The following is a 71,713-nucleotide window of genomic DNA, read 5'->3' as shown; positions in this document are numbered from 1 at the left end:
GCACCCAATATTTGACACCCTTTACTCTTTTCTACCTTCCCCCTCACCCCTCCCCCTCTGGTAACCACTAAACTTGTCTGTGTCTATGAGTTTTTGTCTTTTGTATGTTTTTGAACTTAAAATAAATGGTATCAAATTGTACATATGCTATTCTGCAACTTTGTAGAGGGTTGAATGTGTCTATGTCCTAACCCTCAAAAAAAAATGTGTCTATGTCCTAACCCTCAAAATGTGTTGAATGTGTCTATGTCCTAACCCTCAAAACCTGTGAATGTGACCTTATTTGGGAAACCAATCTTTGCAGAGGTAATTAAGTTAAGGATCTTGGGATGAGATCATCCTGGATATCCAGGTGGTCCTAAATCCAATGACAGGTATCCTTATAAGATACGGAAGAGGAGAGACACAGAGACACAAGGCGGAGACTAGGTAAAGATGAAGTTAGAGATTGGAGGGATGCCAAAAGCCACTGGAAGCTGGAAGAGTCGAGGAACAGAATCCCTGTTAAGAGTTTTTGGAGGGAATACAGCCCTGCCAACACCTTGATTTCAGACTTCCGGCCTCCAGGGCTGTGAGAGAATAAATTTCTGTTGTTTTAAGACACCTAGTTTGTAGCAATTTGTTATAGCTGACACAGTAAACTAATGTACATATGTTCTCAGAAAAAGATAATCTGACACTAACCACACTGGGCTCTTCAAGATTTTTTCCATTAATATTTGGTTTCCTTCTTGTTTGTGGGTTTCCTCAATGCATAAGCCTTGCTAGTACTGATAGCCAACCATCAGAGCAGGCTACAAATGTTTAAGTAAAAATAGGAGAAAAAGTTAAAATTGAGTAAATTAAGAAACACATTTCCTGCTGATTCACAAATGATTGCTTGTGTTACAATGACCCTATGTGTTACAGGTCAAATGATTTCAGCTGCCAGACAATGGGAAATCCAAACCAAGGTAACTTAAACCTCAAGAACATTTACTGGCTCACATCTGGACAAGCAAAGCTGGGATGGGCTTCAGAGCGGGGGTGATAGAGTTGACATTGAATCACCTCTCCACTCTGCCATGTACAGTGCCGGTTATTTAAGGCTGCTCCCCTCACGGTTGGAGGAAGGCTGCCACAGGCAAGCAGGGTTACATGCTTCCTGTTTTAGGTCCAGGAAGAGGGTTAGAGAATGAGAGACAGAGACTTCCTGTAGCTCTCTCCTTAGAGAAGGAGCTTCCCAGAAGACTTCAGCAAATCTTTCCAAGTTAATTAGCCAAAATTGGACCACATGCCCTTTTTAGAACCAATTGCTGAGAAGAATGATGGGTCGCCCTCAAACTAATGAGGGTGGGTCAGCTTCCTTGAGGCCCCCATAAGATGCGTAAAATGGGGGGTGGATAACTAAACAAAATGGAGGTTCTGTCAGGAAGAACGAGGAGGGAAACAGATGACAGGTAGTATTGCATATCAATGATAATGCCACAATACCGGTGTGCCCACCATCCCATTCACCTAAAAATAGAAAATACAGCCACGGTTGATGACACCTGCATCCTCCTGCACAATTTCATCCCCTTCTTTTTCATTAGCATTACCTGCTAATTTAAATTTAGGGCTTTATCATTCCCATGTATCTGATTCCTTTTTTACTACCCTGTTTCCCCGAAAATAAGACCTAGCCAGACCATCAGCTCTAATGCGTCTTTTGAAGCAAAAATTAATATAAGACCCAGTCTTATATTATGTTATGTTATATAAGACCTGGTTTTATATTATAGTAAAAGAAGACTGGGTCTTATATTAATTTTTGCTTCAAAAGACGCATTAGAGCTGATGGTCTGGCTAGGTCTTATTTTCGGGGAAACACGGTATATGTTTATATGCCTAAGCAGTATGTCGCATTCTTTTGTATGTTTTTATTAAATTTACTGGGGTGACATTGGTTAATAAAATTATATAGGTTTCAAGTGCACAATTCTATAACACATCATCTGTATATTGCATTGTGTTTGCTACTCAAAGTCAAATCTCCTTCCGTCACAATACATTTGACCCCCTTTACCCTTTTCTACCTTCCCCTTCCCCCGTTATCCCCTGGTAAACACTAAACTGTTGTCTGTGTCTATGAATTTTGTTCTCTGTATGTTTTTGAACGTAACATAAATGGGATCATATTGTGCACACCCTATTCTGCAGCTTGCTTTAATTGTTCATCATGAGATGGTGAGACACATCCACAGGAATATGTAAGGTTCCAGGTCACAAATTTCCACGGCCGCATCCCAGTGTATGAATGCATTCATTCATACTCCTGTTCATAAACATTTAGGTTAATGCTTTGTTTTCTTTAAATACTACACAAAAGCTTCTGTGAACATTCTCAGTACATGACTCTATATTCCCAAGAGAGTTTCTCTGGGGTATATAAATAGAAGTGGCATTATTATGGAGTTATAAAGTATGTACATCTTTAACTTTTGTTATTCTCAGTAGAAGCTGTACCAAGCCATATCTTTACCAGCTGTGTATGACAGTTCTGCCCCTCCACACCCTGCCAACATATGCTGAATCCAACTTTAAAATCTGTTAGTCTTGCAAATCTTCCTTAAATGGAAAATTTTGCTGTCGCTCTTGCTAGTCTCCAAACTCCACTGGGCAAAGACCGTGTTTACTTAATTCATTCCCAGACCCCACACAATGCTTAGCACTTGATAGGTTTCATGAGGGAAAGAAGGGTCAGATGCTGAGTTTCTTGAGGGCAGGGTCCCAGGCTATTCTTTTTCTCTGTGTAAATCCTTTGTTATGTTGATAACAATAAAAAAAAACGGTCAGGGGACCAAATGGCCCCAGTAAGATAACTTTGGAAGTAACTGGTGTTAAGAATAGACATATATATAAATCAATGGAACAGACCAGAGCGCCTAGAAATAGACCCACTCATATATGGTCAATTGATTTTTGACAAAGGCATCAAGGTAATTTAGTGGGGAGAGGACAGTCTCTTTAAAAAATGATGCTGGAATAACTGGGTATCCACTGGGAAAGAAAGAGACCTTGCCTCATACCTCACACCATACACAAAAATTAACTTGAAATGAATCACAGACCTAAATGTAAAAGCTAAAACTTCCAGAAGAAAAACTAGAAAATCTTTGTGCCTAGGAAATATACAAAGATCCTTAGAACACAAAAAACACAAACTATAAAAGAAAAAAAACTGGTACATTAGACTTCATCAAACTTATGTTAACAGTTAAGAAGGAAGGGAGGATACAGTGAAAATCTTGCTGTTAGGTTGGTGCAAAAGTAATTGCGGTTTAAAAGGTTAAAAATAATTGCAAAAACCACAATTACTTTTGCACCAACCTAATAGCTGAATCAGCACACACAGAATCCAGAGGATGGGGAAAAGATGTCTTCACCTTTGTCCCCAAGTTGCCGATCAATCTTACCAAGGAGTCCCCCCACTCTTCTCTCCTTGCTGCACAGGGCTCTGGGTCACGTGTCACATAACCCCTCACTATGCCTCCTGGCAGGGTCTTCCTCAGCCTCTGGCTCACTCAGTCACTCAGGTCCATCTGCTTTACCGTTTGGTGGTGATGGAGTGGGTAAGGAAGTAGGTGGGTGGGCAGGGAGGAGGGGGTGAAAGAAAAGAAGGAAAGCTCCCTCAGCGAGGAGCATATAAACACGCCAACTTCTCAGCACAGGATGTTGATAAATGGACTTGATTTTCCCTCTGCTTTTTTAAACACCTCGTTTTACTGTACTAACTTAGTATAGGCCAAGTTTCTAGGGAAAAAAAGTGTACACCACACCCAAAACGGTGGGGACTGCATCCAAACTTAATTTTTTGTTTGTTCCAAATCTGTCTTCCCTGCAGTGGTTCTCAACCTGGGGAAGTAGCGCCCTCTGGAGGCCTACGGTATTTTCAGCCATCTCCCGGCTTGGGTATTTAGTGGGCCAGGCAGGGCCAGGGATGTTGATGAGCAGGACAGACCTGCGCAGTGAGGAACTAACCCCCTCTAGCCCAAAATGCTAACAGTGCCCTCACTGAAAACGCTGTGGGTTCTCAGAGGCTGAAGGCAAGGCCTTTCACGTTCATAAGTGTGTCCCCAACCTCTAGCCTAGGGCCTGACACATAGTGGGAGCTCCACAAATACATGTTGAGTGCAAGAATGCATGCATAAACACAGTAATCTGTGGCACCAGCTTGCAGAACTCAAGTGCCTGCTACAAGCACACTTTGGAAAGCAGGGTGTTAACTCATCAGTCAGAAACAGACCAGGAATCTGAAGGGAAAATATGCTCCCTGTCTGGAAATAAGTGAAATTTTCTTTAGATGTGTGCTATTGAATCCTGTCTCCTCTACCATTTAGAAAAAAGAAAAGACAAAGAAAAAAAAAAGCTTAAATGCTCAGACATCACAAAGCAACCAAAATCTTGTGCACATTAACCCTCCCCAATGACAGTGACCATGAACGTGGCGGGGCAGAGCTTGGCAGAGCACTGACATGGGCTTTGAGAGAAAGGGAAGGGGGCTTCCAAGCCCATCTTACTAGAAGGAGAGGGCAAGTGACTAAGAACTTGGGTGTAGATCAGAGGGCATGGACTCAAACCTCAGCTTTGACACCCAGCAGACTAGATACCTAGACTTTGGGTAAGTTGCCAAATTTCTCTATGCCCCAGCTTCCTCACCTATAAAATAGGGATAATGATACTTACCTAATAGGGTAATGAGATTAGATGAGACGATGCAAGTAAAACACAAAGCGCAGTGCCTGGCACTTAAGAAACACTTGTCATTATTGATTATTTGAAAAGCAACCCCCAATGAATGGCCAGTAATAAAGCCACTGACCATCTTGGGGAACGAGAATAGACACCACGCCATTTAATCCACAGACATGAGCACACCAATAAAACATCATGTTCTTAAGAGACAAAACTGAAGTAATTTTATTCTGCCTCTAAGCCATTTTGTTCCCTGGTTGAACAACATGGTGCTGTGACTCACATTAAATTATAATTGTGTTTCTATATCCTTTTGCTGGTAATATTTCATTTTTAGGTCTCTTTTGCAAAAGAGGAAGGTCTTCCAGTCAACTAATTCCTCATTCAAACTGTACAAATTCATTTTTCTTCCTCCACCCTACCCTCCCTACCCCAGGCCACTGCTGGCATTTTGCTATACCAAGGACTAGATTTGTGTTTTATTCCAGGAACTTTGAACATCGATAGTAATGAAAACACTTGGCATCTGTTTTCTGTTGAAATTTGAAAGCTTCAGAGCAATATTTACAAAACCCACTTCCCCAACCACTGCTCTGATTTAATTAAGTAACAGTAAAATATGACATTCCAATCAGAGTTACAAGCTGTTCTTGGGCTGTGTCGGGGCCAATCCTTTACATGCTCAAATTTATGAGTACGCTGCTTGAGAAACATCACTTACCCAGCTGATCCAACAAATGCTCTCCTCTCACTAGCATGCGATACGGTTTGGGAATCCTGACTCAAATCCCAAAGCCCCATCCACGCTAAGAAACTGGGGGTGATATGGGGAGTATTTCGATATTGGTAGTGTATAAATTGGGGCACATTCATGAGTTAAAAAATTGTTTAGTAAACAAATCAAGGTAGAAGCAGGAAAAATTGTATTTCAAACTCAAGTCCTCATTCTGAAAGTTGAGAAAATTTTCCCTGAGAGAGCCTGTGGGCAGGCAGCAACTTTCACACATCCAATTACATAGTCACAGTATGCAATTGAAAGCAAACCCACTATTATTAAATATTACTAGGTTAAATATTACTAGGTTAAATATTTGCCTTTTATTTGTTTACACAAATAAAGGCAAATCACAACAGAATCAAGAATCGAGCACTGGAAAGAATTTAATCCAATCTTCCTCCTGTTCCCATTTTACAGATCAGGAGGGTAAACAGAGAAGGCCAAGTGCCATAATAAATCCACAACAGTGGGAGGAGCCAGGACCGGGTCTTCTGTGTCTCACAGATCTTATTGAAGAAAGGAAGTCAAGTCTTTGGCCTGCCTAGGTGCCCTTCTAACTTTCTCAGAATGTTTCCAGCACTGTCCAATACGGTAGCCACTAACCACTAGTGGTTATTTTGATTAAAATTAAATAAAATTTAGTCCCTCAGTCACACAGCCACATTTCAAGAGCCCAACTCGTGGCTAGTGAATTACACAGCACAGATACATAAATGTATCCATGATTATAGAAAGTTCTACTGGACAGTACATGGAAAGCCCAGCAGACTCCTTACCAAACTTACAAACTCCATGTTTGTTCATACTGTACTCCCAATATCTACTATACTGCCCATCATGCTTTGGGAATCCCATAGACTTGTGTGAAGGTGCAGAATGACACCAGGACTGTGACCTCTCACCCCTTCTGCTTGCTGAGTCGGGCTTCCCAACTCTGAGGAGTTGCAGTGTGGGCCAAGGACCACATCCTGGGAAGCTTCCTTGTCTGGCCCAGGAGCAGCACAGGGAGGCCAAAGACAACACAAAGGTTAACACTTCTTCTCCAGACCCTCCCTCACCGCCCCGCCTCACGCCTCCATGGCCTCTAGGTCATTCAGCAGCCACTTCCAGCTTGCCTCTTGGAATTCCAAGAGAAGCCTGACACACTCTCTAGAAAATATCACCTACTATCTGCGGCCCTTTACAGTTCCAAAGTAATGCCACGGGTTCTCCTTTGATCCACACAATAACTGGTGAAGGAGACGTCTCCGTTTTACACGAGAAAACTGAGGTTCAAAGAAGTAAAGATTGCCAGAGATATGAAGGGAAGCCAAGATTCCAATGAAAAACTCTGGCTTTAGAACTTGCCTTTCATACCACCACCTCTTCTTCCTTCTTCTCTAAAGATATATAGCTATGTCCCAGGCCTTCTTCAGATCACAGGCTGGGTCTTGCTCATCTGTGTAGCCCAGGTGATACCTAGCAGTACCTTCCTCAGCCAATCAAATGGTTCTCAGCCTGATTCTCACATCTCACTTTTCCAGGGAGAAGGTTAAGAAGACAAATCAAGTCCTAAGGGAAATGAGACAAATATTTGGAATTGCACTTCTAAGTGGTCAACTCTAGAAATATAGGAATTTTGTACAAACTCACTTCAGAGTAGTTAATTCCTTATTCAGAAACTGGTGGTTATGTACCACAATTGAGAAGGGGTTTTAAAGGCAGACAAGAGGCATTTGTCTTCATGTGGCCATGTTCTTGAGTCTCTAGTGTGCTCTCTCTCTCACACATCCACACACTAGGATTCTATGGATATTCACAGTATTCTAAGAACATAATAATTTAAATCTTATCAGAGAAATGCAAATCAAAACCACAAAGAGATATCACCTCACACCTGTTGGAATGGCTATTATCAAAAAGACATGAAATAATAAGTGCTGGTGAGGATGAGGGGAAAAGGGATCCCTTGTGCACTACTGGGATATTGGGAAGTAGGACACTCTGTGTGCAGAGAAAACTCTGGTGAAAAATAGCTCTAAAGTTTTCTACCCAGAATGCCTCACTTTCTGAGTTCTCTACCCCGCAGAGTTGAGTATTTCTGAGAAATTCATAATGGCTTTGCTCTAGAGTTAAGTAAGATTTTGCTGTCATATTAAATATGACCACATGTCATATCAACACTTCCTCGATATATCACAATAGGAACTATTCTCAAAAACTTCAGTACAAAAGCCATGTCATGTCAGGGAAGTGCTTAAAAATGCTTAAAAATTAACTGGAGAAAAAGGACTAAGCTAGAGAAGTGGTCGACAAGAGTGGAGGAAGGTCTTTAATCTGAAAGTAGTAGTCATTTTATGGGAAGGTAATTACATCAGAAATAGTCTAAGTCAAATTGTATGTGCATACAAATCACCTGGGAATGTTATTAAAATGCAGATTCTCAGTCAGTAGGCCTGTGGTTGAGACTCCACATGTCTAAGAAGCTCCCAGGTGATGCTGAAATCGCTGGGCCATGGGCCACTGTTTAGGTAGCAGAAATCCAAAATGCAGATGAAAGCATCTGGGAAGAGAATGGTCCCTTACAACTCCTCTAGTTACCACGCTTTCCCCACCTCCCCGTATTCTCCCAACCCCTTTCACTCTCCACTCACCCTCTAGGGATGAAAACTTAGACCTCTAACTGTTCAAAATACAATCATTCCTAGTGAGCAGTCTGTGCAGTTAAAATTTTATGCACAGAACATCTGTTTTTGGAAACATGGCTGATTAGATCATCTGAAAACCTTCCTGCTAAAAAGCTATTTTAAAATACTAGAGAACATATTTCAAATGAATGTTTTTAAGGTATAGTTGAGCTCACAATTAAAAACCAAAAAAATCCCTGGGGGCTGAAAACAGAAAACTGCAAACCAGAAAGGTAAGAGCAGCAGCAGATGCTATGCATCCTGGGCCAAGTCCAGTAATCTAGAAACTGAGGTTTTCCACTCACACACTGGAAAAAAAGATGAAGACATTGGGTCTGCATGAGGAGTGATGAGAAATATGAATATCACACAGTGCCAGGACCACCAAAGGGTACACTGTCTAAGAAAAGGTAACTAAAAAACACTCACTCAGCAGCATAGGGAAATAAGAGCAATGCCTGACTCATCTTCGGCTCTGAGCAGAAAAAAAAATTTTTCACCTAAAATTCATAATTATGAGTCTTCCCTCACCTAAACTTGAGTACTTTTTATTAATTTTTATCCCTCAAGTGATCCAGGAATTCTTAAACAGCAAAGGTGGCATAAAAGGTGGCTCTGAGACAGAAATACACGTGGAGTGCCTCGCATAGGCAAATGTAGCGACATAACCTCAAGTTACACTGCACAGAGTTAAATAAACACTGCTAAAGATATGCTAATAAAGAAATTAAAAACAACAGGAAACAATCTACCATGAGGAAGAGACAGCAAACAAGCATAAGTATTAAATACCAAAAACTTCAAATAATAGAACTATTAGATAAAAACTACTAAAACTATTTTTTTAAAAAGAAAAAATTGAAAATATAAGAAAAAATCTTTATGAAAATAGAATAAGTCAATATGAAAATGAACCAAATTTCTCTAAAAAGACAAAATTATAGTTACTGAAATTAAAAACACGACAGGTTGTTTAATAGCAGAGAAGACACAGCAGAAAAGATAATTAATAACCTGGAAAATAAGATTCAAGAAAATTACCGAGAAGGCAGTACAGAGAGGTAAAATGATAGAAAATTTGAAAAAGTTAAGAGATACAGAAAAGAGACTAAAAAAGCCCAATACATGCATAACAGCGGCTCTGGAAAAAAAAAAAAGACAGTGAGAATGGAGGAAACAAAGAACTGATAGCTGAGAATTTTTCAAAGAAAGGTATGAATCCTCATACTCAGGAACAGACAAAAATCTCAGGCAAGATTTTAAAACTCCACATCAAGACAAATCACCATGAAACTGAGGAGCATTGAAAACAAAGAGATCTTAAAAGTAACCAAAGACTATTATCTTCAAAGAAGCAACAATTAAATTGACTGTAGAGTTCTCAACAATAAGCCGGAAGACACTAAGAAAATTTCTTTGAGAGAAAATGAGAGAAATGATAACCTAGAGTTCTATAGCCAGCCAAAGGGCTATACAAGGAGAGAACAAAATTAAGTCATCCTCAGAAAAATCCTAAAAAAATTTACAATTAGTAGACCATGACTAAAAGAACTTCTAAGGTTTGTTTTTCAGAAATTAAGTAATTAAATCTGAAAGGAGTGGGATACAAGATGGAATGATGAGCAACCTACTGTGAACCTATACACATACTGGATTTATAAAACAAAACAACCACTAGTCTGAGGGATGAAAAATAGCGAATTCTCTGAAATAGAAAATAACATCTAGGAAATTAGTTAAAATGCATTCTACTCAGGAGGAGGGTAGGGAGATTGAGTCTAGCCTTACTTAAGTCAAGTGTACATGTCAAGATGCTATACGTTAGAAAATCCAGGAGTGACATCAGCACCATGGTGGCGTATACAGAAACACAGTTGATTTTTGAACTTGACCTTGTATCTAAATTCAGTTACTATTTCTAAGAATTTATCTGTAGATTTTTTCAGATTGTGTACATGGACAATCCTGTTGTGTGAATAATTTGAAAGTTTTATTTCTTCGTTTGCAATCTTTATGCTTTTCATTTCCTTTTCTTGTGTCATTGTCCTAGCTAGAACCTCCAGTACAAAGCCGAATAGAATTGGTAATAGCAAGTATTGTCTCATTCTTAATCTCAGGGGGATCATTAAATATGAGGTTGGCTGTATATTTTAATACAGATAATCTTTATCAGAAAAAAAAAAAGTTAATGGTTGGAAATTCTGGAAAGAGGTTGTGGCTGTGGAAGCAAATTTTCTGTATCTTTCCAAATCCCCAAATGAAAACAGAAACTAGATAAGAAATCAAAACAAACAAGCAACAACAACAAAAGAACCATGGGCAATATTTACAACAAAACTAGGTAAAAGGTAACCCACAAATCCCAAAGTGCAAGTGCGTGAGGGCAAATCAAGAGTCACAAGACCTGTGAGGTATGAGCATCTACGTGAAAACATGCACAAAGAAGCAATGGGGCATCTGAAACACCTGGGTACTGGAGAACCCAAAATAGCAAACAGATTCACTGCAAAGCCTGCCAGGTCAATCTGAGCCGAGCAGCTGAAATGGGATGGGTTTTGCCCACTTCAATAGTGAGTAAAAGGAAGGTATGAGAAGAGCTGGAGCAGGTTAGCCTCTGTGAACTCTCAAAACCCACCCTCTAAGCTTCCACTCCAAGACAGGATCCTACCTTGGGGAGGAAATGCAGGAAACATTCGATCTAGGCAAGAGATGTGCTTATTTGTACAAAGAACACAGTGACTCCTGGTGGCAAACCGAACAAAACCAGAGTAATCTGGGGAGAGGTAACTCGTGCTCATGGAAACAGTGGCATGGTTCATGCCAAATTCCTAAGCAACCTGCCTAAGGCCATCGGACACAACAACTGTGTAATGCTGTACTCCTTAAGGATTTAAACTTATTGAAAAGTAAATAAATAAAAGTATGGATTTGCTTAACAACAACAAAACACTCCTTCTGCAAGTTCGGAAACTAAAAGGCACAAACTATTACCAAAACCCAGGGAATTTTGTTACCACAAGAATTTCCTGAGGAATCTGCTGGAGAACAAGCTTGGGACAACCAAAATGAGTAAGGCGTTATTAATACAAGACTAGTGGTGAGCATTAAATATATACTTATAATTTATATTATATAAAGTAAGTTAAAGGGGAAAGAGTGTATAGTACGTAATGGCAAGAAAGTATTTACTACAAGGTATTAAATAACCTACCTAATTACTGGGAGAGATGAAGAAACTTCAGGAACAATTCCCAAAGTTACACTGTAGAGCTGGGTATGTTTCTGACACAATTAGGAATCTGCCTGGTGTAAAAACAGTGGGGGTGGAGGTGAGGGGGCAGACCGTGGCTACCATTGTGCTGGCCCACCATGTTTGCTAGATCCACACCAACCAAATGGACACTTTACATCCTGCCTGTCCCCCCAAAGTAAGTCGATTTCAAATTCAAGTCTCACTGATTAATGGATACCAATTCCTATCAGAGAGCCTAACTATAAGGAAATCTGAGGAAATGCAGTGTTTCAGGTTTCCAGTTTCAGCAATATCAATATCACAATTTACCCACAATACCAATCACAGATAGGAACTTCCTTAACCAGCCATCTGCATCTACCAAAAGCCAACTGCAAACATATTACTTATCAGTGAAACGTTAGGATTTCATGGCAGTAACAAGAGAAGTCTGATGCTTCTATTAAACATTGTACTACTGTTTCCCCGAAAATAAGACCTAACCAGAAATAAGCCCTAGCATGATTTTTCAGGATGGCATTCCCTGAAACAAGCCCTAATGTGTCTTCTGGAGCAAAAATTAATATAAGACCCGGTCTTATTTTCAGGGAAACAGGGAAGATGCCTTAAGTGCAATTAAAAAACAAAAGGAAGTATAAGCATTGGAAAGGAAAAGGCAATACGTACTGTTAACATTCACCAATAACACGATTGTCTATACAGAAATATCTAAGGTAATATATAAGCTTAGAATTAATAAGAAAATTCAACAAACTTTCTGGATATAAGATCAATATAAAGAAATCAACCGCATTCCTATATACCAATAATAATAAAATAGAAATTGTAATTTTAAAAGTACCACTTAGGAACATATCTACCAAAGATACATTAGGTTGTTAACTAAAATCATAAAAACTTTTTTAAAAACATAGAAGATCTGACTAAATTGAGATATACTGTGTTCACAGATATAAAAACTTAATATCATTACGATGTATTAATTCTATCTATAACCATTTGAGGTATAATTTAGAAACTTCTAGTAAAGTTGAAGATTTGTACCTTACAGCTCAACAATTAAAATCCAAGGTTTATACCCAAGAGACACTCTCACAGATTGCACAAGGCAGGTAAGAATGCTAATTCAAGCCTGTTTATAGTAGCAAAAATTCAGTATCTAAATGACTATCAACAGGAAAATGCATCAGCAAACTGTGGTGCAGTCATACAATGGAATATTACGTAGCAGTTAAAATTTTTTAAAAACTTCATTTATCAACATAATATTTTGTGAAAAAAGCTACAGAAGGCTATGCATCATGACGAGTGTTAAGTAAAATGTTTAGACATGCAAAATAATATAGTTTATGGGTACTTACATATATATTAGGAGTATAAAATCATACATGGAAATGAATACATCAAAGACTGAGTAGTTATCTGATAAAGGAAGATGGGGAATGGGATTGGGCTGAGATGCACAGAAAGCTCCACACCCATTTGTAACATATCATTTCTTAAAAAAACTAAAACAAATATGGCAAAATATTAAAATTAATAAAGCTAGATAGTGAGTATGGTCTTCATATAGTCTGTATACTTTTCTGCAAATGTGAAACATTTCCTTTACGAATAGAATGGCATAATCCTTAGTAGTAGCATAACAAAGGTCATTCACGTGATGTGGCACTCTCCTGTTGCGTCAGGTGGTACACACTGAACCAGTTTCTTCTCTTAGTGAGAGCAGCTCAGCCAATTCACTTTCACTCTCCCTCTCTACCATCAGTCTCATTTTCAGCCTCCTGTCTTCCCATGTGACCAGCTACCAATAAGCTCAGACTTGAGCTTAGAAGAAGGAAACTGCCCCACAGTCCTTCAGCCTAGGCCGCCTATCCCATCTCTAAAGCTTCCCTTTGCTTTTCCTTGCACTCTGCACTATGGACACACCTCCTTCAGTGGCCTCACTGGGGAACATATCCTGACTAATGATAAGGCAGGATTTGGCATTATCTGAACCCCTGGATATATCATTTAAAAGGCACCAATTTCCATCTCAGAGTGTGGTAGAAAAGGCAGCTCCCGTGAGACTTGGGGACCTGTTCTTTAGCTAAGCACAGAATGATCTCTGGTATGTCCCCCTGGCAAACCAATGACATTACTTCTTAGTTGATCTAGCCCAAACTCTATTTGAGCTAAAAACTCTATGCTTTCAGTTAAACACTCCATGGAGATTAACCAGTTTTAAACTCCATTTTTGAAGGGTCAGGAAAAGCTGAACTTTCTAGCCTCATTCTTAAGTAAAATTGTGTAGCGCTTCTTCCAGTAATGCATTAATAAATGTGTCATGACGAGAGCATCACAGCTCATGGCATTCCACAAAATCAGATTTCTTAGGGAAACCTTGACCTGAGCTCTTCTACTTCAAGAGACGGTCCCCTTTATGACCCAAAAGCACTTCAACACTAAGGGGAATAAATCTATCGCTTCACCCTGCACAGACCCTACAATGGATCTCCAGTGCCCTCGAAAGCAAAGCTCAACTCCTTACCGGAACTTAGGTGGTCCTGGCTGGCGTGAGCCCTCACTTGCACGTCCAGCGTGTTCATCACCTTATCACCAGCACTCAGTGCAGTGCCAGGTATCTGACAAAGGCAAGAAGACACAGGACCTCAGCTCCTCCCCACCCCTAGCTGCCTCCAGCCACTTAAGCTTCTATCACAAGTGACAATAAATTTAAAAAAGAAAACCACAGGGCCGGCCCGATGGCTCAGGCGATTAGAGCTCCGTGCTCCTAACTCCGAAGGCTGCCGGTTCGATTCCCACATGGGCCAATGGGCTCTCAACCACAAGGCTGCCAGTTCGATTCCTCAAGTCCCGCAAGGGATGGTGGGCAGCGCCCCCTGCAACTAAGATTGAACACGGCACCTTGAGCTGAGCTGCTGCTGAGCTCCCAGGTGGCTCAGTTGGTTGGAGTGAGTCCTTTCAACCACAAAGTTGCTGGTTTCGACTCCCGCAAGGGATGGTGGGCTGTGCCCCCTGCAACTAGCAACGGCAACTGGACATGGAGCTGAGCTGCGCCCTCCACAACTAAGACTGAAAGGACAACAACTTGAAGCTGAACGGCACCCTCCACAACTGAGACTGAAAGCACTATAACTTGACTTGGAAAAAAGTCCTGGAAATACACTGTTCCCCAATAAAGTGCTGTTCCCCTTCCCCAATAAAATCTTTTAAAAAAAAAAAAAAAAAAAGAGAAAGAAAACCACAGAAATCCCCAGGAGGAAAGTGTGCTTGCTGTAGAGATAAAACTGTGATCCAGAGAGATTTCACTTTAAATCCCAGAGAGCTGGGGAAAGCAGGAGACTGGGGACATGACCTAAACCAGCTCATGGTGTGACAATGGAAAGAACAGTGCGACTTGCTTATTCTATGAAAAGGCAGATGTACAGGGAACCAGGGAGGGGTGAGTTTCTAGGGGCTATAGCAGCCTGGCTCCTCTTTCTGCCTCGTATCAGGCCCTTCACCCTTTGATCCCCCACCCTGTCTGCTGGGACCCTGCCCAAATGGGACCACCCCAAGTTACTTGGTACATTCTACCCAATGTACCAAGTGCAGGGAAGTGTTTCCAATACTCCAATTTGGATGCAGTCACACAGAATAACAATACTGAGTGGGCCCTTACTTTGTGCCAGTTAATTTGCTAAGAGCTATATGTACAAACAGTATCTCAACTAATCCTCACAGGAGCCCTATGCGATAGGTATCGATATTATCCCTCAGGTACAGATTGGAACCTGAAGCTTAAAAAATTTTAAGTAGCTCCACTTGGGTTGAATTGGCTTACCCATAACCATTCTTCACCCAGCAGCCAGAGATCTTTATGGAATCTGAGCTCCTTGTGGCTCCCAAGCCCTGCCCACCTTCTTCCCCTCATCTCATTCCATGCTTTCCCTTGCTCCCGATGCTCCAGTCCCACAGCATTTTCTTTCTCAAACTCCCTTCCTAGAGGGAGCTAGAAAGGCACAAAGGGCTGGTATTGCCAAGGCCTTGAGTGTGCACATTAGTCCACAGATATTAAGGACAGCTGGAATATTCAGTCAGACCTTAAAAGCAGTGTGTGGGGTTTCCCTGGCAGCACTGGGAGGGTTATCTGCAGGGAGGCTGGACCAGAACAGGGACAGTAGGTCTGAGCAGGACTTTGTGATGCTCGACTTACCATCGATTCTCTTGAGGAATATGATATAGTCCTGCTAGTAAAGGTGGCACCCTACAGGTGACGTTAGGAAGGTGAGACCTGGATGGGATGGAACTTTAAAGGGAAAATGACACAAAACAACAGTAAAAACCCAGCTCACACTGCCTTCAGTCACAGCATTTTTTATTGTAAAACAAAGTTACTTCCTGCTGATTAGTGCTTATGCCTGAGGTCCTAAGGACTCAGTGGTAAACAATACAGTAAACTAGTCTAACGACCGCGTTTTAAAACTAAGACTTGAAATCCAGACTGAGCATACTCTCAGAAGTCATACAGCTGGGTAACAACTTATAAACAGCCCCTGCCCATTTCTGAAGGTCCCAACAGTTCATGTGATGAAGAGGGCTGAAGGTATCTGAGCTCCTTGGGCACAAATCCAACCATCCAGCACGGCATGGGCAGGTCTCGTTGGCTTTCTAATCCACCTGGCATATGGTTATTTGCTCTTTTACAAAATGACATGTCCCTGGAGACTCTGAACGCCAAGAGTCCTCAACTACAGCTGCTCTGTCACACAAGTCACAACAGTACTGCTTTAGATTACAGGTACTTTCAACTGACAAAATGCTAGAGGTGGGAAAGGCGACAATCAGTGGGCAATCAATTGACCTGATGATTCTGTGCAGTTCCTTCCGCACGGCGTGGTGTGCCAAGGGAGGCTGGAGTCAGCTGGTACCAGCTCAGGAGAGCCTATGTGTGCACCTCTCCCCAACTACACCTTGAGTGCCATCAGCTTGGTAGCTTGAAGTCTGTCGAGGCAAGAGTATTTACACCACAGAAAATGGCAAATGCTACAAATGAGTGCCCCTTTTCTGAGAGCCAGTTATTCAACATTTACCAGCATGTTACTGGTGACCATGTTAGTATATCTGAGATTTGGGTCCAGAGAGAGCAGAAACAGCCTTGTTCTTAATTCTTTGTAGAAGAAACAGCATTGCATCTTGCACAAATAGGCATTTATTGTTCTCTGAAAAGAATACTTTGCATTTCTTATAGTGCTTTAAGTTTCCACCTTCTAATTTGTTTTCTAGGGGAGAAAAACCATTATCACTGTCAGCATGGGCACTAAATCTCATCCATGTCTGCATCCTCAAAGACTCCACTCCATAAACTAATCCTTCCCTCTCTTCTGGCATTCTTTCACATATACCTATTCCCAAGGGTCACCCACCATTTCCTTTTTATTTTTTAAAACCTTTTCTCGATGCTACACTGTCCTTCCCTTCAGAACCAAATGTGTTTATATCCTCCAGCTCCACTTCAGGTTCCACCCATTCCTTACCACACCAAATGGCTCTAAGGTCACAGATGACAAAGGAACCCAATCAACTGGCAACTCAGCCCTTACTCTGATCCAGTGACACTCCCTCCTCTGCAACCCCTTGGCAATCTGTGGCACCCTTCTCTATGATTTGCCTTCTACCTCTATGCCTTCTCTATATATGGGGCTCTCTCTCCCATCCTGAAATATTAATATAAATGCACAGAAGACCCACCCAACCGTCAATTACAGATACTTCTGGGAAGTCAAGTGGTACTGGGTATGAAGGATCCTAATTCTATAAAACTTACAAGTTGTTTGAATGTCCCATAAAAATGCAGTACCTATATAATTTTAAAAACTGACTCCAAAATTTCATTCTACTCTATAAAATGACTTTCACGCTCCACTATCGATGCTGGCCAGGGGGCATTAGCTCTGATCTGCATGCTGCTGCCTCCCAAGTCTGTTCTAGCCCAGACAACTCTAATAAGCTCCAGATCTGAACACTCAGAAGCCTACACGCCATCTCCACCCAGATCATGCACACACACCTCTCCTGTACCCCTCGCGCTCAGGGCAGGGCACCATCGGCACACAGGCACAAATCAAACGCCTGAGACCTCTTAGGCTCTTCTTAAACCCTACACCTAGCCAGTCATGCTGATTCTATATTCAAATTCCTCTCAACTCTAGCCACTCCTCTTGATCCCCCAAGCCGCTTAATTCAGGCCCTTATTTATCACCTAAATTAGGGCAGCATCTAATTGTTCTCCCTGGGGGCAAACTCCCTTCTTCTGCAGCTTATACCCCAAACTACAACCAGAAAAATCTTACTAAAATACAAATTGAAACATATCACCCTCCTAGCTAAGACCCCTCCGCAAATCCCTAATCACCATATTAAAATTTGCAACTGCTCAGCACAGCATTGAAGAAAAAATTCCAAAAGAATTCACAGCCATTTCTGATCTCCCACCAACAGCTCTTGTATTCCAGTCATGCTAGACAACTTGACGGTCCCCAGAATGTATTCAATTTTCACTCCATTTGTCAAAGGTCACCTTCGCTAAGTAGCTTTTTTAGAATGGCTCCTTCTTCTTGGAAGCTGGGCATGGATGCCCTTTCTATATTTTCTATGACACCTACCTAATCATGGCACTTACTATACTACAGTAATAGTCTGTTTCCTTGTCAGTTTACTACAAGCTTCTAAAGACAAAATGTCTCATTTCTGTACCTATACTGCCTGACACAGGGGTTGGGGCGACTGAATATTCATAAATCTCAAGTCTTGAAAGGGATCTCAGAATTAATTCTGCATTTTCCCTCCAACCCTTCATCAAATGTCTGTTATCCTGTGTACCCACCTCACCTTTGAACACTTGTGATGAGGAAATCACTGATTAAACACTGGCAGCAACAAGACCTCATGCTGACCATACGTGCATACGCAGAATTCACTGGAAGGAGCTCACAGCTCATGGTCTGTTGTCACCTTATCTGACAAGATCAAGCCCCTGATGTCGCGTGGCTGGAAGGTGCTGACTTCCAGACTCTCAGAGGTCTCAGCAACACCAGGCGGAAAGAACACTGCCAGAAACGAGTCTGGGAAGAAGAGCCCTGTACTCAAGCAGAAAGGAGGCATGCTGGCCTAAGGTTAATGCCCAGTAGTTAACTGGCACCCAGGGCGGTGGGCACACCCAACCAAACAAGAAACAAAGTCTGTCAGGACTTAAATCCTAACCCGATGTTAATTTTATCAATGTAAAACACTTAACATTTTAGCAAATAGCTCTTTAAAAAACAATAAAGTTGTTTTTATATAGTTAACACAGCAGGGACTTTCTCAAACTCTTTTTACGTTGGCTGTGTCTTCAATGTTTAAGCTCCAGAATTGCCATGTTGTCAGAAAGGAAAATCTAATGGGACCATTTTGCCCTAATTCCAGGAGAGTCTAAGAGAATGGAGAAAATATGATTAAAGTCAATTATTTTATTGGGGGAGATCTGTTCCTCGCAGGTTAACTGGCTGTAGGCAAAGGGAAGAAACTGTTAGAAGTCAGGTGTGTTGTAAAGGAGTCAGAGTACTGACGGCTCTACCCAACAAACATTCTGAATCCAGGGATTTCGTAGTTCTCCACAGCACCATTCCTCCCGGCTCACTTGTCATTTACTCAAAGGATTCTGGAGGCCAAATGGGATGGGATTCTTTAGGTTATCAACCAAGAGTCTTTAGGTCTTCTCTTAGCCAAGGCATCCAATGAAAATGTAATTTATTTTTCGGAGTCCTCTGGAGGATTAAAAAGTTTCCTTCGCATCATGTTGCCATGCTCCCTGCTCTTGGTCCTCTTTTCCATGTACTGGAAAATAAAAGGGGGAGAAAAAACCAAGTTATATCACCATTTATATCAGTTAAATATTTCTACATATTTACAAAATAAATATAATGTTTTTGCTGACAAAATTCTTATTTGCCTTTTATTTCACTGCATCTGATATTGGAAACAGGGACCTTAGAGGTTACCTAGTACTATTTCATCCAATACAATACAGCACCTACATTCTAATAAGTGTTCAAGTCTTTACTGAATTTCCTCCCAAAACATGAATTTAATAAATATTTAAAACGGATGATTTTTGTCCCTGTTCTCCAGCTCACAGTCTATCAAATCATCGCTTGAACACGTCTAGATGAGGAGCGCACTACCTTGAAATGTAGCCAATTTAGTTATTGCTGCAGTAATTGTTTCAAAGTTTTTTATGTTGAACCAATAGCATTTCCCAGTAAATTCTCTTACTGCTCTCTATTTCTTCTTGCCTGCTATAATCTTCCAAATATCTGATTACAGATAACCTACTCCCTGCCTCTTTTTCAGGCTGAACATTGCTGATTTCTATAACTGTTCACAGACCATGGTTTCTGCCTTCTAACGTCTTACCTAAAAGTACCTTTTTTAAAGTACTTTAATATCAACACCTCTTATAAAAAATATCACCAGAATTAAATACAGTGCTCCAGACATAGTCTGACAGATGTGGACTACAATGAGTCTACTAGTTCTTAGTACCTGGACACATCACATTTCTGTAAATACTATCAAAAGAGTAACTGGCTCTTATCAACCATATTATCCTACTGGTTCATATAGAAACTTACAGTCACCTGCATTTCCCAGGGTATTTTCATCATGACTAGTCATTGAACGTGATTCTCCCTAAACCCTATGTTTTTTTAATCAACTGGATCTAAATGTAGTTTTCCACCTTGGATGTTTTCAGGCTAGTATTTTGATCCAGCCAGTAGGTTATCAATAACAAGAAACATAGAGCTTGGCACTTAGAAAAAGCATTTGTTTAAAGCAGAAAAACTTGAGTGTTCTTATATGTATATATTTACAAGCTTGTAATACATATACCAATAAAGCTACATATTTAAGGTGAATCAAGGGTCCCTAGGAAGAGGGGGGAAAAGTAAAAAATAAATCCAAGTTGAAAAAACTGACATTGGACATCAAAATTTTTTAAGAGACAGAGATGTGGAAAGAGGCCACAGAAACGAAAGTTTAGTGACAGAAAACTAATCAGGGACTTGACCAGATCCCCTCCCCTGACCCGAGACAATGGTGTGGAGATTCCTGACTTTGACTTAGTTTACCCTCTGGTCCAGTAACCTCAAATGTAAGCAGTTGGGTTAGATAATCTTTAATAAGTTTTCTGAGTCTAAGGTTTTGATTGAAGGGTTCTAACATTTCTCTGGAATGGTAGTTTTCAAACCTTTTTTTCCATGCTCATCAAAGAGCCACTTCAAAATTACAGATGAAGCACCAGGCCCCTTTAGCCAAAACCATTCCTTTTATCAGTCATATACTATTGGTCATACACTTAAGATTGTTGGGGGGAAAAGGCGTTTCATTGCTCTAAAAAGTTTAGGAAGAAAGCCACTATTCTAGAACATAGATACCTGCTCTGAGAAAAATATCTGATATCTACAACAATTTGATATCTGACAATTAAGTTCGCGAACTCGTCCTAGAAAAAGTGCTACATACCTCCTTGCTGAATATCACTACGGTCACCTTCGAAGTACTCCCCTTGGGAAGCTATGCACCGACACCAGCGCCTAGTCCATTCTTCAAAACAATTTTGAAACTCTCTTTCTGGAATGGCCATCAGAGCTGTCGTCGTATTACCTTTGATGTCCTGAATGTCATCAAAATGTCTTCCTTTCAATATTTCCTTTATCTTTGGGTAAAGAAAGAAGTCACTGGGGGCCAGATCAGGTGAGTAGGGAGGGTGTTCCAATACAGTTATTTGTTTACTGGCTAAAAACTCCCTCACAGACAGTGCCGTGTGAGCTGGTGCATTGTCATGATACAAGAGCCATGAATTATTGGCGAAAAGTTCAGGTCGTTTTTGTCTAACTTGTTCACGCAGCCTTTTCAGCACTTCCAAATAGTAAACCTGGTTAACTGTTTGTCCAGTTGGTACAAATTCATAATGAATAATCCCTCTGATATCAAAAAAGGTTAGCAACATCATTTTGACTCTTGATTTGGACTGGTGGAACTTTTTTGGTTGTGGAGAATTGGCTGACTTCCATTGTGCACTTTGACGCTTTGTTTCAGGGTCATATTGGTACACCCATGTTTCATGACCAGTGATAACACGGCCCAAAACATCGTCTTGCCTCTCCAAAAGGTCTTGGCAAACTTCAACTCTCCTTTGCTTTTGTTCATCGGTGAGCTCCTTTGGGACCATTTCTGCACACACCTTTCTCATGCCAAGATTTTCAGTTAAGATTTTCCTAACTGTCTCTCTGTCGATGTTTACCTGTTCCGCTATGCTTCTCAAAGTTAGCCGACGATTTTGACACACAATTCGACGAATTTCTGCAATGTTTTCATCAGTTCTGCTCGTTACTGGCCGCCCTGACCTCTCTTCATCAGTGACGTGTTCTCTCCCCTCAGAAAAACGTTTAATCCATTTGTACCTTGCCGTTTTCTTCATGGCATTGTCCCCATAAACTTGGACTAACATGTCCCTGATTTCACTTCCACTCTTGCCAAGTTTAACAAGAAATTTAATGTTTGTTCGTTGCTCTAATTCAAGCTCAGACATTCTCGCCATGGCACACAAAAACACAACAATAATGAAGGCCACTCAGCAAGACACTGCCACAAGTCGACACGAACACAGCTGTGAGACAGATACACCAAGGTTATGAAACCTTACAGAGCTGTTTGTACAGTGCTGCCAATGTAAGCACACGGTGGCAAGTTCGCGAACTTAATTGTCAGACCTCGTTTGTAATCACGTTGCCTCCAGCAATCAGCTTGGGAGAAGAGTCTTAAGAGTAAGTCTTCAGAAGATAACACTTTGTAGCAGGCCAATAAGTCATAGAACAAATTAAAATATAGTCTATATTAAAATATATGTTAAGGTATCTCCAAAGGGCATCAACATGACCCCTGAATAAAAGAAGAAAAGAAAAAGGATGAATGTGATATTGTTCATAAAACTCCACTAAACAACACAAATAGAATGGAAGATCCATGAACTAAAAACCAAACAGAACAAAACAATTAAGAGAGACAAAAGAAGATGGTACAAAAGTAATATCAGTGATTATTTCAATAAAATGAACAAAAGCAGCAACACAACAGAGGCACAATAGAACTGGCCAGTTAAAAGCTTCAAAAAACTAAATACTCAAATGACACAGTAAGCAAATAGTAGGAAGAGAGCATTAGACTCAATAAATGGTAAACTAGAAAGCATTAAAAGCAGAGAGGAAATAAATGAGCACAGGTTCAGAGGACTGAAGGATGAAAGGACAGAAAAATATCTATAAACCAAGTAATGAAGCAACATAAAAACCACACAGAGGACTTAGAAAATAAGTCAAGGAGAAAATCTGAAATTTATATGAAAACAAAATCAGACAAAATAAGAGTATCTACAACATTCTACCAAATAATCACTAACAGCTCAGGACTATCTGGGAAGAATATTTCTTATGAAGATCTAATCACCAAACCAATAGCAAAATCATTGAACTGTAAGGTGAAAAAAATCTAAACTTAGGGAAAAAAGCTATCTTACACAACTAAAAGCATGTGAGAAATACATAGCCATACCAAATAGTGTGGGCACTATATTTCCACATCTTATTCAAAAAAGGAACACAGCCCTAGGGTTAGTTTCCATCTAAACCAGCCTTTGCATATGAAGGAAAAAAATCTTTGCAAAAATCAGTTTTAAACACTTACACATGTACACATTTGTGCACACAAAGAAAATTACCACCCTTAACTAAGAACTCTAGAAAGTTCTTCAAACAGTAAAGACACTTTAGAAAGGAATTCCAGAAAGAAAAAAGAAGCCCAAAGTTGAAAATATAAAAAAGTGAAGAAAGATAGATGCTGGACAGCTTCAAATATTATATCTAATACCGTTCAATGTGAGACTAATAGGGGAGAAAGCTCAAAAACACAGAAAATGAAAGAAAATTGGATGGCAGATTTTTAGTAGTAAAAGATTTTTAAAGGTTCTCGGCATAAAATGTCTGATGTACAAAACAGAAATGGAATTTCTTTTCACAGATTTAAAATGCATCCTGCTTGGTCAGCAATATCTGTAAAAAGACAATGAATTTAGGCACTCTGGTTATTTGGCCAAGTCCCAAGTCTTATCCTAAAACTGGGTTCAGGAAATGCGTCTTTCCAAATAAGTAAAACTAGATCCTTATGGCTTATACATACCATAATTAAAAAGAAATTCAAAATTTTGAAGCTGAAAAGATCCTGAAGTCTAGCATCCCCATTTATACAAGAAAATCGACGCCCAGAAAGTTAGCTAGCTGGTATAGCTAATAGCTGATTGACATGTGTTTCTGCTCAACAGAAATTCAATTTCCCAAACCTTAAAATTCATCCAAAGGAATTAGTGATTATTATAATAAGGAAGTTGTTTTCATTTATGTGCTTGCAAAACACAGTGATATTCTAAAACTGTCCCCAGAAGAGGCTTTAATTTCTCTCCTTGGTTTTAGGGTGGGACATACATATAAAGTCAATTTTTCCATTATACTAAACTTTGGGGGAAAATTTAATAATGGCAGAAATATGTAACACTGTTCAAAAATGTTCTGTTCCATTGTCCAACCATTTCCATACTTTAACACTTTTCTTACCTCATTCTTCAAGCATTTTCTCATCTCCCGATCAAGATCATTGCAATGACCAAAAAATTTCAGAATGCTGTGCTAAAAGGAAGAAAAGGGGCAAAATATTTCATCCCATAATATGCTATGGTTTCTGGCACATAGAATTTATATACTTATTCCTACAGAAATGGGTTTAATGTGTCACCTTGTTAATAAGCAAATAGCTAAATCATAAGTATAAAATACACAAATAAACAAGCTTATACTGGCCTTGCTACAAAAGAAGGATAAATGCTCTATAGCAGGGGTGTCCAAACTCTTTTCAACGTTTTTCACCAAGGGCCATATGCGGTAAAATACACAAACAGCCGGGCCACTCAATCGAGGTGAAGTACGTATTGCCTCACCTGGTTTATTTAAGTAAACTAAATATATTTTTGGAATTTGCTGCAGGCCAATAAAAAATGGATTGTGTGCCGCAGTTGGCCCGCGGGCCGCAGTTTGGGCACCCCTGCTCTATAGGTAGAAATAAAAAACAAAGACTTTTCCTTGATAAACGGGAAGCCTATTAACTTGCCAAATCCTCACAATGACAGTGTAAACAATTTTATTTCCTAATACCTTTCTTTAAGGACATGTTAAAACCACAGCGCAATCCATCCTCTATTACAGGGAGTGATGTCCAAGTGCAGTGGGGCCTATTAACACGAGCAAACACTGTCCCAGAAAAGAACTACTTAATATATGCTCAATGTCAAAGCCATTTTCTCATTTGCCTCCATTCAAAATGTCATCAGAAATACGTAACACTATTAGATGGCCTCGAAGGGCCATATAAATTAGCCAGTAAGTCACAATATAAGGAAATCAACGTCTGGAGTCCAGTCTGCTTGTTTGAAAAGCAAAAATAAAAATCTCCTATGGTTTCAAGTCCTATGACTATGATCATGTCAAAAGTATGCCTGCTCTGAAGCAGATTAAGATGGACTGAAGTCAAGAACCTGAATTTGAGCAGGGCATAACTACTGTGTTTGTATGTCACAATTACTGAGGGTGGGTTGGAGAGCATAGTGATCTCCTGTGACGATCATGCCATAAATGCTGAACTTGCAGCTACAATAATAAGCACATCTTTTTCCTTTTCTTTCTAATTAAGGCTTTCATGGAAACCAGACGACACATAATTAGTAAGCTATGCCTCATGCTATTTTTTTTTCCTGATTCATCACCAGTTTAAACGTATTTTTCTTGTCCACAATGGATAAATGGTCATTTTTTTCTGGCAGGAGTTTAAGACAGACTAAGATCTCTTACTGGTTATCTAATGACCTTTTCAGAATAAATATTTCCTGTGCATTTTTCCTAAACTACTCCCTTGACAACAAATAAATAGGAGGAACACTGCAGTTTCACACATCTTTTGGTCAGGTAGAAATAACAAAGGATTCGACTTTTAGAATGCACGGCAATATTTCATAATTTAGTTTATATTTACTCGTATCATCCCATTTACATACATCTTATTTTTAAAAATCCAAGAGAAAAACTAATTTATATTTTTGCTTTTACCTCAACATTGAGCCTAAATAAGAATTATACTCTTGTGACATTAGTGAAAAACCTAAAAGGCCCCAGTGGAATTGGGAAAAGAAATGCTCATGTGCTGCAATTCTCCTGTATACACACAGCGTAAGCCTCTAGTGCCTGATGTCGATTTCTAAAGAGCCCAACTGGCTAAGCAAGTAATTGAGCAAGTGAATCAATTAATCAATAGATGTCTGGAAGACCATGTCCCAGGCACGAGGATACAGCAGTAAACAAGATGGACATGGCCCCACTCTCAAAGCACATAGTCAGAGGGAAGAGACAAATAATGAAGTGACTGCTATAAAGCAATGATTCTCAAAGTGTAGTCCAGGGACATCCAGGAGTTTCTAAGACCTTTCAGGGGACACATAAGGTAAAAACTATTTTCCCAATAATCAAAAATCTGTTTTGTTCACTTTCATTCCCTCACAAGCATACAATGGAATTTTCCAAAGGCTACATGAAGTGTAATGTCACCACTGATTGAATGTAGAAGCAACTATGAGAATCCAACTGTGTTCTATTAAATAGACATTAAAGAGAATTGTAAAAATGCAAAAGCAATGTCACTCTTTTCACTCTTTTGTTTGTTTTGGGAACTAAGATCTTTTTTTATGAAAAATAACTATGTTAACATGTAATAAGTTCATTGTAATTTTTAAATAAATATTTTCTAATTTCTCAGTTTTAATTTCTAAAGTCAGTAAATATTGGTAGATATAGCCCACATAAACAAAGTTATTTGCAGTCCTCAATAATTTTTAAGAGAGTAAAGTCATGCTGAGACCAAAAAGTGTGAGAACAACATTCATAAAGTAGGAAATGTATTATTGGAGTGCAGAGTGACTATACCAAGAGAATCTAAGCCAGGAAAGAAAAGAGGAAATGACAAGTTAAGCTAAATAAAATCTAGAGGATGATAAATGGTCTAGCAAATGGGAACTGGAGATAGTAAAGAAGACTCTGTAAGTTAAAAAGCAAAAGGAAGGGGCCGGCCTGGTAGCTCAGGCGGTTGGAGCTCCCTGCTTCTAATGCTGAAGGCTGCCGATTCGATTCCCACATGGGCCAGTGGGCTCTCAACCACAAGGTTGCCAATTCCACTCCTCGACTCCCGCAAGGGATGGTGGGCTACGCCCGCTGCAACTAACAGCAACTGGACCTGGAGCTGAGCTGTGACCTCCACAACTAAGATGAAAAGGACAACAACTTGACTTGGAAATAGACCTGGAAGTACATACTTCCAATAAAGTCCCAATAAAGTCCTGTTCCCCTTCCCCAATAAAATCTTCAAAAGGAAAAAAAAAAAGAAAGCAAAGGAAAAAGCAAGTACAAAGGCTTAGAAGAGAGAAACATGCTCCAGAACAACTGCAGAAAAAGAGACATAGGAATGAGGGGAAGGACAAAGGTACAGGACTGTGGTGAAGCCCAAGAGATAAAAAGGGGCCAGTTTCATGAAGATCTTAAAATACAAAGCGAGAAATGTAGATTCTATTCTGTAGGCAAAGGGAGCCATTAAAGGGGAACAATGATTAAACTTACATTTGAGAGATCCCTCTAGATGCAGCGTGGAAAGTAAACTAGGACAAAGAACAAAACAGTCGGGATCACTTGGCCCCCAGTAAGATAACTTCGGACGTAACTGGTGTTAAGAATAGACATGTATACAAATCAGTGGAACAGACCACAGAGCCTAGAAATAGACCCAGTACATATGGTCAACTGATTTTTGACAAAGGCATCAAGGTAATTTAGTGGGGAGAGGGTAGTCTCTTCAATAAATGATGTTGGAATAACGGTATCCACTGGGAAAGAAATAAACCTTGCCTCATACCTCACACCATACACAAAAATTAATTTGAAATGAATCACAGACCTAAATGTAAAAGCTGAAACTATAAAACTTCCAGAAGAAAAACTAGGAGAAAATCTTTGTGATCAGGAATACAAAGATCCTTAGAACACAAAAAACACAAACACAGAAAAGAAAAACTGGTAAATTGGACTTCATCAAATTTACAAACTAATCTTTGAAACACATCCTTAAGAAAATGAAAAAGGGAGAAAATACAATACACTTATCAGACAAAGGACTTGCATGCCCAATGATAAAAAAAAAAAATTCTGACAACTCAACAATAAGACAACTCAATTTTTAAATATGGGCAAAAGACTATATGAATAGACAATAAGTACATGAAAAGATACTCAAAAGCATCAGCCATCAAGGAAATAAAATTTTAAACCAAATGAGATACTACCATATACCCACAGAACGGCTAAAATTAAAAAGATTTACAATATGAAATCTTGATCTACATGGATGGTGAAAATCGTTTGTCTAAAGTATATTGTCATCATCAACATTCTTTGAATCAATAAAAATATCTGACTTCACAGGTCACAGGTCATAAAATTTTGCTGATTTAAATGACACTATTATAATAATTTGATATCTCTACAGTTTATGAATATCATGAGGAAAATAATGTATCATGCAAAGTTAAAGACAACATATAACTATCTCATGCATCAGATATATGAAAAAAGCTAAATATTCGACATCTGAAATATCATTCAGCTAGATTAAATGCATTCCAAAAATGGGCTTCTTTCTATTTTAGTTTTAACCATGGAATTTTACTTCCATTCCACAATTAAGTAAATTGTCAAATTAGGCCAATCATAATTTAAAATTATTAACATCTAATTATAAAAATATTTCCATTTCCTTTAAACACAGAATGGTAGACATCAAGGAAGAGAAAATCTCAGAATAATTCCATTTTGATCAGAAGAGTTAGAGCCAAAAGTAACTGTGTTAGCAGCCTGTAATTAGGAAAAGTATTTTCTTGTAAGAACATGATTCTAACCATTATGTATCATTTCAAAAGATCCCCAACAAACTTTCATCCTTGATTTTTACTAATCACAAAAGGGAGTGATTTTTGAAAAATCACAAGCATTAACTGCTATTCTTTACTAAGCTAAGACATTATCATTCTCTTCCATTAATGGAGATAACATTTTACATCAATGTGTTGCACCTGTTTCATTTTTGCTTTATGGTCATTTTTCTGAACTCTTACATTTTTGTGACATTCCTTAAGTAAGTTAATCAAGACGTTGCATTCTTCGGTGTGCAAGTGTGGAGATAAGTCAGGATGCATCTTTAGAAGAAGGTGATGGAGCACAGCAGAGCAACCTGTGGATACAAGAGTGTCTTGAATATGTGTGGCTATATTTGTTAATGTGACCTAAAACTATTTTCAGTTAAGAACCTCCAGTGACCTTTATCAGAAAAGAATGTTGACCTGAGCCAAATGATTAAACTTGAGCTTCAGGTTCCTTATCCAACGATTTAACAGATTCAGCAAGTTAGCAGGAGAGTTAGAGAACATGCAGGTTCAGAAAAAGCAGAACTCAACACACCCAATCCTGGAAATAAGTGCTCAGGCAGAAACAGCTTGCCTCTATTAATAAGCCTGACTTCAATTATTTTTCCCACATTCCTGAAACTGATTACAACTCATTTTTGTTCAGATGAAATTCTAGCAATTAAGAGAACTGGCTTATTAATTCTTTAGAAATGTATATACCTCAGAGGGTTAAAGGGTCATTAGTCTCACATTAGTGTGAATTAATATAGCCTGCTTTCTTCCTAACAGCTGGCTTAAAAAAAAATCTAGCTAAACAATGAAAAGAAACAGGCAGATGTAAAATAAAAATTTTAAATTTAGCAGATATGAGTATATCGCTAAAATGCTATTACAATGAAAACAAGAAGCTGAAATCCCTAAAATTAGTTTAATTAGTTCATTCACATAGAAAATTAGCAGTCAAGGTCAAGGAAAAAAACATTATTTTGAGGTGTGTGCTATAGTTATGTAGCACTATACATCTATTGTCTTTTTTAAACCTACTACTCAGAAAAGATTAACTCAGAAAAGATTACCATAAGAATGAACCAATTAATTGCTTTAATCTTTTAAAAGCTCTAAGAAAGAAAACATAGGAGAAAATCATGACCTTACGTTGGGAAAAGAGTTCTTAGATACATCAAAAAGCACAATCCATAAAAGAAAAAGTAAAAACTCATCAAAATTAAAAACTTTCCTGATTCAAAAAACACAAGACAATAAAAAGACAAACCGCACTTTGGGTGATAATGACGTGGCAGTGTAGGTTCATCAATTGTAATAAACATACCCCTCTGGTGTGGATGTTGATAGTTGGGGAGAGGCTGTGCTGTGTGGGGGCAGAGGGTGTATGGGATCTCACCACCGTGTTTCCCTGAAAATAAGACCTAGTTGGACCATCAGCTCTAAGGCGTCTTTGGGAGCAAAAAGTAATCTAAGACCTGGTCTTACCTCTAATGCGTCTTTGGGAGCAAAAAGTAATCTTTGACGCATTAGAGCTGATGGTCCGGCTAGGTCTTATTTTCGGGGAAACTCCGTATGTTTTGCTCAATTATGGCTGCAAATCTAAAACTGCTCCAAAAAATAAAATCTACAAGCTACAGATTAGGAGAAAATATTTGCAAATCATTTATGATAAAGGATAGGTATCTAGAATAATGTAAAGAATGCTTACAAACAATCCAATGTTTAAAATGGACCCAAAAGTGTACAAACGATTTGAATAGATATTTCACTGACGAATACAAACATGGTTAATTAAGCACATGAAAAGATGCTAAATGACCATTAGTCATTAGGGAAATGCAAATTAAAACCACAATGAGATACCACTACAAATCCACCAGAATATCTACAATCAAAAAGACCGACAATACGAAGCATTGGTTAGAATGTGGAGAAAATGGACCTCATGCATTGCTATGGGGAATGGAAACAGTACAGACATTTTGGGAAGACAATTTGGCAGTTTCTTAAGAAGTTTAGCACAAACTTACCATATGACCTGGAAATTGCACTCCTAAGAATCTACCCAAGAGAACTGAAAACATAAATTCACACAAAAATGTGTATGTAAATGTTCATAGCATTATTCGTAATAGTCAATACTGGAAACAATCCAACTATCCAATAAACAAGTAACTGGATAAACAAATGTAGTTATTTATACCATGGAATATTATTTATCAATTAAAATAAATTAACTTCTACATTTGCCAACATGGATGAACCTCAAAAGCACTAAGCTAAATGAAAGAAGCCAGATTCAAAACACTACATTGTATGATTTCATTTTTATGGGATATCTAGAAAAGGCAAATCTGTAGAGATACAAAGCTAATCATTGGTGGCCTAGGCTTGAGTGGGCAATTTACAAATGGACACCAGGGAGTCTTTTTGGGTGATGAAAATGTTCTAAAATAGAATTGTAATAATGGTTGCACAATTGTATAAGTTTACTAAAACCACTGAATTCACTTACAATGAGTGAATTTTATGATATGTAAATTATATTTTCATAAAGCTGTTAAAAAGTAGTTATGAGAAATGCAAACTGCCCATCCACCTTCCACTCCGAACAAATAAAATCTTTAAAAATGTTTAAATAAATAATTCCAAAGAATTATCGTATACCTACTATTTCAGATTTCAACTTACAAAAATACTAGAAGATCACTGTTTCACTGAGTAACTAAACACACACACAAAAATATACATACCACAGCTGAAGATCACAAATCAGGGTGTTTTGCCCAGTTGAGTATTTGAAATGGAAACTAAAAATGCAGCCAAGTTCAAGTTTTGTTTGCCTGCATTGACTAGTCTTTTTAATGATAAAATTTTTTTGCCTCAGAAAAACAAGGTGTCATACAGTCCAGCAATTTAAGTCATCTAATACAGTACCAATATTAGGAACCTACATTTATGCATAGTATCAGTTACCTGGTTTCTGCCTCACTTTTTTTTTTTTTTTTTGAAGGAAGATGTAGACTGGTTTAGTCACCTAGCAAATGTCTTTTAACATTTTGTAAATATATTAGACAAAATATTTTTGCATAGTCTATCAGCCAGCCCTGAAATTTGTGATTTTACTGTTCTGAAATGACCTTTTTAATTAGCAAAGTGGATACTTGAGAAGACACTTGGCTGCTGAAATAAAAACATACATGCATGTTGTATATAAGCATAAGTGCATTATCATGATATATAACTATATACACATATAAAACTATAAAACAGGGCCGGCATGGTGGCTCACGCAGTTGGAGCTCCGTGCTCCTAACTCCGAAGGCTGCCCATTCGATTCCCACATGGGCCAGTGGGCTCTCAACTACAAGGCTCCCAGTTCAATTCCTGGAGTCCCGCAAGGGATGGTGGGCTCCGCCATGGCTCCGCCCCCTGCAACTAAGATTGAACCTGAGCTGCCGCTGAGCTCCGGGATTCCCGGCTCAGTTGGCTGCAGCACAGGCTCTCGACCACAAAGTTGCCAGTTCGACTCCCACAAGGGATGGTGGGCTGTGCCCCCTGCAACTAGCAATAGCAACTGGACCTGGAGCTAAACGGCACCCTCCACAACTATGACTGAAAGGACACTCGACTTGGAAAAAAAGTCCTGGAAGTACACACTGTTCCCCAATAAAGTCCTATTCCCCTTCCCCAATAAAATCTTTAAAACAAACAAAAAAAAACTATAAAACTGGTATTTTTCTTAGAACACACTTAAATGAGTGTTGATACTTTCCACTAGTCATTTTTAAAAGACTATTCTAACAACACTATTATAATGAGAAGTAATTTTTATCAACTAAAGAAAAGCTAAATATATATTCTATATTCTTATTTTTAAAATTTCTTCAAATCCACAGGAATGTATCTACATTATTAGTGTGGAAAATAATTTGTTGAACACTTACTATGTGCTAGGCACAAATCTAATAATCCTCCCAATAAGCATAGGAAGTAGGTACCTTTTTAAATTCAGCTGAACCATAAAAAATTGTCTTTTTGTAGGTCAAAATATGGAATTACCCACATTTTCAAAGCAAAATTAAGCCCTTGTCACACAGGAAGTGGCAGAGTTACTACACAAGGTAATCTCTCACCATGACAAATATATTGCCATGTTCGAAATAGGAAAGGAAAGACATACCAGCAGTTTGTAAATGAAATAAATTCAGACAGAAAAAAACTACTACTTCCCAAAGAGCCTCTGGCTGGCTACAAGTTCAACAGGCACTACTTTTAAGCCTAGTTTTCAAAGAAGTCTATGTAATATTATCCTATACAATTAGAAATAGAGGGTCTGTCTACATCAAGGAAAAAAACAGTACTACATGAAATTGGTAATATTCACCAACTTAGGGGAGCCCACATCAGAAGAGACAACTGAAAGGAATAACCTGGTTAAATTGGACAACGGATATGAAGGGAGAAGATGGTTTGAGGGCAAAAGTTGTGGACTCGGCTATTCAGTTATTTCACTTTGATTACTTAATGTGAGACCTAAGTCTCTTCTTTCTTAAAATAGAATTACCTCTTAAACTATATCTCTGTGTTGTCCTGAGGTTTAAAATAACATATGTAAGAGTCCCTGAAACAATAAACAGTGCATGTGACATATGTAAAGTATTAATTGTATATCTGAAATGCTCTGTCACATAATGGGAAAGGATGAACTGAATTTACTCTCAGGTGTTTCGGAGAACAGGACTGGAAGCCAAAGGGTGAAAGGTACAGAGGTAGACATCACCTTCCTGGAGCTGCTGCACAAAGAAACAGGCTGCTGCATGAAGCTCTGTTATCTGTCCAAATGAGCCCAAAATTAAGGATTTACTACATCAATTCAGGATGTTACAGAGTATATATTCTAGCATTGCATTCTAAAGTTTCTTCTCAAATCTCAGCTCACAATTCAATGATTTTGAGCTATTTCCAAAAGTGAAATTCATACTCACATGGTAAATACTACTAGGAATACAGAAAACAATTTCAAAAGGGTAGTGCCAAGGTAATTATGAACATCACCTGCGCCATTGAAACAAAGGTGAAGGAACACTCCTTTGTGATAAGCCTTTGTGCATGCGTGTTTACAGTGAGAAAGAGAGGGATAAATTCCATTATTTTCAGTTAAACACAAAACTTCAGTCCCACTGGCATTTAGAAAACATCAGAGGGTTGACTTGTCACAATTACACTTCCCTCCCCATGCCAACCTTACCCACTTCCTCAAGTATGCACACATTGATACCAAAACAGTCCACTAAAACTCTTAAAAATGTTCAGCTGTGGCAATTTGATGTTTTGATTAACTAGCTAATAGGCCCCTAAAAAGCAATTTTAATTTTTACTTGAGGGCAAGCTTGGAGGACAGAAGCAGTAAGGTACTCTCACTGACGATGTAAAATTTACAGTCATATTTTATTCACTCCTTCACCTTATTGTACCAAGACTGTGAGGTAAAATATTCCTAATGAATATTCTATGATAGAAGATTTCAACTACCAGGTGGTACAATTTCAGAAAATAAATAAACCAAGAGTAAGCAATATACCAATCTAGAAAAGAAGAGAAAGCCTTCTAATAACACACTTCAGCAGATCTATAATCACAAGAGGGAAAACCCATATATTAATGCCGCTTGGGTTTTCTTTAGAAAGATTTGCTATTGTGTGGTTACTCCAGAAAGAAATTTATACAATTACAATTTCTAATGACATTTTAAAACAAGCAGAAAACAAGGCCAGAAAAGTATCTTATTCCGAATCTGAAGAATCTGTTCTCCACAAAAAACTGTAAACTAATACTTTAAAATTTCTAAAATACTTTTTTTAAAAAGCCTGCATTTCAGAAAGCACTGGAAATAGTTAAATTAGTATTTCTCCAACTCTTTCAGACTATGCACCATATTCAGCAGAGATTACAAACAAAGCAGACAGCAAGGGACTACCTACCCCACCCACTTCTATTTATCACAGCTGCAAAGTGACCAAATCTAAACATGCTACTAAGTGACTTGGGTTCTCAAAGTACAGACCATGCTCCACTGCTGAGAGCAACCCTTGGGCTGCATGGGAAGGAACGTAACTTCCACCACACAGTTTCTTAAGGAATGGGCCAAGTTGTAGCTTTCCATGAACAAACATTTATCCGTAGGTGCTACTGCTACGTAGGTGCTGAGCACTCTGCCAAATCACGTGAATTTCAACGGGCGAAAAATGAGTCCACATACCTCAAAGAACGCACAGACTAGTGAGGGAATATTCTTGTAAATGCACATAGTTAAATGCTCAATAAATGTTTGTTGAATTTAGGACTATCATATATTTGAAAACTGGTTCAGATCTCAACATAGTTTTTAAAAAGAATGGGAATGAGACTCATTTTAAATCAACTAAACAAACCCAGAAGCTTGTACGTATGGGAAAGGGTGTCACAACAGAATTCCTTTGCCAGTGCAAACTTCTTTCACGCATTTAAAATTTTAATTGAAGGTTTCCAGAACTCGGATTTACTTAAGACTCTTCACAAAGCACCTATTGTGAAACCACAGGCACGGTAATCTTTAAACCGAATGAAAAGGGATGTGAATGTCTACTTTTCTTGAAAAGTGTACTGATGGAGATCTTACGGAATTCTCACATCGCAATACGGATTAGAGGCAACTTACACGGCAGCTGAGACGCGCCCTAACAGGCTCCCATCTTCTACTTGCAAATCCTGAACTCCTAGATAATCAACAGCAATAATAACTATACAATGCGTTGAGCGTTCACCATGTCAAACTCTGGGCTAAGAGATTCCCTTCTCACAAGCGATACGATGAGTTGTACCCATTTTACAGGCGAGGCAGCCGAGACCAAGGGAGGGGAGGAGGAGCCCGTCCCAGGTCACAAGATTCGAAGAGTAGCAGGACAGATGGCAGCAGAGTGAAAGGTCTAGGCCAACTACCAGTAAGTCCTCAGTAAAAGTCTAGGAGCGGAGAGTTCAGGACGCATCTCCAGACACCTGGGCAAAAATCCCTGGCACGGAGGTAACGGCCGCCGGGAGAACCGGGAGCCCGGCCTTGCAAGTCCCAACCTCCAAGGGCAGCAGAACGCCCGACAGGACGCGACAAAGCGAGGCGCAAGAGAGCAGGGAACCGGAGGAGGGACAGGTGGGTGTCCCACGGCCTCCCCGGACACCGCCGCCAGGAAAAGAGCGTTCTTTCAGAACTGCCCCGACTCCCGAGACTCACCGACTTGATGTCCCACCGAGAAGGCTGAAGCAGTATTCACCAACGAAGATTCTTCACACGAAGGTCGACTCCCTGGGCGCCAGGGTCGAGCGAGCTCCGGGTGGCGAAGGCTCCGACACCCTCTACAGCTGACCCTGCGCCGCAGTCCCAGCCGCTCGCGGCCACGAAGGCGCATGCGCCACACGACCTGGACGGGCCCATTTTCTGGAGCTTTGGGGGGGAGAGAGTCCACAAACGTACGACAGAACCTAAACAGCAAACCTAACCAACAAGCTAGATGTCTTGGCTGAGATTAACTGCGCTGAAACAACATTCTGTACTACAGAGAGTGACGTGGGGGCTCGCGAAGTTTCCCTTCTGCCGCTCTCCCCACGCAGGCCCCTACGCTGGGGGTAGAGTCGAAAGTTTGGGCTCGGTGGGCGGGGCTAGAGGGCGGCGGGAACTGCAATTGGCGGCTTTGAAGGTGCAGCAGGCGGGAACATCTGCTGAGGAGTGAGACAGCTGGCGATGTGGGCCGGTAAGAGAGCCCCTGGCTGTATGGAATCGGGCCCCGGAGGGTGGCGAAAGCCTTGTGGAAGTCACATCCTAGGCCTCTAGGGCGCTTTTTCGCTACTGCCGTACATCCCACGGTGCAGGATTGGCGCCCGGTCTCGGGTGGAGGCGGAGGGTGGCGGGGCAAGGAGACACGGTTGAGGCTGAGAAGAAAGGGCAGCGATGCCTGGTCTTGATGTCACATCCGCCCGTTAAAGGGCAGGGCCTTACGTAGTGTGCGCGTCAATGCCGGAGCCGCCCCGAGCTGTCACGTTATGGGCTACACTACTATCCCAGCCTTGGGTTGCTTTTCCCCCCAGAGTTAGGTGTTTTGATTTCTTAGTTAACTTTGGCTTCCGTCCTTTTTCGTGCATTCAGCCTCTCGCTCCTTTTGCAGCTCTTCAGCAGTGTAGATCTACAGGAAAGTTACTTAAAACGGCTTTCTGTCATGCGTTCATTCAACAAGTGTATCTTGAGCACCTACTATATGCCAGGGACTAAGCTACTGAAGGCTGGGAAACAAGATATTAGTTAATCACGGGGAATCGGAAGAGTGTACTCAAAGATTTCCCAGCTTTATTGCTGAGACTGAGTGTGCTCTTTCTACCAGAGTTCTTTAGAATGGTATTTTGCAAACTTTATGCAGAATTAAGAATCATCTGAGGCACTCTAAAAATGCAGAATCTCAAGCCCTACTCGGTGACCCTCCACCCCTCAATTTAAATCAATGAGGCCACGGAATCTGCATTTTAACAAGCCCACCCCACCAACAGTGTTTTTGGTGGGAGAAGTTGGTTCAATATTTCACTGTTGGACCCGAATCCTTCCCACGTTGTTTATCTCCTCAGGTATACTGCTTAGGGAAAGTATCCAGTACTTCATGCCACAATTATTTGTCATTTAGGGACATGCTATGAATTAGACAAATACAGTTCCTACCCTAGTGGAGCTCAGTAAAATATTTTAAAACAATAAAATGATCAAGATAATTTCAGATAGTTCTGTAAAAACAAGGAGTAAAAAGTGGGGAAATAACTTTAGACTGGGGTAATGAGAATAAGTCTCTTTGAGAAGCTATCTACACTGAGACCAAATCACAAGAGTTGCCCATGTGAGGATGAAGACTCTTCTAGGCAGGGGCAACTCACGTACAATGGCCCTTCACTGGAGGGATCATTTTGTATTAGTGGAACTAAAAGGGCAATGTTCCTGGAGCTCAGAAAGCCAAGAAGATAGTGGTAGATGATGGGGGGAGAGGCAAGAACCAAACACAGGGTCCTGTAGACCATAGAGAGGATTTTAGTCTTGATGTTACGGCAGGTTGGTCCTATATCTGGACAAAGAAATAAATCAGGCTCAGTTTTCATGATCCTAATTCTGTTCTCGTATTCTTAACTCAGTTATTTTTCTAAATAACTCCTAACAGGAGATTAACTTTGTTTTAACTGTTGTTTTCAGTATCTTTTTTTTTTTTAATTTTTATTGGGGAATATTGGGGAACAGTGTGTTTCTCCAGGGCCCATCAGCTCCGAGTTGTTGTCTTTCAATCTAGTTGTGGAGGGCACAGCTCAGCTCCAAGTCCAGTTGCCGTTTTCAATCTTTACTTGCAGGGGGCACAGCCCACCATCCCATGTGGAAATAGAACCAGCAACCCTGTTGTTCAGAGCTCGCACCGTAACCAACTGAGCCATCCGGCCACCCCTTCAATAGCTTTTTAAAATATAGTCCACTACCCATATCTTTTTGGAAGGGGTCAGTGGTAATAAATGACATGCAATGTTCAGCAAACACCTAAATGGCAGATAAATCACAGCCAGGATTCTTGTAGAGGGGTACTCCTCTGTCTTTGCATGTCATGCAGTTGTGGTGGCAGCAAATGAGACTGACAGACTACTGCCTCTTGTCAAATACAGTCTTGACAAACCTGTCAAACAAGGTCTGTATGTTCATTCCTAGAAGATAGGATATTAAGGGGATTTAAAGTCTTCAGATATCCTGCCTAATCTGTTTAGAAATCATGCTTGATTGCTTTTTGATGTTCTATATTTTAAAAGAGAGTCAGTGTCCCCAAATGAGGTAGCAGAGTTGAGATCAGCTCTCACTCTTGGACCATCGCTTCTACCCTGAAGAAAATAGTAAGAGGGCTCAATCCTTCTTCCCTATGTCACAGCTGTAAGAGGACCACTAAGTCATCTCTGGAAGATCATTGCCCTGTCTGTTGCTTAGGAAGCCACACCAGATTTGGGGCTCAAGACCTTTTGGACAGTTGAAGAATCTCACCTTCCTGCATGGGCCAGGAAAAGTAATAGCTCCATGTTAATTAGCAACACATTAAAGGAGAAGGAGGCTGCAATCCTCCACCTCCAGCTCTTATTTTGTCCAGTAAGCTCATAAAGGTCTGACAACCTTAAAGTTTGCATATTCAAAATGGAATTCTTGAGCTTCCTTCTGCCTCCACCCATCCTCCCAGTCTTCCCCTTCTCCAGTCAGAGCAGCTCCATTCTTTCAGTTACCTGGTAAAAACCTTGGTGTGATCTTTGATTCCTCTCTCTCTCTCTCACACCCTGTATCTAATCCATCAGGAAATCCTGTGGACTCTCAAAAGTATATCCAAAATCTGACCTTTCACTACCTCCACTCTGGTCCACCAGCATCTCTCACCTACATTACTGCAGTAGCCTCCTAGCTGGCCTTTTGCTTCCTCCCTCCTCCTGGACTATGTTCTCAGTGTAGTATGCAGATTGATCCTGGTAGAAAACCTAAGTGAGAGCGTATCCTGCCTCTTCTCAAGACCTTCCAGCAGCTGGTTTCTGTCAGAGTAAAGCTGTGATCCTTGCAGTGGCCCTCAGGGCCCTTCGTGATCTCTGACCTCCCCTTCACCTCTGTGTTCCTCTCTCTGGCCTTCCTGAGGGCCTTCTTCTCCCTGTTCCTTGAAGGCCCCAAGGCTTTTGCACTTGCTGTTCCTCTGCCTAGAAAGCTCTTCTACCAGCTAGCCATATGGCTCACTCCCTCTCCACAAGGATTGATTCAAATGTCACCTTCTCTGTGAGGCCTACCCTCTGCCCCCCAACTAGCTCCACATCACTCCCAGCCTGCTCCAAATTCATGGGAGTGCTAGTTTCCTAAGTGCTCCATTTTCACTGCAGTGTCTATCACTTTTCACTCTTTTTGTGATTTTCCTGTTGCCTCTCTGTCCCGACTAGAATGGGCACTCCATACTGGCAGAGATGTTTGTCTTTTTGGTTAAAGGTGGATCTACCCTCAGTGCATAGAAAAGTGTCTGGCACACACAGGTACTCAGCAGTTTGTTACATGCATCAGTAAATGAGTGAATAATTTACATAACGTTGCCATCAAAATACTCTAGTCAAGAAAGGAGAGAAAGCACTAGTTTTTGCAAACTCTACTACATATCTAAATATATAGCTTCAGGAGAAAATACTTAAATCTTTCTGTTGCAACTCTCTTTGCAGATTGCTTGAGAAAAGATAAAATAAACATTTGGGTGTTTAATCTACAAATCAAATTCCTGGCTAAAAATATGCTGAAAAAACTCACACTTTTGTGTTTGGTTAATACTTTGTTGTGCTGTTTCTGTTTTTATTAAAGTGCCAAAGAGATGGATGAAACTGTTGCCGAGTTTATCAAGAGGACCATCTTGAAAATCCCAATGATTGAAATGATGACAGTCCTAAAAGCCTGGGATTTTTTGTCTGAAAATCAACTGCAGACTGTAAACTTCCGGAAGAGAAAGGAATCTCTTGCTCAGGACTTGGTTCTGCTTTGTGAGGTAACAATGCTCAAAATGATTAATCTGAATATCATGTTACCTGCTTTGGGTTTTTTCTTTCTTTCCTTTCCTTAGTCCAAAAGAGATTTAAGGCAGCCCTTAGCTGTGAAGTGATGAGGGCTATGTACTACTATAGTAGCAAAGGCACTAATTCTTCATTGGCTTTTTGAACTTACAGAAACTGCTTACACAAATCACTAGGGGAAGAAGTGAATACCTTGGGAGAAAAAAGAAGACAATCAATACAAGCTACCGTGTTTCCCCGAAAATAAGACCTAACCAGAAAAGAGGCCCTAGCATGATTTTTCAGGATGACATCCCCCTGAACATAAGCCCTTATGCATCTTTTGGAGCGAAAATTAATATAAGACCCAGTCTTATTTTCAGGGAAACACGGTAATGAGTAGTATTCTTCTTTTACCTGTTAGATTGTCACAGATGAAAAGATAATACTCAAATGTGTTGGTCAAGTTGTATGGAAAGAGATACTCTTTCACATGTATTTATTTACTTATTTGGTTTTTTTTTAATGATTTCAGACTTTCAGAAAAGTTGCAAGTATTGTATAAAACAAAATTCCCATATTCCAGTATACCCTTCCCTTAGTCACGCATAAATATACTTGATGACCCAGCAATTCCATTTCTGAACATTTATATGGAGAAAATCATAAAAATAAGGTGATATATATTATAAAAATATATATTATATATAAAAGTAAATATATATTATAAAAATATAATTGATGAACATTTATATTTGTAGATATAAATATGTAAATATTTATATACTATAAATAAAGATGTTAACTAGCATTGTTTAGAAAACAAAAAATTGGAAAAAACTATACATCATGATTAGCTAAATAATGATACATCCACATAAAGTATTCTTCAGCCATTAAAAATAATAAACTAGATCTTTATGTACACATTGAAAAGAAACTGTATGATATGTATATATATAAAGAAATGAATACATACATGTGTACGTCTAGACAGTTGTTCTCAGCTTGGATGGTTTTGTCTGCCAGAGGACACAATGTCTGGAGACATTTTTGGTTGTCAAAACTGTGGAAGTGGGGTGCTACTGGCTTCCAGTGAATAAAGGCCATGGACGCTCCTTAACATCCTAGAGCAGCTCGCCACAACATGGAATTATATGACTTAAAATGTCAGTAGTGCCCAGTTAAGAATCCTTGTTGTGGAGGAAGTCTAGAAGGTTAATTAAAAAAACAAAACAAAAAGTTAAAAGCGATAAATGAGGAGTGGATTGTGGGAGAACAGTTGTGAGTGCCTGTACTAACACATGAATCAGAAGATGTATTTGTGACTTAACAGGAGAGCATAGATTGGAGACAGGTTGTCAGTATAAGTATTGAGAGGGTTTTCTTGGTCTGTTTTGAGCAATACTAAAATGTGCTATAAATGGGGTAGAATCAAACCCATTGCCACACTTACTGAACATTTTATCTTCTCTTTCAGGAGAATGGTGTGAGTCTCAATGATGCAGCCCTTTTAGACATCATTTGTAAGTTTTGATGATTTGTATTTACATTTAACCAATCCAGTTTCATCAGAGGTAATTTTATATGTAAGGGCTCAGATTCTAGAGTCTGTTGACCTGGTTTGAAATCCCAGCTCTGTTACTTACCAGTCTTGTGTCTTTTGCCAAGTCGTATCACCTTTCTAGGCCTCAGACTTCTAAGTGAAATGGGGATGATAACAGCACCTATTATAATAATAGAATAATAGCACAGGATCATTGTGATGGTTAAATGAGATAATGTTTGAAAGGTTTTTAGCACAGTAACTAGCATATAATAAGCACATAGTAAATATCTGTTAGGCTTTGTATTATTATTAACAGAATTGAAACTATAATTTTGGGAATTTGTTCTTATTACAATGCAGCTTGTAAGGAAGGTAAGGATTAAAACTGATTGGACCTGGGGCAGCCTGTTGGCTCAGTTGGTCAGAGTGCAGTGCTCTTAACAACAAGGTTGCCTCTTCAACCCCTGCATGGGCCACTGTGAGCTGCGCCCTCCACAACTAGACTGAAACAACTACTTGACTTAGACCTTATGGGTCCTGGAAAAACACACTTAAAAAAAAACAAACAAACAAGAAAAAAACTCACTGGATTTTGTACATGGTGAGGTCTAGAGGGACTGAGTGGGAGGAGCACACATGGCTCCAGGGTCTATATGTGCAACTAGAAGGAAAGTGGAGCCGCTTGCTAAGGAAACACTAGAGGTGGACCAAGTTTGTCGCAAAGATCATAGATTAGTCTAAGATGTGTTCTATTTGAGGAAATGTCTTCATTTGTGTTTAAGCCCTTGCCATTTATCATGAACTTTGACATGATGTTGAATGGAATCATTAACCACAAAAATTTTTAATTTCCATTATTATTATAACAACCTTATTCAGAGATCAATTAGCAGGTCATCTTGACTCTGAAGCACAGAACCAAGGAAGAAATACCAGAAAGGAACAAAAACCCCTTGAATGCTCTCTTATCACATTGTGCCTTATTATACCTGTTGTAGACAAAACTAGGTAATCAAGAATTGTCAGGCCATTACCATAAATGAGGTGAGAGAGCGAGACAGAGACACTAAGTCACCAGATAAAGAACAACAAAAAAAGACACTAAACTCTAGGAAGGACAAGAAAAGTAGTAAGTGCAAAAGACACAGCAAGTTGGTGCCTTTGAGTATTGGGGCCAACAGTCCCTCTATGGGGTTCAGAGTACTTCAGTCCTAAGTCCAAAGACACAGGGATGCACACGAGATCAGAGCAAACAGACAGAGGTCAGCACAGGGACAATAAAGCCAGGATGATATGTGGTGGGACTGAACTCAATAACTTCCTAGGTCCATTTGTGCTCCAAGATACGCTTAAGTTTGTACCTCCTGAAGCATGTCTTCTATATCATACATTCATTCATTCATTCATTCATTCATTCATTCATTCATTCATCAAATATATGAATCCTTATTTAATGGAGTCCATTTAATAAGGAGTCCTTATTTAATGCCAGCCAGTGGCTAGACACTGGTAATACAACACTTGACAAGACAAAGTCCTGTACCGTGTTTCCCTGAAAATAAGACCTAGCCGGATCATTAGCTCTAATGCGTCTTGTGGAGCAAAAATTAATATGAGACCCGATCTTATAGTAAAATAAGACTGGGTCTTATAGAATAGAATAGAATAGAATAGAATAGAATAGAATAGAATAGAATAGAATAGAATAGAATGGTCTAATATAATATATAATATAGTACTGGATCTTATATTAATTTTTCCTTCAAAAGACGCATTAGAGGTGATGGTCCGGCTAGGTCTTATTTTCAGGAAAACACGGTATTCCATGGGATTCTAGTTGGGGAGACAAGCAGTTACAAATAAACATCTAAATATATGATATAATATCAGGTAGTAATAAGTGCTATGAAGGAAACTGAAGCAGGGCCACATGGAGGTATCAGATTGGGTAGGCTGATCAGGGTAGGTCACTGCATCTGTGGCATTTTAGTAGACTAGAATGAGGTGTGGCGATGAGGTGTGCAATGAGCTAGGAGAAGAATGCTCCAGATGAAGGAATAGCCAGTGCACACACCAGTTGTGAGAAACACGTCATCCCTGGCATGCTCTTAAATGAGACATTCTGTGCGGAAATAGAAAAGATGGTCTGACTGAAAAAGAGTAAATGCTAAGGCTCTACTATACTGAATTATTCTTTTTGACTTGTTTTGTCTGGAGTAAATTTAATCCATGTTAAATTTATATTTTGAATAAAAATGTATAACCTAATTTGTAAATTACTTTTATTTCCTCTACTTTCATGCTATTAAAAATATATAGTTATAAGCACATTACTTAAAGTTCTATGTTATAATAGAAATAAGTTCTTCTTCCCTCTCAGATACTCAATTTCATCGGCACCAGAGAGTTTGGGATGTTTTTCAGATGGCTAAAGAGCCAGGTAATGTTTTCCCTTCTAAACTGAACATTTGTATTTGATGTTTTGGCAGTTTAAAGATGAATACATTATGTTCCTCTTAAATCCCTTTCAAAATGATGTGATTATTATTCATTTATGGGAAAATGAGAAATATATTTGGCGATACTGTGTCAGAGGTACCGGTTGCATTTGTGTGATTTGATCATTGTTCTTTGAAGTTACACAAAATGTTCACCTTCAGGCTCTTTGCGAATGTATTTATTGATGACATTGTAGCTCCCTTAATTTTTCTTGATTTTTCTTTTCACTTTGACAGGTGAAGACATTGACCTTTCCGATATGGAACAGTTCAAAAGTTCATTTAAGAAAATTCTTCAGAGGGCATTAAAAAATGTAAGACTGGAATTTATCTGAATTTCCATGAACTACAATTTCATGGCATTTGTGCACTTAACATTTGCTACCACCTTTTTTTTATTTGTAAGAAATTTCAATTAATATTCCATTTATTCTAGTCCGTAACAAAGACAAACTCTAATTATTATAAAAACTTTCCCCTCACCTGTCAATTCAGGTGCAAATGCTTCTTTTTCAAGAGCAGCCCCATCTGATGGAACTCTGCCACCGTGACAGTGTTCTCTGTCAGCGCTGTCCACTACACCAGCTAGTAACCACATGCGGCCCCTGAGCCTTGAAACGTGGCTAATGTGAGTGAGGAACTAAAGTGTTAACCTTATTTCACTATTATTTTAGTTAAATAGCCATGGGTGGCTAGTGGCCATGGTACTGGTCAGGGCTGCTCAAGAGCACGCTGCCATTTTATTCCCACAGCACCACCTTTGTGTCTTGATGTAGGTTGAGGCGATCATTTTTCTTAACAGCCTCTCCTCCTTCATTCTCTTTCCACCTTAGTCTGCCTTAGTCCTTACATATAAAGATATGCCCCCAAAATCTGTCACATTCACCATGCTATGGCTGTCCTCTCTAGCATAGTAGTGTTTTTTTTTCCATACACAAATCCCTTGACCTGTCTTTCCATCTCCTTACCTCATCCTTTGTAACTTCTGTCATACTTTCTACTTATCCACTGGTCACTGAAAATATTCTCTCCTCTCCTTTCTTATAATGCTCCTTCTGTGTGTGCTTTGAATCCATCTCCTGCACCTCACCTCGTAGGGCCTACATACTTGGTTTCTCTCTATTCTGTCACATTCCTTAATGTCTTCCTCTACCGGTGCCCATTCTACTGCTTATAAACATGCCCAAGTCTCAGTAAAAGTAAATCCATTCTCCACGCTCATCCTAAGCATAAGACTCTTGGAGGAAAATATTCCTTGCTCCTGATGTGTCACTATGCAGAGGGAGTCCCCCCTTCACTGCCTCCCCTTCACCTTTCTCTAGCAGAAGCGCTGACCTTACCTGAGCGAAAGCAGCTGCCTGCAGGGGGCACCTATTCTGCTCTGTTCCTCCAGGGGCCAGCTCTGCCCCTACAAGGGAGGTCACCTGGAGTCGTTCTGCCAATGACCATGTGGGCAACTCTGCCAGACTCTGGGTTGTCTGGAGGGCCACTTGACTACAGATATGAGCCAGTCACCAGTTTCTTGGCAATATGAGTTATACTATGTTGGCCTCCACCTGCCAGTTCTTTTGCCTTATTTCTTAGTTGTTCCAGAAGGATAGGGAAGCGGGGTATTATTTATTGAACCCCTTCAAAGGCCTCTGCAAAAAGACCCCTTGAAAGAGTAATCCATCCTTGCCAGCTTTATGCTTAAACCCCTTGTATGCTGGCTACTACCCTCGCTGCCAGATTGAAAATGAGTTTTGAAAGGCAGTGGTTCCCACAGTGTGATCACCACACCAGCAGCATTAGCGTCACCTGGGACCAGCCTTTTTATGAAGCTGAACATGACTGACTAACTCGTTTTGAGAAACTCGTGGCAGTGTTCCCACACTGCTTCACCCCAAACAAGAAACCTAGAGAGCTGCTCTCTCAGCTCCAGTTCAGTTTATCTGCATCCTTCCCTTTCAGTGCCCTCTCCTCACCTGATGTCTCTGAGGCACCAGGAAATTCTGTCCCCTGAACCCCATGCCTCCTGCCCCCACCATTTAAGGAGAAAAGAATTTGGAATGCTCTTTCCTCCTACTTTAATGCTCGTGTATGTCAGTGGTAAGTTATTCTCTTTTCGCACTGCCATGTTCCAAAAGCTTTTGCCTCCTGATTGAATTTTAGGCAGGCTAGTGGGGGAGGTTTGGGGAACAGAGGAGTTTTTTATGGGTCATATCTGTCCTGTTTGAAAGGCCAGCTAGAGACAGACGTGAATTGCCACATATTTAACTTTTAACATATTTAACACAGACTATCATTATTATACTACATGACATACAAGCATAAAGAAGGAGATAAATATGCTACCTTTTTACAATTAAAATATTTTTTAGTTTGTCTTTAAATTTTCCAACAACATTGTATTTTGAACAATTTTATCTGGTAAGATGTGGCAATTTTGTGTGTTGTAAGCTTTATTTGATTCTCACACTAAACTTTTTTCTAATTATGTTCAGAAGCTTGCGGGTGGTAGTCAGTTACCAAAGTTCAGAGGATACCCTGGCCAGCAGTACAGTCCCACGTTAGCCAAACCACTTAGGACCCCTGGTGGGATTAGTCACCTGGTTAAGCTTGAGCATTATTCATCTGAGCTATTGTCTGTGGAAAAATGCTTTTTCCTGGCTATTGCAGGATGATATCTGTTGAGATAGTTTCTTTGAGAAATAACAAAGGTCTGCATTTGGGCCCCACCTCTTCAGATATCTGAGTATCTTCCTTACTACAAGAATGTAGTCACGGGGATGTAAGCATAGAGAATATAGTCAATAATGTTGCAACAACTATGTATAGTGCCAGGTGAGTACTAGACTATTGGGGTGGGGGGAGCACTGCATAAATTATACAAATGTCTAACCACTATGCTGTACACCTGAAACTAATATAAAGTGATACTGAATGTCGACTGTAACTGAAAAAGAAAACAAATTAATTTTTTTTTAAAAAAAAGTGAGATGGAACACTTGAAGGCCAGCTGGGCCAGGGCTATCCTGACTCTGGACATCCTTTTCTCTTAGACCACTGATGTTTTAATCTTTTTGGACCGCAGACCCTTGAGAAAATTTTGATAAGTGATACAATACCTCTCTCCAGAAAAGCATACACTTAGACATGTACACCTGGCTGTGCATCCAAGTCAGGGAGGTAACAGGTCTTTTTAAGCCCCTCCGTGAGCTCTCACTTAAAGGATCCTCATTCTGGGCTGGAGACACTATCTAATTATGTGGAGTGTTGCCAATTTTCTCCCTCTAGTAAAAATGTGTCCTCCATATACTGTATTCAGTCTTGATTTTACAGGCATTTTTGTTTTGGTAATGGGACACAAAGGCTGTTCAGAATAAGACCCTATCCTCTTCCATTCAAGGCACTGGAGGACCCCCCTGTTTGGGCCAAGTGCTGGACTGCTCACTCAGGCAAGGTCAGACAGCCCCGCGCCCTCCACACTTGGGAATGGGGGCGGTTCCTTGTGTGATACACCAAGGGAATTTGGAAAACCAGCCAAATAAAGAGTGGGCAGAGTCAAAGCAACTGCCTTCTTTGTTAATGCCAGCAGTCACGTTACAACCTGCTTTACCTGGAGTAAGATACAAGCAGGAGGAAATAAAGAGACCTGGGGTATCCGAGTGTACCTGTCTCAAGTGCCTCCTTTCCAGGGTCCGAGCTCCAAAAGGAAGCTGAATCAAGGGGGAGCTAATAGTCTAAGAGTAGGCTACTGAATTCCAGACCAACTGACAATCATATTTAAAAGTTTAGAAAGGTCTACATTTTATCCATGAGCTGAAAACCCAGTAGAATTTCCTATATTCTCACCACATAACTTTCCGTTAGAGCAGGTGTGTCCAAACTGCAGCCCGCGGGCCAACTGCGGCCCGCAATCCATTGTTAATTGGCCCACAGCAAATTCCAAAAATATATTTAGTTTACTTAAATAAACCAGGTAAGGCAATACATACTTCACCTTGAGTGAGTGGCCCGGCTGTTTGTGTATTTTACCGCATATGGCCCTTGGTAAAAAACGTTGAAAAAAGTTTAGACACCCCTGCTTTAATGTTTAGCATCTCAGCTAAACACATAAAAGCATTAGGATAAATATATTTTTAAGCCCATTACTACATGAAAATGTTGCTATTAAATTTCATAGTGCACACTAACTAGCTCAATGCTCAGTGCTAACAAGGCTCCGTTTTAAAACAGGTATCTCATTTGTAAGACCACCATCATAATCTCTTACAGGTGGAGGAACACAGCTTTTCAAGCTAAGCCCAAGAAATAATTGAAAAATTGTAATGTCGTATCCTGATTGTGGGTTTTTCATTTTATCCTTCCAAACGACTTTGCAAAGCATATATGTGTCTTTACAGAACAACCACAAAATGTTTTCTCAAAGATTCCCAAAACACTGTAATGAAAAGTAGGAGAAAAGACTGTGTGCAAGATTACTGTCACACCCTTCACCCCTGAAAAGGACGTGTTGTTGGTGCCATGAGATTTTACTTAGGAAACTTCAATTTTGTTTTAAATAAGGTGACAGTCACTTTCAGAGACGCTGAGGAGAATGCAGTATGGATTCGAATTGCCTGGGGAACACAGTATAGAAAACCAAACCAGTACAAACCTGCTTATGTGATGTATTATTCCCAGACTCCATATGCCTTCATTTCTTTCTCCCGGCTGAGAAGCAATACACCCCTTCTGTGTCAGGTATGGAACCAATTACTACAGCTATAATGTTTTATTGTCCTTATCACAGAGGTCTATGTAGGTTTAAGCTGCTCAATCAGCATTATATATAAAATGCCACATGTAATTCTTGCTTTCCTAAAATAAGGAGCAGAAAGTGTTATTTTTCTACAAATGGGAAAGTGGCATACATGTTGGTTTGGAGCTCTTCATTATTGTCTTTTAATCTAGAAGTAATGTCTGTTTAATGTAAAAATTCAACCAACACAGAAGTCTCTAAAGATAAACAGTTAGTCTTCTGAAACTTCATACCGTTTTTCCCAATCCCATTCACCAATTCACTGCTGTTAACAGTTTTGTTATTTCCTTTCAGAAGATGTTTTATTACAAAAACCAGCATAGTACATAGCATCTATAATTTGCTTTTTTAACATTGCCGTGTGGTTACATATTCTATAACTCACTACTTTTTCATGACTGCATAATTCGCTTAGCAATGAACATTATTTTCATTTGTAACCATTTTCCCCACATTCTGTACATTAGAAGAAGGGCCTGCTTCTCTTTATGCTTCTGGCTTCCTAGCATCTTTCCCCAGAAAAAGCCACCCCTAAGTTAACATGGCGAGTGCTGCTGCATCCACTGTCTATGAATACTCACAACTCCAGTGGCACCTCAGTTGGTGCCAGAGGTACCACTTCATTTGGATGGAGGTGAGCAGCTCCGCCATCCTGGCCACATCATCCCTAGTACTAAGTGGAGTATACACTCCAGGGTTGTGGATCCAAGAGCTAGCTATAGGATCCCGTGGGCGGACTTGCTTGTCATTTAAATTCCTTGGCTGTTTACTGAAACAGCAGAAAGATTTCTACTTCTACTGCTGCTCACTTGTACTTCCCCTTAACACATAACTCTGCTTCTTCACATTTGGGGTCTCTTCCTCCACATATACGGAGGTGCCAAAAAAAAAAAAAAAAAAAATGTATGTGGAGTTTAAGAGATGTTACCTTAAATTGTGTACACATTTTTTTGGCACCCTCTGTATAGTGGTCATTCATTCACTTCGGCCAGGTGAGTCCACCCTGCCACAGCTATTACAGTTTAAACATTACCCCAAAAGCTAATGTTCATTTTCACTGTGTATCTTAAGGCAAATTTATCTCTCTACCCTCTAGTTCCAAGTAAATGTTTTATTCTGTTTAAATCTTCTAACTTGTTTCCCCATATAATGGGAAGCTTTTATAAACTGCACTTAATATGCACTTTTCAGTATTTGTCCTAAAGCATACATATTTGCGTTTTTGTGTGGCGGTGTCATTGTACTATTAGATGATGATATTCTAAAATGGCAACATTTGAGTATTCGTTGTTCATTCCAAAGTCTGAACTGTATTATAGTTCCTAACTTTAAACTGGATCACATTTCTAAAAATGGTACAAAAGACTTTGTATTTATGAGAATTTTAATGCTATTAGCCATTTCTTGTTTGTTTTCTCAGATGAGTAACAGGTCGTGAGATTACGTTTTCTTTGGATGTCTTTTCACTCTTGAGTGGAGACTGTTCACTTACTGCAGCTCCTACATCTGACTTTGACAAATATTACAAATACCATAAGATACAAATACAATGGCATAAATATAGTAATCCTAACAGTCTTTCTAATTTTCACTTCAAGGCACTGACAATTGCTAGCAAACACCATCAGATTGTGAAAATGGACCTCAGAAGTCGATATCTGGACTCTCTTAAGGCTATTGTTTTTAAACAGTATAATCAGGTGAGCCAATCTGTAACTCTCTTCAGAGGTAAGTCTCCGTTTTCCTTTTCACACATGAGTTAGAAGCCACTGAACAGGTGGGAAAGTCCACCTCTAACAAAAGGAAGTCACTTCAGGTATTACTGAAGTAAAGAAAGCTTTCAGTTAGTTAACATGAAAGGAAACAAATTAATTCCTCACTGTCATCTTTTATAATTGTATTGTGTTTTATACTGCTCATTAGTCATTGGAGTCTATGTTATAGATCCCAGATTCCAGATCAGCTATACCAATTAGAATTTATTTTCTCTTTAAAATAACTTAACACTGTCTTTTGAATCTAATTATATTATTCTGTTATGCAAGAGAGAAGTAGAATTCATTTTTTGTCCCATCAGTCAAGCAGGTGATATAGGGGTTAGACGTAAAGGAGAAAGCATTGGTCTATTAAGTCCCCAAATTTATATGTTTGTTAAAATTATTTAAATGCATTATTTCCATTTAATGATAAGGACGGATCTGGCCCTACTCACAGGCTCAGGATTATTTTTGCCTCTGCATGCATCGGTGTGCTCGTATGTTCAGACTCCTGTAGGTGGATTGTTAATCTCTGTGTATATCTTGGAGCCCTTAGATATACTTATGTATTTTCATCTGTTCTAAGTAGAAAGAAGTGATGGCTCTCTGCAAGCCACTCTTGAAGGAAAAAAAGCTGACACTAAGAAGTTAGATAATGATTTTCTCCCATAGCAGCACCCGCCCCTCTTACCCACCACCCTCCCATCAAATTGATATCAACTATTCTGCTATGACAATTGCATTCCTAAGAAAATTCACATTTTCAAGCACTTTTAATTATAAAAACAGTGGTTTCAGTAGGGGAAGGTGAGGGAAGGGATTTGAGAGATTCAGACTTTCAGTAGGGAAGTTACTTTTCCAAAGGAATCTCTGAGTTTTTTAGGGTTATAAAGACATAGCTATTAAGGGGAATATCACATTGAAGATATTTGGCTTGCTTTCTGTAGCTTTTGCATTCACCACCTATACTTCTTGCAAATCAATTTTTATAATAACAAAGTGCAGAGCTCCTCATACAAAACAGCCATGTTGCTGGCCCCACCAGTCTCTGCCAATATCATACTGTAGGAGAAATGCTCAACTCAGCCTGGATATGGCCTCAAATCTCTTTTTTATTTTTAATTTTATTGGAGAATATTGGGGGACAGTGTGTTTCTCCAGGGTCCATCAGCTCCAAGTAGTTGTCCTTCAATCTAGTTGTGGAGGGCACAGCTCAACTCCAAGTCCAGTTGCCGTTTTCAATCTTTAGTTGCAGGGGGCACAGCCCACCATCCTATGTGGGAATTGAACTGGCAACCTTGTTGTTGAAAGCTCGTGCTCTAGCCAACTGAGCCATCCGGCCGCCCCTCCGGAAGTGCAGTGGCAGCTCGTTGTCTGCAGTCTAGTTGTGGAGGGCGCAGCTCACTGGCCCATGTGGGAATTGAACCGGCAACCCTGTTGTTCAGAGCTCATGTTCTAACCAACTGAGCCATCCAGCCACCCCCTCAAATCTCTTTTTTATTGGAAAAAATAAAGATAGAATTTGACATACTTTTATGTACTAAAATCAATTAATAGGTATACGTCAAGGTGTTAAAATTAGGAAAACATTCACTTTTTCCTTTTCCTTTTTTTCTCTAGAACTTCGAAACTCACAACTCTGCTACACCTCTACAAGAAAGAAGACTTGGGCTAGATATAAATAGTATGTTCTAAGATAAAAATAGAAATTTGGAAGCACATTTTTTTTAAATGAAAATTTTCCTATCTCTTAGTGATTTGGCAATAAAATGAAATGTTATAGCCATTATGAACTAAACATTTTTATGATTTTCCAATGGCATAGGAACTGCTATTGATTTCATGTTAAGAAAACAAGATAGAAAATTGTGTGTATTTTATAATCCTAATTTTAATATATAGATAATATATATAGATATAGATATATGTTTTTTTATAGTCACTGAAAAAAAGGGCTAGAGATATATTAAAATGTTAACAGTGCTTATTTCTATGTGGTACAATTACAGGTGGTTTTTATTTTCTTTTTTATTAGCCCATGCTTTCTAATTTTTCTAAAATAAATTATTACAGTCAAGAGAAGAAACAGTAAATATTATCTTTAAGTTAGGCAAGCAAGTTGAAAGGTTAGGTATGAAAGGAGGATACTCTAAGGATGAAATGTATTCCTAAAAACTGTTTTTATTTGAAATCTTCCATCTGTAGTGGATTCAAGGATCATTCATGAAAACAGAATAGAAAAAGACAGAGTCCAAAGAGTGACTCAAGAAATTTTTGGGGACTATTCTCAACCAAGACTAGAGTTTGCACAATATAAGGTAGGATGTTGCTGTAAACTAACTATAGACTACAGTTACCGATATTTTTTTTAAAAGAACAAAAACTTTAAGTGAAAAACAATTCTAAGGAACTGTTTCTAATTCATTTGTCACTTTAATTTTGTATAATAAATTTATGAGTTAAAATAGACTTCTTTATCGTATTAGTAAGTTCCTTTATTAGTAAATAAGACCTTTGGAAATTTTGAATTTGCCTTTTCATTTCATCTTTCATATTAATTCAGTCACGTATAACTGGCTATGATCTGTATCTTTGAGGAAAAAAAATATAAGCTATACCTTTCTAGCCCAGCCACACCTGGACAATACTTGCAATGCAGTCAGGGCTCATAAATATTTGTTGAATAAAAGGGTGAATAAATAAGTCATTACACAGCCCAGTTTGCTTAGTCAGTACTGTAAACCTGGCTCATTATAGAAGTATGCCACTGCCCACCGGGAAGGCCAGGCTGGAGGCAAGCGCATTGCCGCCATTACAAGAATTCATTTATATCATGATCACCCTAAACTAATCCTCATGCTCATACTCACAACACCCTCTGCCCCCTAAACCCTCCAATAAAATTCATCCCCCCACTACAGCTACAGGCCACACTTAAAATCTGCTGTTGATCTGCTCACTCAGGCCCAAGGCCTATTTGACTTGTTTTCCATGGGAAAAGCTGACAGACACCTTTCAAATTTAGTTTCCTGAATGGCAGGTTTTAACCCAGTTCCTTTAAACAGCTCATACTGGGGGACACTGGTTTTCAAAGTGTGGTCTCTGGACAAGCAGTATCAGCATCACCTGTAAATGGGTAAGAAATGCAGGTTCTTGGCCCCACCCTAGTCCTACAGGATCAGGAATTCTGGAGGTGGGACCCAGCCATCTGGTTTCACAAGCACTGTAGCAGATTCTGCACACATTAGAGAATCACTGATGGAGGATAAGTAAGATCTAATCTACAAAACTTCCCTTTACACACATCTTAGAATGGCTCTATTATTTAAATCAAGGTACACGTTGATTCCTACCTGCTACTAATTTTTCCCTGTCTTTTCTATTTTGAAAAATGTCAAACCTTCAGAAAACTTACAAGAATTTTAAAGTGAATATCCATTTCCCCTTTGCTTCAATTCACTAATTATTAACATTTCGCCATGATTAACATTTGCTTTCTGTTTCTTTATTCTGAATCATTTGAGATAGTTGCAGACATCACTCACCCTTCAGATATTTCAACATACTGCCTCTAAATGTCAAGGATCACTTTAAGTAAAAAAAGAATTGAACTTAGAATCTATTGAAGTAGCAGTACATGGATATTTAATGATATTAAGGAATTGTTATTAATTTTTTTTATGTGTGGTAATGTTATGGGAATAAAAGAGAGTCCTTTTTTAGGTCTTTTTAAGGTACATACTGAAATATTTACAGATGGAATACTATGGTGTCCTAGATGTGCTTTAGAATAATCCAGTAGGGGAGGGCAGTAGGGAATGGGAGGTGGGGTAATAAATGAAAAAAGACTGGCTACCAGTTCTGTTCCTTACTTTTGTATATTTTTTAATAACTTCCATAATCAGGAGTAAAAAAGGACTCATGGTAGTGATTCAAAAAATACAACATTTTCATATTGAAATGACAGATTACAAAAGATAGTGCTAATTTTCCATTTAAGAATGCCAAAAAGGACACTGGGGACGGAACTGACATCCAAGGTCTCGTGTGTCAGGCACTGTGCGCACTTGGCATTTTGTGTGTGCTGTCGTTTGATATGCTGGTTGCCCTCTACGTTTGCAACTAGCAAATTAAATGGTTCCCACCCTCATTAATCCCTATATTTCTTTATGACAAGAATTAATGAAACGTGTAATCCGATTTTGTTGTATTTTGCCATTGCAACCGATACATTTAATATTCATTTATAAATACATTTGTTGACAGCTTGAAACAAAATTCAAAAGTGACTTAAACGGGGGCATCTTGGCTGAAAGAGAAGAACCCCTCCGGTGCCTCGTAAAGTTCTCTAGCCCACATCTTCTGGAAGCACTGAAATCCTTAGCACCAGCCGGTAAGTAGTCAGTTTATTTTACAAACAAGAAGAATGAACCACGTGCTATATTTGGTGCTCTCTTTGCTGACTAATTACCTCGGAGCTTTCTCATGGTCAGCCTGCCATCCCTTCATGCCCTGTATTGCATATTCTGCTTCTGCACTTATTGGAGTCCATGATCCACACTGTAATCTTGCCCATTTTTAAAGTGACTCAAATCTTTGCCCCTGTGATTATTTTCTTTTTTTTTTTAATTTCAGGTATTGCAGATGCACCACTTTCTCCATTGCTCACTTGCATACCCAGCAAAGGAATGAATTATTTTAAAATTAAAGATAAATAAGATGTATGTGGTTTTGCAAGCATCGCATCTCCTTGACTATGTTGCATATTTACTTCAGTTAATGGCTTACTGGATAGCTTCTGTCTAAAAACTTGTATTTTAGAAATTAACCCTTGATATTGACAATTTAAAAATGTTCAATATAATCGTTGGGAATGATTCTTTCCTCTTACACTATGTGCTCCCCCTCCCCCATATCCTGCAAAGCACAGCAGCTGTGGGTCTTTAGGATGTGACAGGATGTCCTTTTTCTCACTCCTGTCTCTCCTTGATCCTGGAGAGTTCTGGTTCCAATTGTTCGTTTTCAGAGATTTTCTCCTAAGCCTTGGATCACAGAAAGAAGCACCAAGAAACTATATCCAACTCAAAACTTTCTAGGAGAATCATAAAATCGATCCATTCATAGGGTCGAGTCGGGTCCATTGAGTTATAGCAGAAGATAGCATATCAGATCATTCAGTTATATAAAATAATGGTTTTGTTGTAAATATGATACTTTTCATAATCTATTTTATCATATATATGGCATTCAAACTGATCAATATTATACTGATTTATGAATAAAGGTATTTAAAAAATGGTACATCAGTGACTTTCTTTTTTTCACAAAGATTTTATTGGGGAAGGGGAACAGGACTTTATTGGGGAACAGTGTGTACTTCCAGGACTTTTTTCCAAGTCAAGTTGTTGTCCTTTCAATCTTAGTTGTGGAGGGTGCCGTTCAGCTTCAAGTTGTTCTTCTGGTAACCTTATAGTTGAGAGAACGCGCTCCAACCAACTGAGCTATCCGGGAGCTCAGCGGCAGCTCAGCTCAAGGTGCCATGTTCAATCTTAGTTGCAGGGGGCGCAGCCCACCATCCCTTGGGGGACTCAAGAAATTGAACTGGCAACCTTGTGGTTGAGAGCCCACTGGCCCATGTGGGAATCAAACCGGCAGCCTTCGGAGTTAGGAGCATAGAGCTCTAATCGCCTGAGCCACCAGGCCAGCCACATCAGTGACTTTTGATGAAAATCAAAAAGAGGCTTACTGTACAAATCTATAAAAACAGTTTTTATAAAAAGAGTTAACACGTTGTGTACGGATCACGAGAATCTTCGTTTTTTCCGAGCGGATTTTTATGAGGGATTTAAACCCCGCCGTACGCAACGTGTTAAAGTATGCTTTATAATGTAATGGTACTTTCTACAAACTGTACATATCTTATGTGGAAAATATGGTTTTAGATTTAATTAGCAATAGCAAAGACGAGTTATCTTAGAGTGAGGCTCTGAGTCTGCAGGACTTAATGATGCTTATTTCCTTGTATGTCATAGTCATGGTTCAGAGCATCTGTCCCTACGTGCACACACATGGCAGACACTTCTGCTCGGTGCCTGAATGCCTGCGTTAGGTCTGAACAGAGGCCCTGCATGTTCCTCGGTTGGTTCTCACAGGCTCATAGTCTTCCCTTGTACTGGGTGGGTATGTGCAACTGGAGCCCGAACAAGAAGATGCCAATGGTATTACCCAGCCTAAGGTATTAGTGGAATCACTTGAGGCTACACCCTGAGGCTCTGCCAGACAGAGGCTCCTGCGTAAGGAAATGGTAATACAGTGAAGCTCTTACCTATTATGTGCTTGATAGTCCAGAGACACATACTGTATTCAAATGGAGTCTTGTGAACAGATGGAACAGTAAATGTAGATCCAAGGACCCCTACGGCCAAAGGAATATACTGCCTCATGTAAAATTAGGTAAAGGAATTGCTTCAGAATAATCCAGTGGGATTTTCTAATTTTTTTCTAATTAGGAATCTAATTTTACATTGGTAGGGTCTTCCAAACTATTCAGCTAACATTTACTGAGCACTTACTATGTGGCAGGCACTGTGCTAAGTATTTTATGTGCATTATCTTATTTTCTTAACAATCCTATAAGGCAGGCAGCATTACTAGTTTTATGCTACTTAAGTAAATACCAAAGCTTAGGTTAGTAAGTGGGTGGACCCACATTAACCGCAGGCAGTCAGACTCCAGAGCCTGCACTCTTAAACAGCATGCGGAAAGGAAGAATAGCCATGGATGCTTTCCCACACATAGATGTGGGGCGGGGGGTTTGGTCCACAGGACTTTTTAAATCAGAATTAGTTCCTGATAGGCAGAATACCCCCCTGCTCAAAGATGTCCATATCCTAATCCCTGTAAGTAAGTTACCTTACAAGCAAAGGGACTTTGCAGATGGGGAGAGTTCCTCAATGGACCCAGTGTAATCAGAAAGGTCCTCAAAAGTGGAAGCGGAAGAGAACAGGGAGATGTGATTACTGAAGAAATCACAGTGATGTGACGAAGACTCAACTCACCATTCCTGACTGAGAAGCTGGAAAAGGGAAGTAAACAGATTTTTCCATAAAGCCTCCAGAAGAAGTGGAGCCCTACCAACACCTTGCTCTTAACGTAGTAGACTCATTTCAGACTTCTGACCTCCAGAACTGTAAGTTAATGAGGAAAGAGTGAAGATGGGGAATAAAATGGAGTCATTTTAACCAAGCTGCTAAAATTATTAACATGAAGGTGGAGGCATGAGGAAAGATTCCATTCTTGTTCTAACTAGCCTGGGAATGTAAAATGTTATGAACTTTCCAGTCCTGTGTCAATGCCTAGATTTAAATCTGGACCTCCAGATAACCCTCTGATTATCTCCTGAAGGACTCACATGTACACCCACCTGACATCCACTATCCAGACCATGGGACATGACCAGACCTCCTGGGGCCCGTACTTTGGACCACCTGGCATCCAGACTGCCTGACATCTGACTGATAACTGTCCTGGACCAATCCTAGGACTAAGAATGCAGGACTGATAATTCTCAAGACTGTCCTTTCTATAATAAAAACTTTTCTTTCTTTGGAACACTTGTGAGTTTTTGCCTAGCTCCATTCCCAGTGTGCAAAACTCCAAGACCCTTGAATAATTCTTTCATGTATTTCGAGCCAAAGCCTTCAGACTTTTTGAGTTGGTTATATAATAACAATTCTGTTGTTGTAAGCTACTAGTTTCTAGTAATTTGTTATTGCAGCAATAGAAACCTCATACAGCTACTAATATATAAAAGTTGGAAGTTTTCACATAAAAATCTTGAAAAATAATTCTAGTGATATTGCAGAAAAATGAGGAGAACTGAGAGACTCAAGCGGCACGCAGAAATCAGGGAGAACACAGCTTTATTACGTCGGCCAGCTCAGGGGGATTGTTCCCAAAGAACTGAGCACTTCCCAGGGTCGGACACTTTGTTTTAACCCAGGGTTAGGCCTCTGGGTTTGTGGGAGAAATCTAGCCGGAGTGCCAAGGAGGTCCGTCCCTAGCAGCTGTGATTGCTCAACATGGTTTTGATGGGGAGACCTCTAACCATAGTGCCCGCGGGAGACATCTCCAGTAAGGGGATGGAGGGAGACAGCTCCAATAAGGGGATGGAGCTCTTAGGGGAGGCTTGCCGGGGGAAAAACCCGGCCCGACAGTGATACCAAAGATGAGTAGCAGCTGCCCTCTTACAACAAAGGATGTATTTCCCATTTCGCTGTAGCCCTCACCCCCTCCTTTTGTCTACACCTGCCCTACTATGTTCATTTACATGACCTTCCTAGTCCCTCTAGGTACTTAGGTTTTAGAACCCTGCCCTGAGCTACACTGTCTCCCAAACAGTAATCGAATTTCATCAGTTAAAATACAGGCAAGTAAATCCAGCCCCCTTAAAATGAACTGTCAATTACAACAATCCTTTCATTTGTACAACGTGACGTTCTTGGTTACTTCTCTGCAAAGAAGGGGAAAACTTACAGTACATACCCGCTATGGCTGTTTTGAGGACAAAATGAAATACTAAAGGAAAAGTGCATTCCCCAGTGTCTGACACTTGGTAAACCCTACATAAACGATAGCAGTAATTAACGTACTGTTGCCTGTCCTGCCATTGAACATTTGGGCTATCTCTAATCTTTGGGAAGTAAAGTTCCTGAACGCATTACTTTTTCAACCCAATTATTGCGCCAGGTCAAGTTTCTAGGAAGGCAAAGAATGGGTCAGCGGAACCAGTACCTTCTCCTTGTTCATAGGAATCACTGTGAAGTTTTGCAACCTGCCCGCCTCACCTGGCGACGGCTCCCCGCAGACGCCTTCACTGCCGGCAGGGGGCGCCGCGGCTGTCGCGGCTCGGCCGGATGCTAATGAGCCCGCGGCCCCGCCCCCTGCCGGAAGTTGCAGCGGCGTGAGGCGAGGCCTGCGAGCTGGGCCCGGCTGCTGTGCGGGAGCCATGGCGGCCTTTGAGGCGGCGGCGGCGGGTCCCGCGGCTCTGGCCTCGGGTGCCCCGGCCGTCCCGGCGGCCGCGAGGGGAGCCGCCGCCGCCTCGGACCTTTGGGGACCCCCCGGACGGCTGAGGGGCAGCCGGCCGCGGCACGCGGCGGCAAGGCAGCAGCCCGCGGGTCCGGCGCCGCCGGCCCGGGAGCTGATCCAGCCGTCGGTGAGCGAGCTGTCCCGGGCTGTGCGGACCAACATTTTGTGCACTGTGCGTGGCTGCGGCAAGATCCTGCCCAACAGCCCCGCGCTCAACATGCACCTGGTCAAGAGCCACCGCCTGCAGGTGAGCCCGCCGCCGGACGGCTCCTCCCCAGGCCTGGCGCTGACAAAGAGCCTTGGTCGCGGGCGAGGGAGCAGGTCCGGCTTTCAGGGCGGCGCGGCCCGCGGTCGGGAATACGCTGTGTGAGTCCAGCCTCTGTCGGCCAGCATCGGAGGGGGCTTCCAAGTACATAAAACGGGCCAAACCGAATGGTAGTCCCAGCCGGGGAAAGTGGGAGCTAGGAAGCGGGAACGCGTAATAATAGGAAAACACTGTGTCATGCCACTCGGCTGTCACGCTGGGACAACCCAGGACTACCAGCCTTACTTCGCGACCCGGGCATTTTTTATACATTTATCTGGTTAGTTCTTCCAGCAACTTCGTGAGGTACGTATCGTATCGTCCTCACTCTGTTGATGAGAAACAGATTACGCAACCTGAGGAGTGCTGGGATTTAAACCTGGTCTCTGGTTCGAAAGCCCTGTGCTTTCCACCACGCCCACACAGCTCCTTCGGGCGTTGAGGTCCTGCCGCGTTGTTAAAAGGTAGCTGCAGATCTGGCTGGTCTGTCAGCGTCTGTGTCGATACAAGTTTCAGGGTCGATAAAATCAGCTTTGCTCAGGAATGAGACCTAAAGGAAAAGTGCCCCCCTTGGGTCATCTTTAAGAGGGAACCCAGTACGATATGAACGTAGTCAGAGCATCCCTTCCATCTTGTGTAAAACAGAGTGATGATTTTCAACCTGTAGTGCACGCCTGTGGGAATCTTATTAAAATTCCAGATGTTCAGCTCTACCCAGACCTATTAAATCATAATTTCTCAGTCATAACAATAGAAAGCTCCCTTTCACCACTGAGAGCCTTTCTTTGCCAACAGTGACATAATTTGAAACCCTAAGTCACTGAAAGAAGTTTTGTGAATGTGTAGCCTTTTGATGGTCTGAATTGATTCAGGAGAAAGTTTAAATGACTTCATGTAGTGCATGTTCTGTCTATGCGCAGGTAAATCCTCCTTGGAAGCTTCCTTAGAATCAAGCTTCTGATAAGAATTGAACAGCAGAAAGGTTGAGGTTATAGTCTCTAGTAGGGGAAATGTGTGCCCATGAAGGGTAATGCATTTTAGCACCAACTGAACAGAGATGCAACCACATTTTCATATGAAGATTAGGGACCCTAAACAGGAAATGTACGTGGAGGTATACTGAGGAAGACCCGGCAGGTGGGGCTGCAATTTTTCTCAGAATTGTTTTGGGTGTCTTCTAGGACACAAGTGCAATAACTCAGAACATGGTCTTCAGTCTCCTATTTTCTCTCTCATACTAAATTGTAACTAAGTCCTTCCTTACCCATATTTTAATTCGAGTGGATGAGTTTATATTTGTAGGAACTCAGCAGCCAAATCCCTTGGTTCTCTTTAGCTCATGTACAACAGCCATCACCCATCTTCAGTATCATCCCCTCACTGATGGACAACTAAGGCAGACAGTGCAGCTCTGAGCACAAATGAAGCTGCCAGTCTGACCAGGACCCACCTTGCGGTGGCCTGAGCATCACTCTAGCAGCACTTTTCAACGGTTATATTGTTCGTTTCTCTGGAATTGCTGTTGGGAGCTCTGCATCTCTCAAGACTCTGTGAAGCTCTGTTAAGCATAAAGATAGCACTTACTCTTCCGGATTAGCTTGGTAGTAGGTATACAATAGGTTTATTTCTAAGTATGTTTGCGAAATATGTAAACGTCAGGAATTCTGAAGATACCAATACATATAATAAGTCTAAAACAGAGGAATATGTTTGAGGCAAGTACCAACTTTGGCAGTCAAATCTTTACTTGGACTTGAGCACTTCAGAGTATAAGTATCCTCCCGTTGCTTATCTGTGTGAAGTCATTCTTCCAGTTCTAGTCAGATTCGTTTTTCAGAAATCACTTGTCTGAAGACAGCATAGTATACTTAAGATCCCTTTCTGAACTGAAATGTTGAACAATGCAAAAATGGACTCGTCTGAGTGACCTAGGGAGACCTGTTTCAGCAAGAGTTTTAAAAACTCCGCCAGAACCATCATTGTGTTTTTCTTGTCACACAGGCTCATCTTCCTGCCTTTCTCTGCCTTTCTAACCATGGTGCTCAGCAGCCCTTGAGCATCTGCTCTCTTGGTGGAAAGGGGGTTCATTTTTCTTTAACAAAGGTGGCCTATGTGACAAAATAGTCATATTCGAATAGTGGTGCCCCAGTGTGGCAAATCTATACCCGCAGTCTGGATCCTGAATAGAAGGCTCTTGAATTCAAACATTACCTCTCGACACTTGATATTCTCAAAGTATGAGAAGGAGGAGGCCTGGGGACAAGGGCTGACTGCAAACTCCCTGTGATTTTGAAAGCAGTCTGTGTTTGGACCAGAGATTCCACTAGCAGTCAAGCGTGCACCTACTTTCTGCTCTGAAACTAGTCTGAGTATATCTGCTTAGCACATTTGTATAATATTAAATGGACGTTTTCCCTTTCGTTCTCTTGGTTACAGCTACTTGCATGATTCTAGTTTCTTTCCTAGTTTTTATTTTTTCTAGATTATGATCATTTTTTTATTCCCTTTCCCATTAGTTGCTGTGTGGTTCTTACTCTGTTCTAACCTTTCTTCACAGGATACCTTGCCCCCAACCAAATATTCCCTTCCTAACATAAATGATTAATAAATCCTTCTGAAGGATGATGGATAAGACTGGGATTGTATGGTAGAGGGTACATGCTGCCTTTTGATTTTATGTGGGTTCTTAACATACATGTCTGTATTCCATATCCTGTAAGGAAATCAGGACATACCCTAGTTCGGCCTTGCCTATGGGGGGGGATCCATGGAGAAATGAAAGTTGGTGATTCAGAGAAAGGAAGGGTAGGAGTAAATGGGCATCTTGATTGTTAAGAGATTCTTCTATTCCTCGTGTTTGAAAGCAGTGAAAGGGACAGGAGGGCCCTTAAAACCCTTCTTATCCAGGAGCACATGTATTTTTAAAACATGACATAGAGGATTTTGTTTATGTTCAGTCCAAGGGTTTGCTTTTAATGATTTGCCAGGAATGTTTTCTAAAAGCAAAGAGAAGAAACGGTTCCAACTTCCTCTATAGACCATTTTGTACAAAGACTTCTAATTTTAAATTTACAATAAGAAGACGACAAAGCAAACTCATTTTCTTCTTGGATGCTTTCTGTGAAGGCAGTCAGGTGCTAGACTAGCTATAATACCCTTTTCCCCAATTCTGGCCGTGATTCTTACAATTCTTCCCTTTTACCCTCTCATCTTCATTTGTGTTCTGCCCTCTTGCTTTTCTCTTCTGTGTGTTTACTTTTTTCCATCTTGTTTTCTTGATTGTTTCCTCTCATGGGTTCTTTTCAAATTCTTTTACTTAAAATGTTTCATAAACATCTTATGAGATGTTTATTTTTATTTTAAAATGTTTCATAAACAGTTACCCAAAAAAGTACGTAAAACATGAAACATTTTTTGTGTGTATTTTTTCAGTTATGCACATGAAAGATAAAGCACAAAATGGTAAATTTTGTTCTTAAGTATGTACAGAACTTCAGAACAAAACATCACTTTCTCACTGCAATTCATGTTTTATTGTGTCATCACCATTTCTTATCTCCCCTGTTCTTATCTCAGCCAACATACCTTACTATCTCAACATAGCTTATTATCTCAGACCCAATGGGAAGAAGGCCCAGAAGCAGGAAGAGTGGTAGTGACAGCCAGAGCTGAGGAGCCTGCCCTCAGAAAGCCAGAAAGTGAACAGTGTCAGGTTGTTGCCACATGCTTGTAACAGTGCCTGGCACAGTAATAAAAGCTATGTTAGTGCTGGCCATTATAATGATTATTAAATTTCAAACATAGTGTGCTGCCTATACTGAAGCTGCTATATAAAAGTTGTGTCAATTAGCTTTAGCTACTTTAGGGGGCAGTGTGATGATCAGAGAAAATCAGTGCTATTAAGCAGGAAGGCCTACATCAGCCATAGGAGGTTTTTTCAGGAGCTCACACTAAGACATTGGGATGGGATAAAAGGGAAGGGAAGGGAAGACTTAAGGATGATACAGAAATCCTGAGTTGAGAAACTGTAAATATATCATGAATAGAGAAGTTGGCTTTAAGGTGTTGAAGTAAGAACATCCAAACCTGCAGAAAAATTTTATCTGAGTTTATTAGAATTTATTTGAGCCAGAGGATTCACCTGGAAGCAAAGCGTCAACAGTCTGAAAAATGCTTCCCAGAATGATAGTTTGCAGTTTCTTTTATACATTTGGAATTAAGGACAAAACGTAAGGAAGATTGCATGAAGGCGGGGAAATCTTTATGATTGGATTATAGGATAGTTAATAAGATTATGTGCTCTCTTGATTATACTTCTGAGGGATCTGAAAAGCATTTCTAAGGTGTGTTAACATAGATGCACAAAAACAATGGACAGGGCTTGCTTAAGGCAAAGAACCTTTTACTAGGACACTTATAAGTGTGAGGCATGACCTGCCCAGTTAGGAATTTATGATAGGATCACCCCTGTGAGGTTATTTTCAGTTAGATTTATTACAGAGCCCCTTTTTCATCTACAAGGCCAGAGATTATAAGTTTAGAATGAGTCATTTTAAAGGAATGGACAGAAGGTTTTTAAAGAACATAGCGTGAGCTATGGTTTACACACCATAAAATTTATACATTTTAAGTGAATAATTCAATTATTTTTAGTAGATTTACATAATTTTGCAATCATCTTCAATCCAATTTTAGAACATTTTCATTTCTCTAAAAAGATCCCTTGTTCCCATCTTTAGTCATTCTTTGTTTTCACTCCCAGCCCATTCTATTGGGTATTTTTGAAAATAATTAATTTTTCTTTTGCAGGATGGCATAGTAAATCCAACAATAAGAAAAGATTTGAAAACTGTACCGAAATTCTACTGTTGTCCAATTGAAGGATGCCCTAGAGGCCCTGACAGACCATTTTCTCAATTTTCTCTCGTAAAACAGGTATTTTACTTAAGTATACTTCTCTGAGGATGAAATGCAGATGGTATAAATCCAATGTGCCTTCTAATTACTTACCAAACATAACTAGAGAATTGAGCAGAAAATTGCTTGTGAGGACAGCTGCCTAAGAGTGTTCCAGTTGGAAAAAGTAAGTAAGGTGTGATGCAAGTGAAGGGAATTGTGGCTTGTTCTGGAGGGAAGATGTCTGGAATAGATTCGGAGAGAGAGAAGAAGACCAATTCAAAGAATGAGAAAATGTGGACATCCAGATCTCTTGTGTGAATGTGTATGCCTCCAAGGTCAGACAAGCAAAGGCGCAAAGAAAATGCTCCCGCAAGGGAATAAGAAACTGCAGAATTCAGGAAAAGAAGAATTTCAGAAGCAGCTATTTTAAAAGGAGGGAGGGGCACAGCAACCAGGAAAAGAGGTGATTCAAGGCTGGGAGAGATTGGAGGCTGAAATACTTCCCTGAGAGTTTGCTGGAGGGAGTCCCGTGAAAAACATTGCAAAGGCTTTGATTTCTGCCTTCAGCACTTATTTGTAGATCAGAACCTAAATGCCCGGTACCATGGATTGTTTCCCAAACAGTCTCCACTTTTCACAAAGCAAAAGTGACAGAGAGAAGCACATGATAAACATTCTTTTCATTTGGACTGCTATGTTTTATCATGTAAAATCATGGTTAATTTGGGTATGTTGATGGTTTTTGAAATGTTTTAGCAGTTGCAGTTTTTCATTCTGATCCTTTTGTGTTCTTCCCAGCACTTTATGAAAATGCATGCGGAAAAGAAGCATAAATGTGGTAAATGCAGCAATTCATATGGCACTGAATGGGACTTGAAAAGGCATGCAGAGGATTGTGGCAAGACCTTCCAATGCACGTGTGGCTGTCCCTATGCCAGTAGGACTGCGTTACAGTCCCACATCTACCGAACTGGTCATGAGATCCCTGCAGAGCACAGGTAAAGAGAAAAAGTAGTGGCCCAAAAGTCAATAGCTGTGGGAAGTTTCAAATTAAACTTGTTGGGAAGACGTGAGTGAAGGAAGAAAGGAGAAATAATGGAGAAAAGATGTGACATGGAAGAAGGTGACTTTCGGAAATGGCAGCAGTGCTAACAAAGGATCCATGTCTACTTGACCTAGTTGTTCTTCCTTATTCTTTCAGCCAACTCCTTTTGAGGATCCCTTATGAAATTACTTCATCTCAAAGCTCATATTTATATTTGGGTAACTAGCTTCCTACTTTAGAAGTGATAAAAGTTACATTGTATAATCTCTTAAATTCCTTGTGCTTACAGATCTGAGTTCTAGTATTTAGAGCTTTATGCTTCCTCCTTCCCTGTTTGTATGTTTCTGAACTTCTACCTACCACATAGTAGGTCCATTTCTCAAAGAGTGCTAAAGAAGGGATTTCTCTTCACTGGGTTGAATCTGACCACTTTTTATTCACTCTGTCATTATTTTCAGGGATCCACCTAGTAAGAAAAAGAAAATGGAAAACTGCTTGCACAACCAGAAGTTGTCCAGTAAGACCATTGAATCATTGAGTAACCAACCAACCCCAAGACCAGACCCTCAAGAATTAGAAACTTCAGAAATAAAGCTAGTAGCTTCTTTTGAAGACTCTTGCGGCTCCACTGCCAGAAAGCAGACTCTCACAACAGCAACAAGATATCCTCAGAAGTTACTTTTGCCAAAGCCCAAAGTGGCTCTGGTTAAACTGCCCGTCATGCAGTTTTCTCCTGTGCCTGTCTTTGTGCCTACAGCTGACTCCTCGGCCCAGCCTGTTGTGTTAGGTGTCGATCATCAGGGCTCTGCCCAAGGTGCTGTGCACTTACTGCCCTTGTCAATAGGAACCCTGATCTTTGGCCTTGATTCAGACGCCTGCTCTCTTAAGGAGAGCCTCCCGCTTTCAAAAATTGTAAATCCTGTTGCTGTTGAGCCAATTAGTACAGGTGTTCAAGTGAACTTAGGTAAAAGTTCGTCTAGTTCTTTACAAGAACTAGGTGACACATGTCAAAAGAACAGCATTTCTTCAATCAATATACAGACAGATCTGTCTTATGCCACACAAAACTTTATACCTTCTGCACAGTGGGTGAGCCCTGATTCCTCTGTGTCGTCTTGTTCTCAAACTGATTTGACATTTGGTTCTCAAGTTTCCCTTCCCATTAGTGTTCATACTCAAACCTTTTTGCCCAGTTCTAAGGTAACTTCATCTATAGCTGCTCAGACTGATGCGCTTTTAGATGCTTGTTTCCAGTCAGGTGGAATCTCTAGAGAAACTCAAACCAGTGGAATGCAGAGTCCGACAGAGGACCGAGTACAGATGGACCAAGCTGTAATGTGTGGAGACATTTTTGAGAGTGTCCATTCATCATTCGGTGTTTCTACAGACAATATTATAAGCAGCAGCTTAGTAGCAGAGACTGTAACTCATGATTTGTTACCTCAGAGCCACCCTAAGACTTTAAATCAAGATATTGAGAAATCTGCACCAATTATAAACTTCAGTGCACAGAACAGTATGCTTCCTTCACAGAACATGACAGATAACCAGACCCAAACTATAGATTTATTAAGTGATTTAGAAAACATCTTATCAAGTAATCTGCCTGGTCAGACACTGGACAATCGTAGTCTTCTGTCGGACACGAATACTGGACCTGACCCCCAGCTCGCATCTGGCCCAACCCAGAATCCTGCCATTGATTTTGATATTGAAGAGTTCTTTTCGGCCTCAAATATCCAGACTCAAACTGAAGAGAGTGAGCTTAGCACCATGACCACTGAGCCAGTCTTAGAATCGCTAGACATAGAGACCCAAACTGACTTCTTACTTGCAGACTCCTCTGCCCAGTCCTACAGTTGTAGGGGAAATTCTAATTTCTTAGGCCTTGAAATGTTTGACACGCAGACACAGACAGACTTAAACTTCTTTTTAGACAGTAGCCCTCCTCTGCCTCTGGGAAGTATTCTGAAACACTCCAGCTTTTCCATGAGTACTGATTCATCTGACACAGAGACCCAAACTGAAGGAATCTCCGCTGCTAAAAACATACCTGCTCTAGAAAGCAAGGTTCAGTTGAACAGTGCAGAAACACAGACCATGAATTCTGGCTTTGAAACCCTGGGGAGCTTGTTCTTCACCAGCAATGAAACGCAGACTGCAATGGATGACTTTCTTCTGGCCGATTTGGCCTGGAACACAATGGAATCTCAGTTCAGCTCCGTAGAAACCCAGACCTGTGCAGAACTACACACAGTCTCCAACTTCTAAAAGGGGATCCACGTGTGGGATGGCATTTACAATTTCCTTCTGGACTTAGAAAATGGAGAATAGGGACAACAGTATTAACTCTATTGAATGTAGTTGATATGCAGTTGCTTCGATTCTTTGAGGTTCTTTGCTTTTTGTTTGTACTTGTAAACATGAAATTTGTGTATAAATGTGAGTGTATTATAAAGTAAGATGTTGATCTAAAAAGAATTGTATTGTGTTGCCTACATTTGCCCTTTTACAGCTAGTCTTCCCATCTTTAAAAAAAAAAAAAGGGAATTTCACACCTTTAAAACCCATCTAGCCATTTAGCTGAAGCCAAGCTTAACAGGTACTAGGGTACAAACTTTTGAAATCTTCAAAATATTTTAGTAGAAGTGTGACTTACTTAAATTGCACCTAAAATATTCTTGACAGTGCGTGTTAGAAATTCCTGTTTCCTGATAGTAATACCTAAAGAAATCTGATGCTGCATCATCAAATTTAGATGCCAGTGCTTAGGTGCTTCGAGACTCATGCTGCCTGCTGCTTTGACATCTCCTTTCTGACTTGAAGACACAAAGGAAAACTACATCTGCCTTTAGCTTTTCAGACAGTTTTCATGTAGTCATTGCCATCCCTTCTCTACATGAACTCTTGATACCAATGTAAGTGTACAGTACGTTCCTCACAAGATGAGTCACTGTAAAATTACTGCTTAATGTAGTAGCAGCAAGCCCTTAGTGTAAATAGTGATAACTTCTTATCTAAATAACAGTCGTGGTTGTGGAACCACGCCTGTCGGCTCCTACGATACAAACATCCCCTCCTAGACGCTCCAGTAGGACAGGGTGGTGTTCCAGAGCTGTTTGTCAAAGTGCACCCCAGGCTGGATCTGAGTTTTGTCACTCTAAATGTTAAAAAATATATCATAAAAATATATATATATATATCATGGAAAGGAAAAAGGACATTCCTCCCTAAATTTCAATACTTGGCATAAGCTTGAAAGGGAAGAGTGCAATCCACAATTATTTTAAAGTGAATCTTCTTTTCATCCACCTTTCATCTTTTCCTTGAATAAGGAAAGACATTGGTCTAGCAAGAATATTATTTGTGCCTTGAGGATAGCAATGATAGAATAGATCCAGCTTCTGCATTTTGTTTGTTTATTTATTTAGAGAGGGTGATATCACCAGTCTTCTCCAAAGAAAACTGAGATGGAGACCGATGGCTTCCATAATCAAAGACATCTATGTTTTGAGATGGGAGCGTGATCAAGGATGCTTTAGGGGTTTTCTGTATTTAGGAGACCCTGAATTCTTGCTTCTTGGCCAACTTTCAGGCAAGTAAAAATCAGTGCAGCCTGTAGGTTTTCCAAGTTTATCAAAACATGCTCTGTTCCTTCTGTGGCACTTCTGTGCTGATGAAGGCTGAATCCTCAAAATAAAACCTAAGAGAGGACTACCTGATGGTGTTGCTAATTCCTATTCCATAGAAGAATTGTTGGTAGCGGATACATAACATATCCCAGGTAGATGAACTCGACCGGGTAGATTAAAAGTTTGCTTTGGTCACAGTTGCTTATGAATATGGGTTTCAAAACAAACATAAAGCCTTAACTTAGGATTTCATTATGTTTTAGAATTGTCACTGCCTTAATGTTCAAACATCTATTTAGATCCTCTCCATAAAGGAGAAATGCATGTCTGTTTATGGCTTTTCGTAAATATAAATGCAGTGATCTATGGCTTTAAAAAATTTCTTCGTTTCTGTGACAGTGTTTGTTAATCCAGCCAATAGAGTTACTTACAGAAAAATGGAGCATGTAATAGTTCTTCATGTACAAGTAAGAACTGTTTCCCCCAAAACCTTAGTTACCTGAATTGTTCTAAGATTACTTGTAAAAGCTGAAATTCAGTGATTAAAGAGAGTAAGAATTCTACCTTTTTTTTGTGAATTCTTTGACGTACTCATAACGTGACTTATGTTGTTGCCTTAATTTTTCACAAATTCATCGTCTTCCAAAAGTCACATAATGAAATGATTGAGCGTAGTTATTTTCATTATTGTTTTACCTTTGGTCATGAAAGCGTGCTAACAGTTTTCCTAATAGAAAATGAAAAGACACTCCATTACCAAAGTTTCTACTTTGATGTAAAGTTTTTATTCTGATAAAAACTATACATCTTGAGATTTAAGTTTTTGGAAAATTTATTCAAGGGAAATTACTCTCCAATTCATGCATTTGCCAAATGTGACCATTGTATAATGGGGTGACTTTTATCTTTGTAAATAATGTAGTTCTGGTTTAAGAGCATAGAAAGGGTTAGAATATGAGTAGTTCTTTGCTTAGTCACTAATTTGCAGGAAAACCAAATCCCTGCTTCTGATTTCCTTGACATAAAGGGAAAAAAAAGAAAATTTTTGTAGACTTACCTGAAAGATGCCATGTAGCAACTTTTGATGGGAAGAAAATGTGTCAGTGTCAGTCTAATTGTGAAGTGTTGTTTTATTAATGGTGTCAAATTACGGGTCATATTTTCACGTAATCCTTCATGGCCTTAATTTTAGAATGTCTATCTTAATTGCAGTCCAAACCTGCTCATCAAAACCTGCTACCTAATACTAACTCTGAAGAGCACTTACCATCTAGTATATTTAAATCAGTGTTTCTCAAACTTGTCCTCAGAGGCTCTTAAAGAAAGAAAAGGGGAAACATGTAACTTTGGGGGATTTAGGGATGAAGCCATTGAAGTGTCAAGTGTTATGCTCTTTTATTTTCCTTATATCTCACAGCGTGCGTGTGTGTGTGTGTGTGTGTGTGTGTGTGTGTGTGTGTCCTCATCTGAAGTATGTTAAAGTGCCACTGATTAGATTTGGCATTAGTAGAGGACGTATCATACTTTTGGCTTCATACATACTCCCAACGTCTAAAACACTTTGTTGAATGACGTAAATTAATCCAGTTTCTTCAGCGAGATGTTGGCTAGTATCATGTTCTTATAGCCAACAAGATAGTCCGCTAAATACCATTGTTTTGCAATGTTTACATCCCATGGATTCTCTCAGTTGTGTGAACTGTATTTATTAGCAGATACACTGATATATTGTTTACGTATCGAGAGAAGCAGGCTAACGAGCAAATGAAGTGGATTCTCAGGTTTTTGGGAACTACATTTAAAAATATGCGTGTTGGAAAGGAGCAAGTGCCCAACCTATGAATGAATAAAAGCGCTGTCTATAATACTGTAACTGGAAGAGTACCAATATTCATTCATTTCTTTCAACAAACTTCAGAAAAAAACTAAATTTTATATTGCTTTACTAATAAATATATTTGTAATTTTGTTCTAAATCCACAAATTCAAAAATAATGAAGGTTAGCATAGGAGAAGCTTA

At 39.9% G+C, this 71,713-nt stretch overlaps 3 protein-coding genes across 7 annotated transcripts; 2 read left to right on the top strand and 1 right to left on the bottom strand.

The window, feature by feature from the left end:
• Positions 1 to 15,756: 15,756 nt before the first annotated feature.
• On the bottom strand, positions 15,757 to 36,135 carry CMC2 (C-X9-C motif containing 2). 4 transcript variants are annotated; one of them, XR_016022027.1, is made up of 5 exons: positions 35,815 to 36,135; positions 28,752 to 28,867; positions 24,106 to 24,177; positions 20,963 to 22,381; positions 15,757 to 19,273 (listed from the first exon to the last, which is right to left on the bottom strand). XR_016022027.1 is itself a non-coding variant. In XM_019711064.3 (5 exons), the coding sequence occupies exons 3-5, from the start codon at positions 28,830 to 28,832 to the stop codon at positions 19,187 to 19,189; spliced, it is 240 nt and encodes a 79-aa protein (XP_019566623.3). In that variant the 5' UTR covers positions 28,833 to 28,867; positions 30,578 to 30,621; positions 35,815 to 35,953; the 3' UTR covers positions 15,757 to 19,186. The 4 variants fall into 4 exon arrangements, 3 of the variants coding, with proteins under 3 accessions (XP_019566623.3, XP_019566607.3, XP_074170640.1); XM_019711064.3 differs by lacking the exon at positions 20,963 to 22,381 and adding an exon at positions 30,578 to 30,621 and having other exon boundaries at positions 35,815 to 35,953; XM_019711048.3 differs by lacking the exon at positions 20,963 to 22,381.
• A 61-nt stretch (positions 36,136 to 36,196) lies between these two features.
• CENPN (centromere protein N) lies at positions 36,197 to 56,027 on the top strand. The gene is made up of 11 exons (XM_088800219.1): positions 36,197 to 36,331; positions 39,955 to 40,135; positions 41,620 to 41,665; positions 44,069 to 44,128; positions 44,424 to 44,500; positions 48,735 to 48,911; positions 50,568 to 50,669; positions 52,347 to 52,410; positions 52,932 to 53,044; positions 54,993 to 55,119; positions 55,362 to 56,027. Exons 2-11 carry the CDS (start codon positions 39,965 to 39,967, stop codon positions 55,442 to 55,444), a joined length of 1,020 nt encoding a protein of 339 aa, XP_088656345.1. The 5' UTR covers positions 36,197 to 36,331; positions 39,955 to 39,964; the 3' UTR covers positions 55,445 to 56,027.
• Positions 56,028 to 59,689: 3,662 nt separating this feature from the next.
• On the top strand, positions 59,690 to 70,256 carry ATMIN (ATM interactor). Of its 2 annotated transcripts, none has more exons than XM_019711077.3 (4): positions 59,690 to 60,060; positions 64,927 to 65,052; positions 65,815 to 66,014; positions 66,520 to 70,256. In XM_019711077.3, exons 1-4 carry the CDS (start codon positions 59,734 to 59,736, stop codon positions 68,330 to 68,332), a joined length of 2,466 nt encoding a protein of 821 aa, XP_019566636.3. In that variant the 5' UTR covers positions 59,690 to 59,733; the 3' UTR covers positions 68,333 to 70,256. The 2 variants fall into 2 exon arrangements, with proteins under 2 accessions (XP_019566636.3, XP_074170626.2); XM_074314525.2 differs by lacking the exon at positions 64,927 to 65,052 and adding an exon at positions 65,053 to 65,200 and having other exon boundaries at positions 59,925 to 60,060.
• The last annotated feature ends 1,457 nt before the right edge of the window (positions 70,257 to 71,713 follow it).

The sequence above is a fragment of the Rhinolophus sinicus genome, chromosome 8, assembly GCF_057876585.1.
Source record: "Rhinolophus sinicus isolate RSI-liver-muscle chromosome 8, RSI-T2T, whole genome shotgun sequence".
Classification (NCBI taxonomy): domain Eukaryota; kingdom Metazoa; phylum Chordata; class Mammalia; order Chiroptera; family Rhinolophidae; genus Rhinolophus; species Rhinolophus sinicus.
The sequence above is the reverse complement of the archived record's forward strand: the minus strand, read 5'-3'. Positions and strand labels throughout refer to the sequence as shown.

Bases quoted from the DNA above. Each gene is read 5' to 3' on its own strand.
- CMC2 (XM_074314539.2), bottom strand. From the start codon at position 22,040: ATGGCGAGAATGTCTGAGCTTGAATTAGAGCAACGAACAAACATTAAA. The intron at 19,274-20,962 runs GTATGTAGCACT...TTTATTTTCCAG, and splicing joins TAGTGATATTCAGCAAGGAG to TACATGGAAAAGAGGACCAA.
- ATMIN (XM_019711077.3), top strand. From the start codon at position 59,734: ATGGCGGCCTTTGAGGCGGCGGCGGCGGGTCCCGCGGCTCTGGCCTCG. The intron at 60,061-64,926 runs GTGAGCCCGCCG...TTTCTTTTGCAG, and splicing joins TCAAGAGCCACCGCCTGCAG to GATGGCATAGTAAATCCAAC. The intron at 66,015-66,519 runs GTAAAGAGAAAA...CATTATTTTCAG, and splicing joins GAGATCCCTGCAGAGCACAG to GGATCCACCTAGTAAGAAAA.
- CENPN (XM_088800219.1), top strand. From the start codon at position 39,965: ATGGATGAAACTGTTGCCGAGTTTATCAAGAGGACCATCTTGAAAATC. The intron at 41,666-44,068 runs GTAAGTTTTGAT...CTTCCCTCTCAG, and splicing joins AGCCCTTTTAGACATCATTT to ATACTCAATTTCATCGGCAC. The intron at 48,912-50,567 runs GTATGGAACCAA...TTTCACTTCAAG, and splicing joins ATACACCCCTTCTGTGTCAG to GCACTGACAATTGCTAGCAA.